General features: G+C 33.6%; 6 protein-coding genes, 1 long non-coding RNA gene and 3 other non-coding genes across 11 annotated transcripts; 3 read left to right on the top strand and 7 right to left on the bottom strand.

The window, feature by feature from the left end:
* Window positions 1-392: 392 nt before the first annotated feature.
* LOC25498002 (CASP-like protein 4A1) lies at window positions 393-3,828 on the top strand. Its single transcript, XM_013592736.3, has 3 exons — window positions 393-1,076; window positions 1,552-1,687; window positions 3,424-3,828. The coding sequence occupies exons 1-3, from the start codon at window positions 511-513 to the stop codon at window positions 3,610-3,612; spliced, it is 891 nt and encodes a 296-aa protein (XP_013448190.1). The 5' UTR covers window positions 393-510; the 3' UTR covers window positions 3,613-3,828.
* Window positions 3,829-5,236: 1,408 nt separating this feature from the next.
* LOC25498003 (2-methylene-furan-3-one reductase) lies at window positions 5,237-8,524 on the top strand. Its single transcript, XM_024771257.2, has 4 exons — window positions 5,237-5,523; window positions 6,225-6,548; window positions 7,263-7,422; window positions 8,041-8,524. Exons 1-4 carry the CDS (start codon window positions 5,320-5,322, stop codon window positions 8,304-8,306), a joined length of 954 nt encoding a protein of 317 aa, XP_024627025.1. The 5' UTR covers window positions 5,237-5,319; the 3' UTR covers window positions 8,307-8,524.
* Window positions 8,525-10,467: 1,943 nt separating this feature from the next.
* On the bottom strand, window positions 10,468-23,380 carry LOC25498004 (DNA repair protein UVH3). 2 transcript variants are annotated; one of them, XM_013592738.3, is made up of 19 exons: window positions 23,178-23,380; window positions 22,850-23,100; window positions 20,968-21,119; window positions 20,799-20,888; window positions 20,540-20,642; window positions 20,163-20,240; window positions 19,759-19,940; window positions 19,542-19,677; window positions 19,075-19,152; window positions 18,939-18,992; window positions 17,548-17,732; window positions 15,686-17,387; window positions 14,203-14,397; window positions 14,034-14,119; window positions 13,611-13,821; window positions 13,374-13,510; window positions 12,747-12,831; window positions 11,964-12,560; window positions 10,468-11,488 (listed from the first exon to the last, which is right to left on the bottom strand). In XM_013592738.3, exons 1-19 carry the CDS (start codon window positions 23,263-23,265, stop codon window positions 10,877-10,879), a joined length of 5,022 nt encoding a protein of 1,673 aa, XP_013448192.1. In that variant the 5' UTR covers window positions 23,266-23,380; the 3' UTR covers window positions 10,468-10,876. The 2 variants fall into 2 exon arrangements, with proteins under 2 accessions (XP_013448192.1, XP_024627213.1); XM_024771445.2 differs by lacking the exons at window positions 22,850-23,100; window positions 23,178-23,380 and having other exon boundaries at window positions 20,799-20,863; window positions 20,968-21,039.
* Window positions 23,381-25,008: 1,628 nt separating this feature from the next.
* Window positions 25,009-26,534, bottom strand: LOC112416252 (uncharacterized). The gene is given in 5 exon segments (XM_039827846.1): window positions 25,009-25,326; window positions 25,328-25,548; window positions 25,664-25,861; window positions 25,958-26,053; window positions 26,394-26,534. Coding segments are annotated over 5 exon segments (909 nt in total). The 3' UTR covers window positions 25,009-25,073.
* A 9,530-nt stretch (window positions 26,535-36,064) lies between these two features.
* LOC112416914 (small nucleolar RNA SNORD24) lies at window positions 36,065-36,147 on the bottom strand. Its single transcript, XR_003007425.1, has one exon. It is a non-coding gene; the product is annotated as a small nucleolar RNA SNORD24 (small nucleolar RNA).
* A 77-nt stretch (window positions 36,148-36,224) lies between these two features.
* On the bottom strand, window positions 36,225-36,304 carry LOC112416843 (small nucleolar RNA R12). The gene has a single exon (XR_003007354.1). It is a non-coding gene; the product is annotated as a small nucleolar RNA R12 (small nucleolar RNA).
* Window positions 36,305-36,660: 356 nt separating this feature from the next.
* Window positions 36,661-36,751, bottom strand: LOC112416854 (small nucleolar RNA snoR1). The gene has a single exon (XR_003007365.1). It is a non-coding gene; the product is annotated as a small nucleolar RNA snoR1 (small nucleolar RNA).
* Window positions 36,752-42,482: 5,731 nt separating this feature from the next.
* LOC112416584 (protein FAR1-RELATED SEQUENCE 5) lies at window positions 42,483-45,971 on the top strand. Its single transcript, XM_039828347.1, has 4 exons — window positions 42,483-42,866; window positions 43,303-43,379; window positions 43,490-45,824; window positions 45,929-45,971. Exons 2-3 carry the CDS (start codon window positions 43,326-43,328, stop codon window positions 45,122-45,124), a joined length of 1,689 nt encoding a protein of 562 aa, XP_039684281.1. The 5' UTR covers window positions 42,483-42,866; window positions 43,303-43,325; the 3' UTR covers window positions 45,125-45,824; window positions 45,929-45,971.
* Window positions 45,972-55,721: 9,750 nt separating this feature from the next.
* Window positions 55,722-56,453, bottom strand: LOC120577131 (uncharacterized). The gene is made up of 2 exons (XR_005643185.1): window positions 56,096-56,453; window positions 55,722-55,999 (listed from the first exon to the last, which is right to left on the bottom strand). It is a non-coding gene; the product is annotated as an uncharacterized lncRNA (long non-coding RNA).
* A 6-nt stretch (window positions 56,454-56,459) lies between these two features.
* LOC120576967 (protein FAR1-RELATED SEQUENCE 5) lies at window positions 56,460-59,449 on the bottom strand. Its single transcript, XM_039827847.1, has 3 exons — window positions 59,157-59,449; window positions 58,700-58,776; window positions 56,460-58,589 (listed from the first exon to the last, which is right to left on the bottom strand). Exons 2-3 carry the CDS (start codon window positions 58,766-58,768, stop codon window positions 56,460-56,462), a joined length of 2,199 nt encoding a protein of 732 aa, XP_039683781.1. The 5' UTR covers window positions 58,769-58,776; window positions 59,157-59,449.
* Window positions 59,450-72,089: the final 12,640 nt, after the last annotated feature.

Genomic DNA, 72,089 nt, shown 5'->3' on the forward strand with positions numbered 1-72,089 from the left:
TCAACAAATTTGTGAAAATTGGATCGATTATGTGATTATGTTGTTAAACTGATGTAATTCGGTTCAATTACGAGTGTGTAAAGATGTAATTCGGTTCAATTACGAGTGTGTAAAGATTACAGGTCATTAAAGACTTGGTTAATGACATTCAATGTTGTCTGCTGCTATATCAGTACCTAGCGTAATTAACTCACGTTGTCCTGTAATCAACGTGACTTCACTCACGCTGAGTTCGGCGTGACTTAAGCCACGTTGGATTTAACACCTGCGTGACTTAAGTCACGTGGTATTTTCGTCAATTTGTATGGGAATGAACAAATCATAATGGAAGAAGAGCAATTTTCTTATTTGAAAGAAGGTGTCAACATTGACGGGTCACTTTCTAAACCAAAAAGACTATTACTGTTTAGTCTCTTACACACAAATTGAAAGTCCTTGGTTGAAGAAAAAAAATAAATAAATCCACTAGTGTGCAAGAGTGAAAACCTTGCTGTGTTAGGGTTCTCAAATATGAAGAATCAACAATCTGAACAAAATCAAACTCAATTACACCATAACGAAGAAGATGAAGAAGAACACAACAACATAGAACAAAGTAGTAGCAAATCCCCTTCACCACCACTCCATTCACTCTCCGACTCACCAATCTCCGACGATCACCGCTCCCTCCCTCTAGTCCTCGTGCAACCGCCGTTGGTCACGGCTCACCGGTTTCAGGTTGAGCCAGCTGTAGTCACCAGGGTAGATCCCGGTGCAGAAGAGGGTTTTGTAGGTTTCAAAGATGTTGAAGGAGAACAAGAACGAGACGCCGGTGGTGGTGGTGGTGGTGGTGGTGATGGTGGTGGTGTTGAAGGAGAACGAGAACAAGACGCCACCAGTGGTGGTGGTGTTAAGAGGGGGTTAAGACCCGATGTGAAGAGTTTGTTGAGGTCTGAAAAAGTTGTGAGTTTGAATAAGGTTTTGTTGGGTCTTAGAGTTGCTGGTTTTGTTTTCTGTTTGGTTTCTTGGTCGGTTTTGGCTGCTGATAGAAAAAAGGGTTGGGCTATTGACTCTTTCTATTTGTACAAGGAATTCAGGTTAGTTACATTGATTCTAATTCGACACTTTCGTTAGTGAATAGTTATTTTCGTCCCTAAATGTGTGAGTCGTTGTTATTACAGTTTCTAAATGTATTGAAAATTCAAAATACATTCTTAAATACACATTTCGCTATTTGAGGACCAAACTAACTTGTAAAATATATGTTGGAAGATGTTTTTGTGATTATGATAGATAGACTATAGTGACTCCGTTTAATCTTTGTTTTATTTTAACTTAATTAGATGTGAAAACCCATTTGGGTTGGCCTCATGGTGTTTGGCCTGGGACCTTGGAGTGTGCTCCTGTCGGCTGTCAAGGTTTCAAGTTCGATTCTCCCCGTGCCAATTTCAATGGGTTAGTTTGGCTTCTTAAAAAAAAAAAACGTAATTAGATGTTAATTTCCGTAGGTTTTTAGAATCTTGCAATTGTATTGTTAATTTGTTATGTGATGTGTGTGATTTTGCGTTGCAGGTATAGCTTATCAGTGAATGTGATTGGGTTTGTCTATTCTGCGGTGCAGATATGTGATCTTGTGAAGTACTTGATTACCAAAAAGCATATAGTGGAGCACAAGCTAAGGGGTTACTTTACTTTTGCACTGGATCAGGTAACTAAAGCCTCTCGTTGCAAATTTGCGCTTCTGAATTTATGTTGAATTGAATAATAAAGTAGTAAAGGGACCTGTTGTGATGATTATGTTGGTAAAAAGTGAAAAATTATAGGATCTGAATTGATTGATTACAATTACAAAATGTAACTTCGAGTCATATGCATGCTTGTAAGTAAATATTTCTTCTAAAATGAAGTCATCGAATCCAGTTTTAAAAGGTCAAAATTCAGGCATCAGAGACCAACTTGTGCGGTCCATGCATAGACATTTTTGCAGTGCTTTTTAATTCCTTTTCACCTGTTTTGAGTCTGACTTCTTGCTTTCTGAAAGTTGGTTTCCAAGTTGCACACCCCTTTCCAAAACCAAAGTTTAGAATTTAGTTTGTTCAGTCGCAGAAGTTTTGTTTGTGGGTTATCATCTACTTTTTAAGGTAGCACTTAAGGTGGTCTAAGTTAATTTTGGATCCGGCTCTTCTAAAGTGAGTAACTCATTTTTTAGTGTGTAAAGTGAATATTATCAACTATTAATTAAATCAAAGGTGGGTATTGGATGTGCAACCTTACATCATAACAAATCATATTAAATTAACAAGGAATAACCTTTGATTTTCTCACTTTATACTTTACTAACATTAGAGGAGTCAAATTTGTTAATTTTTACCATCAACGCACCAAAGTATTTTTTTTCGAAAAGAGGATATACCATCCCTCTCAACATTATTCTCCACATTCTTGGACACTGCAGTAACTTCTTCCACTTCACCAACACCGTTCACCTCCACAAAACCAGTAAAACCACCCATTTTTTCCCTCTATCTGCGAATCTTCATGGTCTGTGTACACGTTTCCCTCCCCTACACCAATCCAACCACAACAATAGCCAGCATCTCAAACCGTGACAGCTCCTGTTGCAACTCAAGCTTGGTTTCACTTGGACTTTTTAAACATCTACAAATCTATATATGCTAAGATTCATAAACTTATTTAACTTTTACATAAACAAGTTTTTTTTTTAAACTTATTTAAACTTATTTGACTTTTTAACAAGTTTTTTTATCTTGTTGAAACCAAACAAAACTCATATTTCCCCGTATGTAATTTCATTCAACAAAAGATCATTTCACATGCTTTGTATTTTTGCTTTTGGAGTTGGGGTAACACTTATTATAGTAGAAAGGATGGTGAAAATTAGGCTCGGATAACTGAACTAAGGTTTCAAAGATTAATGAACACACAATTTCATAACTCTTGGCACTTTATTTCAACTGTTTCTTGTTTTGGTTAATCTTCCATCCACATGAAGGTTTGCCTTTCGACAAAGCTAATGGACTTTTGTTAATTTGCTGATTTTGAGATTACTCTAAATAGAATGTCACCTGACTGTATATTCTTTAAAGTACTAAATTAATGCGTGCTGCTCATCTACTTCATAGTCACTTTAATTAAAGTTTCAACAGATTTAATGGCAAAGTCTGTGGTCATAAAAAGGAGAGCACAGTTGTGACTGTATATATGATAGATTGACAGTTTCCTAATATTTGGACCCTGAAACTCAGTTGGCTTATACCGTTCTATGTTTGACACTTCTAATCCTTGATTATATACTATGTTGTAAATTAATTCAAAGTAGGCCTTTCGGTATTGTTGTTGTTCACTCTGTTTTTCATGATTCTCTAGTTTGATGCATGCTTACATGCACCAACGACTGCTAACCTTCTGTTGGACTGCTTGCAGATCTTGACATACCTTCTAATGTCGGCATCCTCATCGGCTGCCACTAGAGCTTATGACTGGGAGTCCAACTGGGGTAACGACAAGTTCCCGTTCATGGCAAATGCATCTGTGGTTTTGTCCTTCATTGCTTTTGCGGCATTTGCCCTGACTTCTCTAGTCTCAGGTTCTATTGTTTGTAGGTTCAGATAATTTGTATAAATACAAGTGGAGTATGCAAACTCTTATAACTCTTATATATTGGTTCTGAATTGGTAGTATCACAAGTTTTCAGAAAGAATACTTTGTACATAAATGTAAAAAGTTCACTTTCTGCTTGTGTCGATCTTATATTGTAAAGATACTGATGGGATTGTAGTATAGTATCTCTTGTGCTTTTGGTATTTAATAAGATGATATGCTTTAGCACACAGTAATTTATTTTAGCCATTGATTTGAAATCGGATGACGGTCCAGATTATACAATCAATTCCAAGCTGTTAAACGATCTCAATTTAGATCAAATGGCCAAGAGGAATCCATTTCTATAAAGTCTAAACTGGTTAGAAGTTAATTCACTTCCCAAGACTCAGACAAAAAGATAATTTAATTATTTCCTAAAGAATTAATCAAATATGCAGAATGTTTGTATATTAATTTTACAACTATTTGTTTTAAGATTATGAAAGCATTAGTTCTTTCCTAAAGAATCAATCAATATTTAAGGTTCAATGTTTTTTTTCCCTATAAATGTATCAATTTTTTGTTTTAGTCAACTTAAATATTGATTTAGTACATTGCTTCAAAAAGAAAAAAGAATACTAGTACATTCAATTGAAAAACTGACCCTCTAAATACAACCGAACATGGTTCTTGAATACTTTTTCAAGAATAATAGTATATGAGAACAGTTTTCTTGAGTTGGATCTCTAGTGAGACGTGTAATTCAACATAACTGTAAATATAAGGCAAATAACGAGCTTCACACTCTTGTCGTATAGCAACAAGATAACAATAAGTTAGGCACCATATCGTTTATAACGTTTTAAGACGCATAAGTTTCACTACAACCAACAATCGAATCCATAACGTGTGTTTACACGGACACAACCTATGCAAGGCAAAGGCATTAAACGGTTGTTCAATATGTCCTTCAGATTGTTCAACCGTCAGGTTGTAAGCAATTCCCGATCGACTTTCTTTTCTTTTCCATAAATATAGGCGATTTTGAGAGACCTGAGTTAACCATAGCTGAGTTAAGGGAATGAACATTAGACACTTAAATCAATTTGAAGAAAAGAACATGTAGTGTGAAAACTTTGTATCTTTTTATTTTTTGATAGATAGAGGAAATGACAATGATTGTTTTGGATTTGAATTTCCAAAATTTTAACATGTATTCTTTTTTAGAAAATTTCTTTTAATTTTCATGTGATAATTGAATTATGAAATCGAGAAACTAATAAAGAAATAAGCATAAAGCATGATAATGAGAACTAATAATTACGTATGTAGATGTTTTCTAGTCCAGGTTCATATTTGTCTATTGCATACTTAATTTTTTTTTATTTCTTTCCTTTTCTTTTTTAGTACAAATATTTATTTCTTTAATTTGTTTTTGTACAGATTTATTTCTTTCCTTCAAAAAAAGAAATCTTTCCTTTACTATCGTATTATTTTCGTACAAATATTTATTTCTTTCCTTTACTATCCTTTTTTATCAATTTAATTTGCATTATTATGAACAATAACAAATGTGAATGTGATCCGACAGTTAGTGTACTGGCATCTCCCAAAAGCACTTTAAATATACGTTTATCCAATCACGTTAAAAGCATGGTCTTGGTCAGTCAATAAGCTGATATTTTATTATCCTCAAATCACTTTTATCAAATAATTCATTTCTCATTTCCAACAATCATGGCCTCTGAAATAACTACCATCAAAGCTTGGACTTACTCAGAATATGGTCACTCTGTTGATGTTCTCAAGTTTGATCCAAACGTGCCTATTCCTCAAGTGAAGGATGATCAAGTTCTTATCAAAGTTGCTGCTGCTTCTCTTAATCCCATTGATTATAAGAGAATGGAAGGAGCCTTCAAAGCCTCTGACTCCCCTTTACCAGTAATCCATTTCATTTATATTATATTACTTTCATTTATATAAGTGTCCTTATAATAAAACTTATACATGCTAGATATACGAACCTTATCGAAAATTTACAATGAGATTTATCTATAACTTTTTTTTTTTATAAGGAATTTACGTATAACTTATCGACAATAAATTTCGGATTAGAACACTAGTCATAGCTAGGTCTAACTATTTGTGCTAACCGCAATTGCTAAAATTTAAGAATCCAACTAGACAATTCAATTGGTTAAATCATGAAACAGAATTGTATATAATTTTTTAAGCTGTTTGACTATGGTTTCGTCCCGGTTCGAGTGGTTTATAAAAGATTAACCATGACCTGAAGGTCTGGTTCGATTTTCGCATTTTAAAACATTGCACTATAGTATCTTACGCTGATTGGAATAATCTTTTATCATTTGATGAGTTTCAGATAATCAATATTTCTCTCAATTTATTTTTCTTTGGCTCTACCATGATTCTCGACAATATATTAGAAAACCAACCGATGTAGATATTTGTAAAGATATTTTAAAAATTAACATACAAAGTAGAAGTATGATGTGATTTGATTTGATTTGATTCGATGCATATGTAAAAAGTTTTACAGTGCCCGTGTATAGAAATTAATCTCATTATAAATTATTAATCCACAACTAATCTCTCTCTGTTGGGCTGTGGGTCTGATCTAGACTGCACCAGGATATGATGTATCTGGAGTTGTGGTTAAGGTAGGGAGTGAAGTGAAGAAGTTTAAGGTTGGGGATGAAGTTTATGGTGATATCAATGTGAAAGCTTTGGAATATCCAAAGGTCATTGGTTCACTGGCAGAGTACACTGCTGCAGAAGAGATACTGTTGGCTCACAAGCCGAAAAATCTGAGCTTTGCTGAGGCTGCTAGTCTTCCTTTGACAATTGAGACTGCTTATGAAGGCCTTGAACGAACCGGCTTCTCTGCTGGTAAATCCATACTTGTGCTTGGTGGTGCTGGTGGAGTTGGAACACATGTTATTCAGGTATCTATTAATTGCTTCTACGTAAATGTGTTTGTTTTGTTGTGATTCAAGGTGTTAGTTATCTCATCTCATCTCATTGCATCAACAAAGTTTAAATTTGATCAATTGACTCATAACGCTAGCACCTAATGACAGTTTGTTTTTAGTGATTGTGGTTATTGTTGCGTTGTAATCTTTGGTTTGGTAATGTGGAGAATGAGGAACAAGTGGGACCCATGTAGCATCTATTGTGGTCGCGTTGCGGTCATGCAGTCATGAAAATTCCTAATTTTGATGCCCCAAATCGTAGTCGCAGACCTTTATTTAATACCATGACTGTACCAGCAGTAATTCATGTTTTCTAGTGTAGATTCAATAGCAGAAATTTTGTATGAATTGCATTGCATAATGACTGCTGCTTGTGTTTCCTGATTCTGGTCGCATTGGTATCCTTGATATTGTGTGAATCGCGGCCAAATGCAACCTTAATCACGGTTCCATTATGGTCGCAAAGATATTAAAAGCCCTGATGTCACAATCTGGATCATAGTCGCAGACCTTTATTTATAACCTTGATTGTAACTGCAAGAATGGCCGTCTTCTAGTGTAGATTCCCTACTTGGAAATCTTTGTTGATTTCATTGCATTATAGAATCGTACTTCCCAACTGATCGTTCATTTTTTTCTCATAATTTATTACAATTTGTTTATAATTATGCTTTTGGATGTGCTTAGCTTGCCAAGCATGTTTATGGCGCTTCCAAGGTAGCAGCTACATCTAGCACCAAGAAACTAGAACTGTTGAGCAATCTAGGAGCTGATTTACCTATTGATTATACAAAGGAGAATTTTGAAGACCTGCCTGAGAAGTTTGATGTGGTGTTTGATACAGTAGGTAAGATTTGAAATAGCAACAACAACTTAGCTGGCTAATACAATTTAAACACGTGGCTAATTTAAATATGTGGTTAATTAAAACCATTTGGGTCGGCCTAGTGGTTTTGGCTTGGGACCTTGGAGTTTGCTCCTCTCAATGTCTCAGCCAGGTGCCAATTTCGGTGGGCTAGTTTGGCTTCTTAAAAAAAAAAGTGGTTAATTATGTTTAGTAGATCATTAGCAAATTTAATAAGGTGTCACAACTCATTAACCGTCCGCCAATGTAACTACCCATGATTTTGAATGTCATTGACAACGATTTTGAGGTTTTCAAATAAACATGGTATATGTTACAACCACGATATGTTCAACTATACACCTAAAATCGTGGTTAATGAGTTCAAAATCATGGCTATGTTCTATAGATGATTAATGAGTTGCAACACCTTGTTATATTCATTAACTATGTAGTAAACGTAATCAATGATGTAAAATTAATGCAATGCTCTCTATCTATATATATGTATCAATTCTGTTTTTATTTTTTTCCAAGTTTTAGGAGGTGAAGTAGGAAACATATTACGTTGTTATCGAATCAACTAAAACCTGTTTTGTTTTTGTTGAAATGAAAAACCAGGTGAAACTGAGAAGGCATTCAAGGCTCTGAAAGAAGGTGGCAAAGTTGTGACAATTGTACCACCAGGATTTCCACCATCAATATTTTTCATTCTTCCTTCTAATGGAGCTATCTTAGAGAAACTAAATCCATACTTGGAGAGTGGAAAGGTGAAGCCAGTGCTCGACCCCAAGAGTCCATTTCCATTTTCTCAATCTGTTGAAGCATTTTCCTATCTGGAAACTGGTAGAGCTACTGGAAAAGTTGTTATCCATCCCATTCCATGAAGTTCAACATAGTTACGCGACACAACAGACCAATAAAATCTTTGCAATTTAATGTGTTTTTGTTTTGGGTCTGAGGAGTACTTTGGTATGATCTGGATTTGTATTTGGTTTGGGGTTGAAAACCTGCCACATTTGGCTTATGTACTTTTGGTTAATGGAATAATAATAATATGGTAACTAGTTTGCTTCATATATTATATAGTTCATCTTGGTCTCTATTACTACTGTTGAGACGAATGTTAAGTGAAATGGAGATTCTGTTGAGTTTTTGTAACAGTAAAAGGTTAGTGCAACTTTTTTTTTTCTCTAAATATACCAGTAGTGTGGTTAGAAGTCAGTTAGTTGGTACATCAGACTTATGGAAGTTGCTAATCTAGGGAAGTATTTTGGTATTCCCTTGGTAGATAGGGCACTGAAAAAAAGTAGAGTGTCAGTCTCTCATAGACCAAGTTAATGCTACATTGTCCTCGTGGAAGGCTAAGCAGTTATCCTTTGCAGGTCGAGTTGCCCTTGCTCGAGCAGCTATTGATGTCGTACCTTACCTCTTCAAGGTATGATGAAGAGTATTGTTCCAAAAAAGTGTATTACGTGCAACATGCTTTTATTTGGGGTGATCACTAACTATAAAAGTCGTCGTTTTCATGTAGTTTATTGGGAATTAATTGCGAGGCCTAGAGATTTGGGGAGACCAGGCATCAGGTTGGATGAAGTTGGGATATCATTTACGAAGTGGTAGTTGTGAGCTTTGTTGTGAGGGAAGTATGAGCAAAAAAATTTGTATGTTGGTTTATTTGTGATCAGGCCAATGATTTGTGGTGTAACTTGATGAAATTATGGCCAAACATCGTATGAATTTTAAAGCATGGAAACATGGTTGGGTGGAGCATATATTTTGGAATGATGAGTGTATTTGTGGATATTTCAAGTATGTGGGAAGTTTTAGTGCTTATATGGCTGAGTTTTGGGGTGTGTTAGAAGGTCTTCAAGTGGATGGACAAAGAGACTTCATGAATGTTTTGCTCCATATTGACTCTAAAAGTGTTAAAATAACTCTTTTCGGATTAATATGACAGTAATTAAGTATTTATACGGATTGATGAGAGCAGTAGTAGTAAGTATATTGAGAGATTAATATGACAATATTAAACGGAATATTTTATCAAAACTACACTTTATTAATAAAATTCATAAATAAAAAATTACATCTTTACTTTCTTCTTCCTTAATGAAAGGATTAAAACTACACTTTATTAAAAACGTAAGGATACTTAAAGTACTCACATTCATGCCACTCAATTTGGTTGTTTAAATAGGCCTTATTTAATATTTTATATTACTTCACACTTCTCAATTATTTAAACAACACAACTATATTTTCTAAATATTCATACCATTCTTTAAAAAATTAAATGAGATCCCATTGACCCCACATTTGGGCACGGTTGCCATGGAGGGATACGCTCCAAACTTTGGCTACGCAATTTGAAAGCCAATTATCGGTGTTGCCCGACACATGTTCATTGACATTTGTGAAGATACTTCCATAAAATAAACGATAATCATGCTCTTAGTTATTTAGTTCAAACAGAACTAATTCGGCTGAAATATGAACAATCACGAAATGAAAGAAAAAAAGTAGGAACATAATCTGACATTAAAACACAAAATCAACCTGTCATTGCTAAACTAAGCGTCATGCTAACTTGTGCCCAAATGGCATAAGTTAAGGATCTAACAAAAGAATTAAAACATAAGTTTTGTATTAAAAAAATAAATTGTTAAACTTTCAAGACATTAAATGCACAATTTCCAAGATTAAATTTTCTACATTTAACTTCCAAACTTGTGTCTTAAGGGTACAAGTTAGCACTAAACTAATACTTGTTGGCAATCACGTTTGTAGGAGTTGTCAAAATGAACTTTCATAGGTGTACCACAATGTCATATAACTAACGATGTTAAACAACACATTTAAGTTAACGGTCCACATTTAAATCACAAATAGCGCAGTCTCAGGACTATCCCAATTTATTTTAGTAAAGGACTAAAAGTTGAGTTTTGTTCCTTCTAGAGACCAACTTTAGCTCAGTGTTTTGTGAGGGACTTAAAATGAATTTTTACTCTAAACATCATTTGTGTTTTGATTTTATAATTAGCTTCATAAATGAAGTACTTAACAGTTGATACACAAAATGGATATTATACATAAAAGTTGATAGTACCCTAGTCATATATATCTCATTGCCATCCCAATACGCACCCTCGAGTTTTTTTTTACTTTGGCCTCAAATCGGTGATACAATACAAGTTTGATGGAATCATCCTACGTGCAATGGGTCTAACTTGGGGGCACATCATTTTCCACTTTCAATGCATCAAATAAACAACCAAACAGAAACAAAGGGGTTTGTGTGGTAAAGTAATTATACAACCCACAAAATGATCGGAACATCCCAATTGGAAAAAACCACCATGTCAGCACAGCCCTCTCTTTCCGATCAAATGGAAGATAAAATGTAAAAACTATTTACAGTGGTAGATCAATTGAGACATTCAGAGTTGGGAATGTTTCATTTCTTTCTTTTCTTCCTCAAAAATGGCATAGCGCTAAAAGCTACATTGGAGCTCTCACTATTGTGATGAGCATTCTCTGGTATTAATACCCCTATGTCAGCATTTAGAAGATGGTCATTTGGCAGTTTGTTGGAGTTTTTACATTCCCCTCCATGTTGTGTCTCACTTGTAGCCTTTTCGGCACCCAAAAATAATATATCTGAACTACTTTTATCACGATCGGTTTCACCCAATAATTCAGAAAAGGGTGGAGAGTTTGCAGTACTCGTGTTCATATCATCAATTGCATCATGGTTGTTATCCATCTCACTATCGTCTACACAGAATCCACCTCCCATTTCAAGATAGTCATCTGAAGGGTGAGTCCTTGGTGTTGCTGCACCAGCATCTGTTTCTGGCTCCAGATAGTCTGCCGGCAAGTTATCCTTCAGAGGAATTTCTAGCATACCGCTTTCTTTCCCTATGCTGGAACCATCAATGCACATAGATTTTTCTTCTACTAGCTCTCGACGCAAGCATTTCTGATTGCTCTGATCAAATGAATCAACAGCATCTTCAACTTCAAGGTCCTCGAAAGAATAGTTGACAGGTTTCCGAGATCGCATTGACTGGAAAAGTAAACAACGGATTAGTAGGATCTATTATTTATTTATTATTTAAAGAAGCCTTTTCATTTTTATCCTTGAAAAAATAGATGACAGTTTTCGAGATCACATCTCAAGAATGTATTAAAGAAAACAACACGTAAGTAGGACATAAACAAATGTATTAAAGAAACCGGTTGATTTCTTCTCTGTTTTTCGGGATAGAAAAGATGTTGCTTGTTTTGCATACGTAATAGGAATTTATGGGTGGGTGGGTAGAAACAGATTACAACTAAAATCAATCATAAATAACAAAGTTAGATAGGGATAACAGAGACATTTCGTGAAGTTGACTGGACTGAAAAGCACCAAATTATATCTTTTTTTAAGTTAATTATAAGATTAAGAACAATGGAAGGATCTCAAGAGAGAAAAAAACCTGAAGGAGCATTGTATTTAATATTTTCAGGTCAAAAATTCTAATCAGAATGAAGCTTACCCTTCGCTTAACATCAGGAACTGATGACAAATCAACTTGTGCTCTTGGCTCGTGATTGTCAATATCAAGACTACTAGATGATGTTTCAGTTTCAGACGGTTGAAAATGACGACTTTTCTTCTCCCTGCCTCTTGTCACTCCTACACCTTTACCTCTTCCTCGCCCACGGCTACTTTTTATCTGAACTAAATCCTCACCATCATATTGCCCTTCTGTTTGCATACATGGCTGTAAATTCTCAATCTCAGATGCAGCAGGTGCAGAAGAAGAAACATCATTTATTTTCTTTTTCTTTGTATGTTGCTTAGCAACAGTATTCCCATCATTTTTCCTTTTCGTTGACTCTTTTGCTTTCGATTTCTTCCTAGCTGCAAGACTTTTATCTGTTCCCTTTGAAGTCTCCAATTTGTCATCCTCAGGGTCAACAGAACTTCCTATCCCATTTTTTGTACCATTGGACATGCTCCCTGAAGAATCAGCTATTAAATCTGAAGGTGGCTTACCAGTAATTCCTTTTACTGCTTTCTTGATTCTCTTGCTACGAATTTTTGCGAATCTTTCATTGAAACTATAAAATGCCTCCAAACGCAGTTGAGTCTACATTATAATATTCAATATCAGGATATTAATAATGAGTAGGAGTACTAATAAGACAGTAGATAACCAACAAGAATACTAGCCTTCATAGTGATCGATCAAATTAATTTTCTCTACCAATACAACCAAAAAAAATAACATAATCACTAAAAACAGGGAGCAGAACAATAAATCAAAGTCTCTAACCTCATGTTTGTTGTATTGCTTTAAAACAGGTAATAACAACTCATCTGCTTTCTGGCTAGACCACCCAAATTTCTCCCAGCACATTCTGTATGCAAGAAGCAACTCAGAGTATTGTAGAATATTGAAATACATGTACATTTTCAAAACAAGGTAATTAAAAGAACAATCCAAAGGTGCCATCGATATAGAATTTCGAAAAACTGAAATGCATCAGTTTATCATTCTGGGAAGGACTGTTGGTTTATCATTCTCTAACGCTCAATCATAGCAGAGTATTTGAGGGACAAACTCAAGGTGACTGAGCTTTTATCACCTCACCCATCTTGGGCTTGAGGGGATGTGTGAGCGAATACACTTCTCTATCAATCTACATCTGTTTCTACTCTATATTTTCTTAGGCTTAACTGTCATTTCAGTCACAGCAGTTGGGATATTCTCAATTAATTCTAAGATCAGTATTTTATTTTGTGACCTTTTAGGAATTGACAATAATTGTAATTCTCCTATTTAATGGGTGCTTTCCCTCCTGAATAACAACAATTTTTACCCATTCTTTTCTACAATAATTAGGTGGAAATAAGGGCTATGGAAACAGAAAAGAAAAAGAAAAAAGAAACACAAACTCACTTGCGAAGAACAAGCTGATCTGGCTTTCCCCATGCGAAAGGCTCAGTTGACTTATCAACTTGTGGAGATATGTAAGCAGATATAACTGTTTCACTTGGAAAAGAAGAAGGAATATGCCAATTCTTGCTAACATTTCTCTGTTTAGAAAACAAAAAACATATGAAATCCAAGCACAATAAAGTTCAAAATTACCGGTCAATATATTACTGGAAGCGGATAAAGCTTGAAATCAATTACATGCTTATCCATGAAAGTTTGCTTTGTTTCTTGGATGTAATCAGGCGACTCCTTTTCTTCAAGTTTTGACCCTTTCTTAGATACAGATTTTGCATCCAACCTTCCAAGGATGGTGGGATCTGGTGACTCAACCCACTGCCGGAATTTCAGTAATCCATCTTCCTCAGGGAACGCATTTAAAACCTCAATAGCATTAACAATGCCAATCCCACTACATTACCACACAAAATCCAGTCATGTCACAATTGTGGAGCCTATAACTGATATCCTGCTACAAATGCAGGGAAAATACATACGGAAAATATCTTATTACTAGTTGGATAATGAAAAGAAACATTAGTTTATCTCCATGTAGAAAGGCATGCCTCACTAGCCACACCTATACCTATGCACCAGAACAAGCAAGGTAAATAGTTGTCACACCTTACACCTTCAGTATAGTCACTCCCGAGAAGAAGTGCCATGCGAATTAATTTTTCTCTGTTCAATCCAAGCTCCTTTTCAACATCCTGAAACATTGATAAAATTTCAAGAACAAGAAAAAAAAATAACAGAAATTTATTCATGGGCACCAGAATTAACAGATACTGACCTCCATGAAGTATGTCTCTACGTATTTGCGATCATCAAATATGTTCTTGTAAACGCTGCGTGCCCCAAATAAAAAGACATCAGAGTCATCGGTGACAACACCATCAACCAGTTTAGAGAGTTCCAAGTACGCACATTGTGCCTCAGCTTCCATAGGAGCAATAATATATGGCAAGCCAAACATTTGCAGTAGTTCCTACAGGGTACCAGAAGCATGAGAAACATAATTGTTTAACATGCTACAAGGAGTAGAAAATCACTAATCAAGAGGTATACCTATATAGAATGAGAAAAGGAATAATTAAAAAAGCGAAGTTAATTATCACATCTGTCTGAACAAAAAATGTTTCAAAAACCTTAACAATAAAATGCAAATTATTAGGATGAAGCCTCAACTAATTAATCTTGTTCTTTAACAGCACCAAAGCTTAGATTACTCAGTCAGCTAGTGCCTAACGCATGTAAAAAGTAACCACTAGAAAAGTTTAAAATCTTATGCAATAGTTTAAGATACAGACACACATAATGATGAGTGCAGTTAGCTTTATAATGAACCTTATATTAGGCTGTTGGCTTTCTCTGATAACAGACCCAATATTACAACACTTGTTCTAAAACACTATAAACCAGACAGCTCTGAGGCTTATCTCAAATATTGATATAAACAAACACTCTAATAATGTTTACTCTGACTATTTTGGCACATCTGCCCAGAAAAAATATTTAGGCTTCGTTTGGGAGTTTGCGGTGGAGAGGAGGGCTTTTGGGGGGGGGGGGGGGGGGGAAGAAAGAGAAATGTTCCACCTTATTTGAGAGTGAATTTGCAGGGACTGATGAGAGAATAATTATGATTAATATATTTTTTATTTTGAGAGTATTATAACAATATGGAAAGGATTTGAAGTATTTTTATAAATCCTTCTCTGATAGATTTTTTGAGTTCCCCCAAATTAAGGGGATTTTGTATTATGAAGAAAACTGAACTCCCCATTCAAGTTGGGGGTCTATCTTTCCTTTTTTTTCCAAAGCCCTCCCATCCCTTCCTAACCTCCCAAACAGACCCTTAGTATCTCTGTCAGAACTAATTTTAGGTAAAACATCTAGTATTGTACAATTGTTTTGAAATTCTAGTTTAATGTGTGACAGTAACATTTCTATACATACTCTTCTCTGAAAGAGAAGAGTTCCATCCTAGTTGTCCCTTTCAATGCTGATTATTTGCTTCCCTATTCAGGAACAAAATCATGTTGTGTTAAATCAGTGCCTCAAAAATGCATATCTCCTCCATTTGCTTCCCCTTTGTTTTTAGACTGTTAATATCCACATATCTTCAATCAAAATTACTTTTGGTGCTTAACAGGTGTTTCGGTTGCTAGGGGAAAACTAAACAGGTAGGAAAAGCATGAAACACCACAGCATCGTTTTTCCTGAAAAAAGTAGTTATTCATGATTAGATGATGAATAGACCAACTTCAGTTTCTCACCTGACATTCAGTGAATAATTCACTGTCAACAGATTCTGCATTACGCTCAAGCTTCCTCTGCTCATTTTCTAGGTTCCTATATTCCCGATCAAGAATTTGCATTTCTTCATTCAATTGAACCTCATCCAATTGTACAGGAAAATCTCCTGGGACGTTCATCGAGCCTTGGGAGACGTTACTAGTCCTTTCCATAGAAAAATTTCCATCATTGTTAACTGAAGGCAATTTTAGCTCCATATCAATGTCTTTTTTAGCTCCTTTTAAAGATGAGTCCATGGAAAGAATAGCAGTATTTGTATTGTCAGTAGAATTACTCATTGGTTCAGATTCATTAATAAGCTTATTTTTGTCCTCTTCAGTCACACCAACATTGGACAAACTGTTACAACAGAGAGAAGTTTTACCATCATTATGATTATCCAATGATTCCTCTGCAACAATAGGATTAGGAACTTCATCCATCATCATGGCAGTTGTATCTGAAATTGAATTTTCGAAAATATCATGTCCATCCAGTTTGCTAGGTTCGTTAATCAATGTATCTGTGTTATTGGAATTAATTGCCACAAATGACTTTAACTGACTTCCGTTGAAATGGGAAGTTTCTCGGTTGTTTCTAGTCACATGATTTTCCCTTTTGTCTCCTACAGTTTCATGTAATTCACTTTGTTCATTATGACCTTCCCTAGGCAAATTGGAATCCACCATACTATCATTTAAATCCATTGGGTTTGAGCCAAAACCACCATTATCACCATGTTCTAAATTAGGATCTAATTTATTCTCACAGGCACTTGAATGCTCGTCTGAAGATGACACGTATTTAAGTTTCCCATCCTGAGTACTCTCAATACTTCTCCTAATCGCCTCCTGTAAATCAGACTCCTCTTCCAAGTGCCCTTTTGATGCCACCTTTCCCGACTCAGCTGGACACAAGGTACTTGTAGTACCATTACAATCCCCTTCTTCCCATTCTACTTCACTGTCATTATTATCATTATTATTATCATCATACTCACCTGAAGACTTCAATCCCACTTCATTATATCCAGGAAAAATTGTATTCTTATCCTGAACAGTTCCTTCTTCCCAATCACAATCTGAATCAGAACCAGAAGGTTGCACATTCACCACAGTATCATCAGCATGAGAGTGCTCCAAAGATATCCCTCCTACTAAACTGGCAAATATATCATCCCCACCGCTTGCAAATTCATTCTTGCAATCATATTCAAAGGATATCTCTATAGAAGTATCCTTACCAAGCATTAATTTCTCATTTTCCACATTCTCTCCAACTAATTCTAAATTCACCTCTTGTGCTTTACAACTAAGCTGATTCCCAGAACATTCTAAAGGACTATTATCTGTATTAGGCACTGTTTCAATGTTATCAACCTTGTTCACATCTGTTCTGTCATGCTCAATCTCCTTCATCAAATCCAAATTCCTTTGAATATCGCGGGTCATACGCATCCCCATAGCTCTTGACCTACTAACTCGAAACCGACCCCTCTCATCTAGATATGTCTCAATACTTTCATCAACAGGCTCACTAGAATCATTACCAACCAATCCAGCTGAAGTCTTGGAAACATTTCCTGCAGTTATGTTATTTACAAAATTATGTGAAGGATGTGTTCCCCGTTGCATTTGTTGTGTATCTTCAACATTTCTCTCTAATCTGGTGGAGGCAAGTCCTCTGAAATGTTAAGGAATGCAAAGATAAAAGTTATCAACATTGAAAATATATAAAACATCATATGCACTGGAAAAGCTCCTGAGCATGTCAAGGGCAATAGTTATTGAGAATGGCATTTTACTAACCAAAAGCCCAAATCATTGGAAATAGTGTTACTCACTGTTTGTCACCGGAAAAAGATGACGAGAATATATACTCTCGGTTGGCTTCAGATGCAATCCGTGAAGTTTGTACCCCACCTACTCCTCCTCCAACAGAAGCCTTCTGCACTTCATTTATCTCGCGACGGAAAGCAACAGTTTTAAGGTAAGCTTCTATTTGTAGCTCAGAGAACTTTGCAGGATCCTGAAAGATGCCAATTGGATGACGTGCATTATTCCTAATTTCCCATAGATGATTCCTAATTTCACATAGATGTACACTATCTAGGCACCCATTAGTATCAAGGAAATGTAATTTTCTTATAAAAAATAATTAAAAAGATATAACGGTTTTAGAAGTTTAGAAGATAGTAAATAGAGAAAGAAAACCATCAAGCACCGGCATAATGTCAAACTAAATCACTAAAAGAACATGGAGATAATCTAACTTGTTACTGTAAATGAAGTTAGTAGACAGCTTAAAATCTGTAGTAATGACTTGTAAAACTGCATGAGGAACATGGTCACCCACTTTGAGAGATATAAAACAGCTAATGGGAAACCATTACAAAGTATCAACTAAACCCTAATATAGCTAGGAATCAGAATATCCCATTTGTGTTAAAAGTTTGAGTTGAACATCCTCAATCAATGGTTCCATTATTACATTCAATAAAATGAGTAGTCTTCCAAATTTTCAGTGCAACGACCTCAACTAGCAATTGACCAATAAGATCACTCATCACTCAAGCCTGCTCTGCTACACCTCTAGAATCAACACTCCTCTTAACGCGGTAAAAGCAACTCTTCTGTATTCTCTAATTTCTCGCAAAAGCAATACCAACTAAAATATATCTTGTAAATGTATGAGCTTTATATCCAGAGTCCAACCTTCACATTTAGTTACAAGTTCAGTTTCTAAATCACCTATTGTATAGCATGGAACCCCAAAAGGTTTTACTACTTTTGGTATTTAAGACTACCAGTATGTGATGAGTTCCTTGAACATCAACATAAATACCAAAATTGAAGTCAAATTAGTACCAACACCGCTGTTATTAAATAGCAGCTATGGCAGCACCATGGCATTGAGGTTTTCCAGCAAACTGCCATTTTATGGCTGTTAAGAGTCCCTATTGTAATCAACACATAATGAATAGAGGACTAGTTCCGAATATTGGGAGTTGGGATGGATATTAGTCATAAAAATTGCTTCAGCTGAGCTGATTGATGTTTCTTACTTGTAAATGGTAGATTTTAATTTAATTATTACATAAAAAAATACATAATTACTTAATATGTACAATATTTTCCAAGTTTAATTTTTATGATATTTTCCAAGTTTAATTTTTATGATACTTTCCAATCACATGTTTCACATTTCAAATGCATGTTAATTCTTTACACCAACCTTCTTGACTTTTTGATACTTTTGTCTGTTCTCTGCCATCAACCGCTCTCTCATCTGCAGAATAACTAGTCAATAACTAATATCTGAATAAACGAAAAGGTTATTAAGCTAAAACTTACATTACCAACTCAATTACCTGAACAAGCAGGTCCAGTTGCATTGACGGAGGCAGAGAGGCAAGAACAGCTGGATCAACTTCACTGTGCATAGATGGCTGCCAAAAAAAGCAATTGAAATAAAAACACTATTCTTCTTCTTTAAGACTAAATGCTACATGACACCACAATTTTCAAGTTTGGAGTAGAGGATGGTAGATGATGGTGTACGACGGATGGCCAAAACTGCCACCTATGGTGTCGCCATGGCATGTGCCCTTCACAAATTGCCTGTAGCGGCTGGCACATCATCCGCCACGACACTCCACCACGACTACTATTTTCCAACATTGCAAGCAAGCACGGCTTAATATAAATGTGAAATTTGAAATCATTGAGATTTCCTATGTTAAGATTACCAAAATGGAAAATGACCAAGCTGTTTCCTGAAATACATTCAGAACAGACCAGAGTTAAATAACTCAAACACAGTAGAAATATAACTAACCAGTATCATCTCTTCGTCTTCATCTTCATCATAGTTACCATCCTTTTCCTTATTGGTGGAATTCCCGAGAGAACTTGAACTTGTTACATTTTTTACTAACTTCGCATTTTCCTCCATATCGATACATGCGGCTAACCTAATGGGATCATCAAAACAACATTGATCAACCAACAAAAGACACTACAATTTCAAAATTATGACTTTTTATTCGGCTTACATTTCATCAATTCTGTTTTGATTGTCACTGCTTGATGTCCCGTTCACGTCGCATTTTGAGCTACACCCAACCATGTCAGTTTCATTGAAAATAATCCCTTTACCCTTGCCACAATCACTGACCCCATGTCTTATTTGGCTGTCAACTTGCTTCATTGGTCCTTCTGCTTTCTTCCCTTTGAGCTATTATCAAACAATAAACTAAAATGTTTTAATATATAAACCAAATGAAAGACGATATATCATAATATATGTCCAACTGACAATGATGTTTTCAAGTAAATATTATCTAAACATCGAATGATTTATCTGATCCTTTTATTGCTTTTCATTTAATATGTTAGTTAAAAGGTAAGAAAATAGAAATTGATAAAGGGGAAAAGGCAAGATCATCTAATATCTCACCTGCGCAAGAATATCAAGTTGCATCGAGTGTGGCAGAGCAGCTAAAACAGCTAAATCAACTTCCTCATTGGCTGTGAGCTGAGAGGAAAAATATTACATATATTGAAACGAGAAGTGAAAAAGATTCAACAACAGATTCAGGAACATCAACAGAAAAAATTACAGCTTATTAAAAATAAACAGAGAAATTTACAATATAACAGATTAGTGACCAAATATTTACTTAATAACCGCAATAACTCAACTATTTACAATGACTCTACTATTTACGTTTACTTTCTCAAAAAGTATAAGTTACAAAAAATGGTACACAATAATAGAAAACCATATAATTGCAATTCCTACTTTGTAACCACTTCATCTTTTTGGAAACATACCAGTATAGTCTCTTCGTCTGCATCTGAAGAATTAATTACAGTAGATGTCATTCCTTCTCTGGATCGTATTTCATTTTCCTCGGCAGCTATAGATGCTGCCAACCTAAATTAAGTCATCCAAACATTATAGGAAGTCACTGACCAAGTTCAAGATTTTTTATATTTTGGAAAGAAAAAAAAAATTCATGGAACTTATATATGAGATACTCCGTTGCTTTATGTATATATAATTCATTTGGGATGAATATAGGTGGATTACATTTCATCAAGCTCCTCTTGGTTGTAACTTGACGATATTTTAGTCTGCGGTGGATTTCTGTCCTCCTTAGCAACAGAAAGAGATGCAGGCCTAAATCAATAATTAAAATATTGAATAAAATTCTGATAAAAAGAAGCCTCAAAGATTTACAACAGTATATGCAAATTACATTTCTTCTAGCTCTTTTGTGTGACTTTTCTCTAAATCACTACCGACAGAGTCCATTTGATTAGATTTTTCCTGGGACTTCTTGCCACTCTTTTGCGTCAGTCTCTGGTTCTTAATATCATCAGCCAGCTCTTTCAACCTCAATGCCTTTAACTGTCAAGAAATAAAAAAAAAATGCAAAAAATAAAAAAATAAATAAAGTTAAGATAGCAGAATACATATTCAATGCACCGTCTTCCATTAGCGAAAATAGTGATAAATTCATCTTCCAAAGATACCTGTGACCCATAAAAACACATATACTTCACAGCCATAAACTAAGGTTCAATATAAATTCCAAGATTTTCACTTTGCAACTAACATAGAACTAAGTACAAGTGTCCCTCTAAAATCACAAAATCGACACATTTCCCCAAGCAAGCGAACAAGTTACAAAGGAACAACAATAATCATCCAAGGCATGTTCGTTTGAGTTTAGGAGGTAAGAAATTAGAGGTAGCGAAATAGAGTCCCCGGAGAGGTCTTAATTTTTACTCATTGCTGTTAGTAAAGGGTAAAATCTAAAAATCACTTTTCAATCACTTTGGTCCGAAAAGTGTATGCCAAAGTGTAAACAAATTGCACTGAACTTCAAATTTTCCAAAAAAAATTATGTTGACAAGCAAATCTGAAATAACTTTTCCTTCTACTGAAACTTAAATACAAAGCAAAAGCCTGCCAAGTGCCAAGGCTTAAAAGTTAATAGACAGTCTGATTCAAGAAAACTTTTTGTAGTTTCCATTTTCTGAATTTACTTTTAATTACATAACTGCAACAGAAATAGTAAAAAATATCTCGGTTTTTCCCGATACAAAACTGAGAAACATGTCAATAAAAGTGAATATACAACATTCATCAAAAATTAATAAAAAAGAAAAGTGATTGGACATCAAGAAAAAAGAAAAAAATTCTGAAACCAATTGTATGCCCAGTGTAACTAAACGAATGTTATGTAGCACCAATACTTCGGATTGAATGAGTGTATGGTGTTCGACATGTGTTGGTAATTCATATTGAAGATATGTCTGGTATTCAACATGTGTCATAAATTGGTAACGAAGATGTGTCTGGTATTCAACATGTGTCAGTAATTCGTACTGAAGGTGTGTCTAGTATTCGTCATGTGTTCATATCCAATACAACACTGACACATGTCACATGTGGTTATGTTCGATCAGTTACGATTTCATAAAGAGGTTAATTTTCATGCATTGTCGGTGTAAAAAGTTTCAAACAGTCCCACATCACAAGCAATCATGTGTTTGACTTTAAAGTGGTTGTGAGTAAACATAACTCATATGCACTTTTACACTGTTGGTTAATCACAATCGTCACATCGATAGAAATATTTGACTATTAACTTGACCACCTCAAGTCACACGTATGCTTGGTTGTGATTGATTGACAGTATCAAACTTTGTACACGGACAATGAATAGAAATTACACACTATGATTAAGAGTCAAGAGAAATGTTATGAACACTCTCTTTCCAACACTATCTTAAGTCTCAACACTCACTCACTTATTGACACTCTCGCCTATTAAGTGAAATTCATGTAATTCCCACCACTTTAGTGTAGGACCCACAATGATTTCATTGGATAAGAGAATAAGTGTTAGAGTGTTGGACAAATAGTGTCCCTGCACTACTCGAACATAGTAAAAACTCGTTTTCAAAGTGTTTGACCCACGATGATTGATGATTATAATTGATTGACAGTGTAAAAACTTTCTTTACACTGACAGAGTTACTATTATTGTCTGCCTATCACTATTCGGTGGCAATGTCTATGCTTTGCGTGTTTCATTCATTGTTGATAGCAAAAAAAAGAGAAGGCCTTACGTGATTAAGAAGCAATTTCTCGGCCGTCTTACGAACTTTCGCCTGAGCATTCTCCCGCTGCCTCCGACGAGCAATAACAGTCCGCCGCTTCAACGCCGGCGTACCACCGTCAAAAACGAAAACCGGCTTGGTTCTAAGAAACAAAAGCTTACAAATACGACGGAAGAATCCAAGCAAATGAGCGTTACGAACCATTTCACCTTTCTCGTCACGCATCGCTTTGATAAACTGTACCATCCATATACTCGCGTCTGAAAAAAGGAAAAAAGGAACACGATTGAGAGAGGATTGAGAGGGATTAGGGAAATTAAGGTTTTGAGGGATTTACCGACGGCAAGTGTTTTTCCGGCGAGGGTTTCGACGGAGACGCGGCGACCGACGGGGGAGAGTAGTTCCCAGAGACCGTGAACTCCCATTTTCCGGTTGAAAACGATATGCTGTTGATGTCAACACAGACAAGGGAACTAAATATTTTGTAAGGAATTAAGTACACGGGTATCTTATACGTGTCGATATCTATCTGATATGCCTCTTGGAAGAGAGTCTGTCAATGAGTGAATTATCAACTTCCTCTTTGAATTTGCAGTAAACCGATCAGTTTTGTCTTTTAAGGGGTGTATTGGATTAGGATTTTAAAATACTATTTCAATAAAAAAAGGTCTTTTAAAATTTTAAAAGACTTTGTGAGATTGTATTGATTCTATGAGATTTTAAAAGACTTTAAGGGATTTATCACACTGACTTTTAAGAATTTTATGGGATTTATTAATATTTCAAAGGAGGCTAAAATATGGTTTTAGGGGGGTGTATTGGATCATGATTCTAAGGTATTTTAAAAGATTTTTTTTTCATGAAAAAGTCTTGTGGTATTCAATCAAGACTCTTTCCAATTTAAAAAAAGTCTTGTGTTATTCAATCAAGATTCTTTGTCATTTAAAAAAAGTCTTGTGGTATTTAATCAAGACTCTTAATCACTTAAAAAAAGTCTAGTGGTATTCAAAATCATTCAAATTTCGAAGGATTGTTTAATAAATCAGATTTTGATGGATTTTGTGAGATTTTCTAGTGAAATTTTAGCATGAAAAAGTCTTTCATGAAAACATGAGATTTCTTAGGATTGTTTTTTTTTCTTTTAAGATTTTATTATCTCTCCCTCTCTCTCTCTCTCTCTCTCTCTCTCTAGCTCTCCCGTAAAAAACCTCTCTCTAGCTCTCCCGTAAAAAATCTCTCTCTCTCTCTGATTCCTTCACACTCTCTCTATCTAGCCCTAGCTCTAACTCTCCCGTAAAAAATAAAATAAATAAAAGAGCATTTATTGAGATTTTGTGAAAGAGAGTGTGTTATAATATTTTTTTCAATTATTTTTTAAAATTCATAAAATCTGTTGAAATCTCTTGAAATCCATAAAATCTTTTAAAATCTTATGAATTAAATCCATTGAAATTCTTAATAGTCTTTTAAAATCATCAAAGTCATCAAAATCTTGCAAAGTCTTTTAAAATCCTCAAGACTTTTTTAAACAAAAATTGTCCTTTAAAATCCTAATCCAATACACCCCCTTAGTCCCTGCAAATATGCCTCGTTTTGGTTTTAATCCCTGTAAAAAAAAAATTGTTTTTGGTCCCTGCAAAATTTTTTGTTTTTGAAAATAGTCCCCTGAGGGACTATTTTCAAAAACAAAAAATTTTGCAGGGACCTTTTTAAAAACAAAATATTTTGCAGGGACCAAAAACTACAAAATTGGTTCAGTTATAATGTGCCACGTATGCAAATCATCACAAAAGTGGGGTCATGGACTATTTTCAAAAACAAAAAAAATTCAGGAACCAAAAACAATTTTTTTTTTTTACAGGGACTAAAACCAAAACGAGGCATATTTGCAGGGACTAAAACCATATTTTAGCCTTTCAATGAACTTTAGTGGAAAAAGAACAAACTTACAACCATGAATGATAGAAATAGTAAACAAATAATTTTTTTTTCCGAAACAAAGTGATCTCTAGATTCAAAATCGACCTTGTACCGATACATCAAAAAGAGAAAAACAAATAATTGCATAACAAAAAGATAAAACAAAATATATTCGGTAAGTAACAAACTAGGAAAAATGCAAAATATGTCTTGCTGGTAATGAAGTTTCTTAAAACAAGATTATCTTCAGATATTAGCATCTCCCAATATGAAAAGGGAAATGTGATTCACTGAATCACCGTTTAGAGTAGTATCACGGTATTCCTTGTACATCTCTCCACATATCTAAACCTATATTAGTCCTCCATATATTAGCATCTTCTTGTTCTTGCTCTTGTGTTTGAACATTGAGTTCATCATTATTGTCTTCATGAATAGGTAACATTGAAGTTGAAGATGAAGACTCGTTAGAAGGTTCAACTGGAAATTCATCGGAACGACATTCTTTGCGAAGAAAGTTATGAAGTGTTGCACATGCCAACACAAGTTCTGCTTGTGTCTTAAAAAAATGGAGGTGTTCACTTAAAAATTGTGAAACGCGATTTAAAAATACCAAATATTCTCTCAACCACATTCCTTAAAGACGCATGCCGAAGATTGAATAACTCCTTTTCATTTTCAGGGTCATTATCGTAACTTGCAAAATCTTGTAGATGATATCGCACACCTCGATGTGGAGCTAAAAATTTGCGTCGATTAGCAAATCCGCAATCCACCAGAAAATATTTACCTAATTAAATTTAAAATACATATAAAATAAGTATGAAAGTGAAAGAAAAAAAAACATCATTATAATTTAAAAATTAATTACTTACCGTGGGGCACTTTTAGTCCATTCTTCCTTTTCAAAGCATCATTTAGCAACTTGGAATCATGGGCTGAACCCTCCCACCCGCTGAGAACGTACATGAACTCCAAATCAAAATTACAAGCAGCTAATACATTTTGTGATATCCTTCCACGACGATCACGATAACTGCTTACATCTCGTCCTCTTACCAATGCAGGAATATGTGTACCATCAATAGCTCCAATGCAATCCTAAAAGTGTGTTTATATACAACCATAAAAAAAATATTATTATAATAAAGATGATTATATTTACAATTCTCTTATAATTAGATAATGATCACATACCTTGAAGTAAGGATAAAATCTTGTGCTTTCCCTTATTTTTGCAGGCACACTTGAGGTTGGTTTAGCCATCAAATCAGGTGCTATTGAGTTCAAAGCCTTCAAAATCTTGTGAAAATTTGCACTTGCAGCAAATTGTGATCGGCCAAACGTATTTTTAATTATACAATATCGAGCATTCTGACCGACAATTTGTAAGAACGACGCAAGCATTTCTTCAATACAAATAAATCTTGTATCCACCAAAGGTGTTTTTTTCTCTTATAATCATGCATAACTTTCGGAATACATCAGGATACATTCTATATACTTGTCGAAAGATTTCAGAATCTCCATTCAATGATTTATGTATATAGTCATATCCCTTACATGTAATTCATCGTCGAGTTAATGGACGTTCAACATGTTCACCACGCATCATATTCAAAAACTGATTTACCACGTGCATTAAAGCATGAATTGCCATCATATACATGTATATGGCTTCATACAATTCTTCATATGTTTCTTCATCATTTGTATCATCATCATCATCATCATCATCATCATCTATAGCTTCAGTATCTATATCTTCACTCATTCCTTCATAATCAATTTCTTCGTCCTCTATGTCGTTGCCATGATTATAAGAAAATATTTAAGGTAGTATAAGAGTCAATGCAAAGTCATATTTAAAATACTATAATGAAAATATAATTAAATTTTAACCACATTAGTCTCACAAAACATATAGAACTAAATTCTTTAATCCAAATACAATCATTATAGTTCAACAAAAAAAAAAAGCAAACCAAATACTTTAACAAAAGTACAACCAAAATAGAAACCATAAACTATAGTTCAACAAAATCAAGATGTTCAAATAACACACAGATGATCAAATATTATTCGTCCCCTAACTTGAATTTTATCCAAGACAAGCGGTCTTCCGGTGACATCTTCAAGAAGAGGTCCTTATTTGCTTAAGACTTCATTAATTCAGCAATCTTGAAACGAGTTTTGTCATCTAAATTTGGAATATCTTTTATAATATCCCAAATATTATTCTTCAGCTCTCTATCCTTTTCTCTTTTCTCCATCATGTTAGACATCTTTTCAAAGTGCACAACAATAGTCCCAATGCTAGAAGAAAGGTTGTCCAAATATCAAATTAATCCTTGAATTTAATTCCTCCGTACAATCTTTCTGGAGACACCGATGTATCAATCTGCATGTTGTGTTGTAATGTCCACATCAAGTCTTCCACGTGTACAACGACTATTTTGATAGAAATGTTACAAATTTCACTTTTCACTTTCAATTTTTTCTATTTTTCCTCTTTTGCACATCCTTCCATCCTTACATTTCATTCAAAAACATCAAACTAGTCCCTGACTCTTCTCCTTTCCACTAAAACCTTCACTATCTTCATCTTCATCTCTCAAAAATCATCATCGTCTTCATCTATCAATTTTGAAAAAGATACCATTTTGAAGGAAGATTTCGTCGTCAGTAAAGGTAAAGTCGTTTGTTTTCCATTCACTCGTGTTTGTTTTCTCCTATTTTTGTGATTGTTTTTTATTTTCGTTTTCATTTTTATCCATTCGTTTTCATGTTTAACCTACGTTTGATGTTTACTGTAACGCTCCTATTTCTATTAAAGCAATTAAACATGCGAATAATACATTTATTCAAGAAATAGAGATTACGTCTTATTCAAAATTCAAAAACCGATAGACATGTATGTAAACCTCAACAGTTACAGCGGAATATAAATCAGAGTGATCAAATATATACATGCCATGAGCAAATAAATCATATCCAAAAGATAAATCTCAAAACCCAAACATCGGGTAGTCATCAACAAAATAATAATCCCAACGAAAATATAAACAACCTAATCTAGACCGACACGACAAGCCTAGATCAGAGCCGACACGACACCGATATCGGAGGAAGCTCCCGATATCCCAAGCAAAGACTCACCGAGACTACTCCTGCACAACGTCTACTCACCCATACAGGCAAGTAGGCGGTTAAAACCACTGGGGGTAAGCATTACATTATCATAATCCAGATAATAATCAAATCAAATAAATATCATGTACTTGAATAATAATAGTCATGCATAAATACTTATATCACAACTTGATAGCTCATATCCACATATATCAATCACATGAATAATTATCCAATCATAAATATTCATTGTCAACTTTCATTCTTCTCAATTCATCACCAATCACATATTTCACATAGGACTCATGCTATGATATGCACTTATTGACACATAAATGCATGTGGTACCAAATCTCAACAAGGTCGTCACCTCCGATGGACAAGTCAACATCGCATGTAAGGCTCACCTCTGCCTTACAATAATCTCGAAGTAAAAGATTCATCCCTTTTACAGCAACAACGACTATGATGCATGGACATGTGTAAGGACTCGATAATGCGACAACAAATCACAATCTCAACTCAATATATAGGACAACACCCAATTATATTGATTATCTCCACAACATTGCATTATCAAGAAAACATGCCCACACAAATAAATCATAGTATTCATCATCACACATCAACATATTATCAATAATCAACAATGTCACTCAACATCAACTATATCATATAGTTTCACCAATTCAAGCATTCTCATATTCCAAGTAAGATAGCAAAATATATCTCATGATCATTATCACATCCCAATTACATATTTACATACTCAATTATTCCCTCTAAATACTTCATTAAGCCAAATATCAAGTTTGGAAAAGTTTCACGACTCATAGAAAAAGTTATGCTAAGTTTTCACAAAAATTCACATGACCCATGTGTAGTAATTTGATCATAACTCGAGTTCTAAAAATCATTTGGACCTGAAACCAACGCCATTAGAAAGCTAACAAAATTATCTAAAACTTTCATGTTTACACCAAAGGCCAATTCGAAACAGAAATAGGTGAAAAAGACGCAAGAACGCGAAACAGGAGATGCTGGAACTGGCGCTTCTTGAGAAGCTTCTGGCCTACTTCTGAAGAGTGCTCCTGAAGTACGCTTCTGAAGAGTGCTTCTGAAGTACGCTTCTGAAGTGTGCTTCTGAAGTGTGCTTCTGAAGTATGCTTCTGGCCTGTTCGCTTACAGCTTTTCCAAAAGTGCGTTTTTCACCATTTCGCGCGTAAAATGCAAACCGTTAATCGGATTTTGATGCCGTTTTCACCTACATGATCCTGACACTTGACTCTAACATAATCTATAAAAATTTCATGTTTCAACCATCCCAAAAGTCATTTTCCAAAACCTCACATAATCACTTATTGGCGAAAACGCTTAAACATCGACATTTCACACGAAAAATCCGTTTTCTCCCAAACGACTCAACTAACATAACCACAACGTGAAAACAGAAATTCTCATAGGTTCAATTCATCCAACAATAACAAAATTTCAGTCAACAACCATATATATATCAAAAAGTTCATTTTGGTCCTTCACATGAACACTTAACTCAACTTCACTAATTTCACAAAACCATCAACAACAATTTATTTCTCATCATCAATCCACAATTAAGTATACCCAAATCATAATTCACTTACAATAGCATCAGTTAACAATAACCACATTAATGGAATATGAATCACATCTCTTTTCAATCAAAGCATATCAAATTTCATCAATTAAGCATAATTTCATAACTTAACATTTATACATACTTTGAAACATGTAATTTCACCCATAAACATACCATAATCATCAATTCAAGCACAAGAAAATAGCATCACAGCAAGAGCACGAATTTAACAACAATTGTTCACCAACCCATTTTCATACAACATGAGAAAATGCAAAGATTGTACATGATTATGATAATAACTAACCCCCTTACCTTTGAAGTTGATTATCTCTAACCCTTGCTTCAATTCAGCTCCTAGGTCACCCAAATTGATTCCTCAAGCTTTCCCTTCAACACTCTTGTTCTTCTCTTCACCTCTTTCTCTCTCTAGGAAAATGTTTTGTGAAGTGAATGATATTTTCTATGACAACCCTAATGTTATCTCCCTTAATGGGCTTAACTCAAAATGCTAATGGGCCTAACCCATTCTAACACAATTCAAAAGTTTCTATACACTCAACGGTAATTACTAACAACGGTAAAATATAACCAACGGTCACTAACGGTAAAAACTAATCACTACACTAGTAACTTAGTAAAATAAGGGTCCTCACCAATTAATAAAATAATTCTCACCAAAATTACCATTTTACCCTTACCCGTCAAATGACCAAAATACCCTTCTAATACGGTAATCCATTTAAATGCACCCAATGACAATTAAATACACACAAGCACATTTAATCACACACAAACACAATTAAAAGTAATTAAAATAAATCTAGCTAAAAATTGGGCTGTTACATTTACTCTGTTGTTTTTTGGTTACTGTTGTGTTTTTGTGACCGTTTTTTTATTATTCATTGTAGGGTTTTCAGTTTAAGACTTAAAATTTTGATGTTTTTCTGGTTGGTTACTAAAATTGATTAACATGAGATAAGTAATGAAGGGAATTATTGGTTGATTAACACAATTTCTAAAATGGGTATCTTTCATATGCTAGTGAATTTTGATTTGCATTTTGTTGTTGTTTTGTTTGTAATTATGACTAATGTTGCCAAAATACGCAGTATGGAAAAAATATCACGCTAATTGTAACACCCCGTTTTCCCAACATAAAAATTTCATAACATTTATCAGAGAATTCAACACATAAACGGAATGCTACACTTCTTAAAATCATAAATGAGATAAATAACAATTTATCCTTCAACATAATTATCCAAAACTTCGCATCGGATTTAATTTAACATCATAAATAGTCTTGGCACGAAGGCCTCATCGAAACATATCATAAATATTCAACTAACAACTTAATCATTTAAATTCATAAATCAAACACGTAAGGAATAGAAAATAGCCACAAAAGTTCCCATCTCGTTACGTATCAGAGCACCTAAAGACTCAGTGAGGGATAGTCACTCACGACAGCAAACCAACAGCTACCTACTCTCGATCACCTGCAAGTTACTCATACGAAGAGCAACATTTCCAAGCAGAAGGAGTGAGATTTCACAAAACAATAATATTAAACATATAATTCAACAATTATATTTAACAACATGAAAACGTCATAATATCATCATAGATAATAATATATCATATATCACTTCATTTACAACTCATATAAAGAATCACAACTTAACATCTTGACAACTTAACAACTTTGACTCGACAATGCGACCTCAACTTGACTATTGCAACTTAATCCTCTTATATGCATGTGGTACCAATCCAGGGCATCGAGCCCTCAACGTATTAAGTATTAATATACTTCCAAGGCATCAAGCCCTCAACTTAGTTGAGCTAAAGCTCCAGGGCATCAAGCCCCCAACGTGGTGAGCGAAGGCTCTAGAGCATCAAGCCCCCAACAATGAATGAGTATGCATGGACTCAACAACTTAACATCTTAGCAACAACGACCTCTTATATAAATCCTATAATTTGGAACATCGGCCTCTTTCAACTTAAACCGACTCATGCAGCTTAGTTAATAAACAAACAACAACATAGGCAGTATACAAAATAATTCATGATATAACAATATCAAATGCAAAACAGCAACATCACAACATCATACATAATTCATGTAATGTATATACAACTATATAACATTAACAACAACATTAAATCATATAATTCAAGCTTACTGAAACAACAACAACAAGATAAACAACTTAGTTTCCTACGTACCTCCAAGATCAACTCACATCAACTCGTACGACAAATGTCACATTTAACCTAACAAGGTGTTTTGTAAATGGACAACTCGTGAGGCGAGAGCCTCTACTCGCTATGGCGAGTTCATGAAAAAGGCATTCGCCTTTGGCGAGTAAGGAACTCGCCTTGGCGAACCAGAAACTTGGTGCTCTCGGGAATTTGACATTTTTCACCCAAAAATCCATTTTTAAACTTTCCCAGGTTCAATCTCAATCTAAAAACTTGCCTAATCATTATTATACATGTTCAGGCACTCAGGATCTTCTAAGGTTTGACTTAACTAATGAAATCACAAATCAGGTTCCTCACTGGTCATGCTCGCTATGGCGAGTGAACTGCTCGCTGTGGCGAGCTGCAAGGTGCAACTCGCGAGGCGGGTAAACTTGCTCGTGAGGCGAGCGATGAAGTTCATCACTCGCTATGGCGAGGATCATCCCTCGGGAGGCGAGCAATGAATGTTGGCTCGAGCAGAAGTGCAGTTTTCACGAAAATTCACCTAAACACATGGTTTTAAGCTTAATATTGATTCCTGTAATCATCCTATGGATTATCTAAGGTCTGTAAACAGTTTCTACATCAATCTAACAATTCTACATCAATTAATCCTCAACTTCTCACCTTAACCCTAATTCTCCAATTCTCTAAAATCAATCCTACACTTGTCAAATACAACCATCCGAATTATATAGCTTAATAGAATTGAATGCTAGTCTCACCCTTACCTTATAAATCAAAATCGCAGCCTTCCTCTAGGTCATCTTCTCTTCTCTTGGCTTTTTCTCCCTTTTCTCCAAAAACTGATTGTACGTACTAATTTTTCTAAACTAGGTCTCTCCTATTTATATCTCCTCTATCTATTTTATCTTATTCCTCTTTCTCCCCCAAAACTCTCTAAAATCTCAAAACAACCCCTCAACTCAATATTTATTTTATTTTCAAATTCTTATTTTATTAAACAATAAAATAAGTCGCAACTCCTCATTAAATAACATAAATCACACCAATCATATAAATCATCAAAATCACACAAATCATATAAATATATTTTAAACTCATCTTAATAATTAAATAAATCAAAACGGGCGTTACACTAATCATGCATCACGATGGGAGTTTAGAGCGAGATGAGTATCTGAGGCTTCAATATATTGATGGTGAATTATGTGTTTGAGAAAAAGTGGATGTAGATTAGTTATGTTTGTGGGACATTGAAAAGATGGTGAAACGATGCAGTGGTTACTTCAAGGTATCTAAATTGTGGTAGGAAGGGTTGCAGGAAGACCAAAGAAGAACATGAGAAAGGATGGCATTGAGGAACCTGTTTGTGGGAGTAACATGAAGAAGACTTACATATTTGTGGATCATTTGGTCATAACTCAAGAGGTTGTGTGAAGCACGGTGTTTCTAGGAGACCAGAAGATTGGATTGATACTAAGCTTGAACAACCCGCAGAAGAAAATGCTGAAAATGTTGTTGTTAATGATGTGTGAGAAAATGATGATCGGGTTCAAACTAATGTCAATCTTATTGTTAATGAGGCAGTTCTTGTCATCAATGTTGTTGCAAATGAGGCAGTTCCTAGACAGGTATGACTCATAAAATATAAGAATCGATTTTCTAGTAAGTGTACTAATGTAGGATTGATTTGATTGAAAGTTTTATTACATGCAGTAAGTACAAGGAAGTATGGCGTTAGAGGACCAAATATTTTAACTGTGAGGTCTAAGCAAACATCAGTGAGGGGTCATACTCCAACACATGCAACTGCTCGTGGAGTTATTAGAGTACCATTATCATGGTTATGGGTCATCCAATTTTACTGAACCCCGATTCATGAAGGTTATCCCAATTCCAGGATTTTCAAAGAAGTGATGTTTGGTACATGTTTAAATTATGATTTTGGAAATGTAATATTGAGACCTGTTTAAACTATGCCCCCTAGTTGAGTTTTTTTTTTTTTTTTTACTATGTAATATTTAAGAAGTGCAATGACTTAATTATGACTTATTAATGCCCAAAATTGTGTCTATACTTTTAACTTTGTTCTGAACATGTATGCATCAAGGATCAAACTGACGTCTATTTATATAATTCATGGACTTATTTGATTGTATTTTCATATAATGTAAGGATCGATTTGATATTTAGTCAAATAATTCATGGACTAATTTGATGGTAATATTATGACAGAAGGTTACATTTTCATTAAGGGTATTGCACACTCCTAGTAGAATGTTAAAAAACTCAAACAAGCAAATTATGACTGTCAAATATTTAATCAACACAAGCTCTCAACTTTGTCCATCAACCTTGCCCTCCAAAACCTCTTCATGATTCAATCTAAACAATTTTGCTTGAAGAAATTTTGGAGACTTTGGATTTCGGGTTCAATAAAAACAAATTAGGGTTTGACGTTTTTAGAATTGGGGAAAATTTTGGATTTTAAACTCTAGATTACAGATTGTAAAATTAGGGTTCAAATTTTATAGATTTGGAGAAGAAAGAGTCGTTGTATAACGGCCATGAACATGCCAAGGATTTTCTACAATTTAATCAGTCTTTGTTTGTGTGTAATCTGACATGGCAAGCATGTGAGTGGTTAAGTGTGGCATCTGACATGGCAAGCCATTTGAGTGGTTAACAGCCCACGTCAGCACCGTTAATACTTAATTTGAGGGACTAAATTGATTGACATTTCATAAATTGAGGAACTAATTGAATATTTTGAAAAATTGGACAATTAAAACCGGCTCGAACCGGCCGATTGAACTAGTCGTTCATGAAGCGATAGGGTGTCTAGTTCGATCTATTTATTGGATCGGCCATGCAATCAAACCGGTGTAAACCGACGTGGCTCAGCCGGTTTACAAAACTGGGCCAGTTCAACACTCAGATTAAAAAAAAAAGAAAAAACAAAAAACAAGAAATAGAAGAGAAGAAAGGAATATGGTTCGATTATAAACTGTAAATGGAATGGGAATATGATTTGATTAAGCTGCAAAGAAGAAGCAGAGAACAAAGAAAAAAATTAACAACACTATTGTTATGTGAGGCGGCTGGTGTGTTTGGGAAGAAGCATACTTTCTAATGCCGATGTTGAATCTATTAGTGAATATTTAGGGTTTGGGTTTGTGATCTGATGGGCTTATCAAACATAGACCCATTTTTAATGTTATAACTGCTCAATATACTCCCGTATCAACAAAAAATAACAAAGCAATGTTTTTTTTTTCTTTTACAACTATTAACAATTATGTTTTTTTTTTTTTTACAAATGCCAACAAAACTGTTTTATTAAAAATACCATTAATTGTATGGATTGTAAAATAAAACCGTGGTGGAAAACCAATACACACGATTTACTTTTTTTGTTTTTTCTTAAAAGGAAAAAGTGGAAAGAAATGAATATTAGTGTGAACTCAAATAATATTTAACTCGTATGTATTGAATATTATGGAATATGTATTGAATATTATGGAATGATATCTTTGTAAGGATATATTACAACATTAATATAATTCTCTTTCTTCAAATCAATTTTACATGTTAGGCAAATCAGTATTTCATCTTATTTATTTGTAATCCTTTATCTTATTTATTGGTCCACGTGGTTGTTATTCACAATTTCGTAACAGGCAACGGGCTTTAGTGTTTTAGATTTTTTTTTTTTTGAAATAGATTAAAATAATATTTTAAAATTAAGCCTCTTAAAATCGCTGCACTTTGTTTTTCTTTTTTTTGGGCAAAATGTTGCTTTCTTTTATATGCAAAAAACAATATGCTTTGCTGGATGAAATTCTGTATGTTAAAGAACCTGTTTAAGGGAAAAATTCAACGAACCCATTTTCTGCTTAGAATATGCAAAAATCAATTTTAATACTCCAATCCTTTTTGCTTGAAGAAGCCACATACACAAAGATCTGTGTATAAAGGCTTATTAATTGGTACTTCTTCGTCCGAAAGCGGTGATGCGTTTCTCAAAACAAGCAGAACCAGAAGAAAATACGTTAAAAAAACTGAAGCAAAAGAACAATTTGTAGTCAACATTGATCGGATTAATAGCAGTCTTCGCCCCAAACTTTAACTAACATAAGACTTTTGCCCCTAAAAAAACGTACAAAATTGACCTTCGGCAAAAACTAGAGTTCTTGGTGGCAAAGGAGGAAATTTTGTAGTTATTTTTCTCTTTAAAAGACCAAAATCGCAACTTTGAAAAAGTTAGGGGCCAAAACTACTATTAAGCCACATTGATCTAGTGCCACAGAACAATTTGAACAAATCATGAACGATGAAGCCTCAGAGATCTTGGTGGATAAATAATCATCACATGGGTGATCCCATCAAGAGTAGCAAATATTTTATAACATCACAGGCTCCAAACTCATAACAAAATTAACAATCATAAAATATTTGAAAAAGAATAAAAAAAAACACTCAAATATTTTTGATTGATGTAGTCAGAAGTAGCTGATTAAGATTATCATATATGAATAATATCAGTAATAATCCGTCAATTTTTTCATCATTCAACAACATCATCACAAGTTAAAATAAAACATTTAATTCAAAAAAGAAAAAATTGTATCTATCTCGTCACCGGAAAATCCCGTAGAAAAGGATATCAGGAGCTAAAGATAGAGTGCACGCATAATTTACACGTGCACGTGTAAAACAAACATTACTATTGCCTAATGATAGATTCCTTGACATACATATCGATGACCAAAGAATTGCAATATTAGGCTTAGAAAAATTGTTTCAATAAGAACAGAAAAAATAAATTAAACAAAAACTATAGACCTCAGATACCGACACAACACGGACACAAGACAAACCTAATTTGAAGAGTGTCCGTGCTTCAGAGAAAAAAGTACAATTTGATAAACAAGACTCAGAGAGTTGCATAATGTGCTCAAGGATGGATCATAAGATCCATCTCATACAAGAGGTGTCAGAATAAAGCAATATTCATCCTCGTCTTTGTTTAAACAAATAATTAACAAAAACTGAAAAGAAAAATAGGATCGAAGAACAAAAAAGAGAAGGAAAAAAAAATGTCGATCGAGCAACAAAGTGGGAGCGGCTACATCTGCGAAACAGAGAAGAGAACAGAATGTAAATTAGGGTTTGATGAAGTTTCTGAGAGGCTTGTGGTTTTTATAGGCTTTTTGTTAGGGTTCTACTTGAAAAACATGCTAAACGTTTGGGCTTTTATGGGTCGGAGTTTTGTTTTAGGTGTTTGTTAATCGCACATTGCCTTTTTTATTCACACCCCTATACCTCTGTTTTTAGATTTAAATACGCCTTGTGTTCCACAATCCATTGAGGCTTTGTTTGCTTAAAAGTACTTATACTAAGGTACCGTTTGGCCCGGCTTTTTTTCAGCTTTTCTAAGTTTTTAAGGAGAAGCTAGGCCAAACACAATATCAATAAAGTACCTTCGAAAAAAAGTACTTTTTTTAGAATGCATAAAATTGAATGGAATGAGCTTTAACCAAAAGTTGTTGAATGCTACTTCAAAAAACTATTTCTCCCCAATTTATTTCACAAGCACCTCTCTTCAACTCCCGCCGGCAACCTTTTGTTTTATTTTTTCAATATGCTTTTTTCTTCCATTTTATTTTTTTTTATTTTTTTTAACCGGTCCATTTAATTTTTTAATGAGGTTCCATTTAAGTTTATTATCTATTTTTTTAAGGAATTTTATTATCTTTTTATCACTTATATATTAATTTCAATATCTTTTGATCATCACAACCTCGCAAATATTTGTATTCACGCTGTCAATGAATGACACCGAATATTTTTATTCCCTTTCTTCAACCACGGAAATACACACACACGTTAGCGTTTAGAGTAATACTTTATGTTCTTCTTTCTGTTTTTTTTTGTTATGCTAATGCGTATAATTTTTGTTAGTGTTGTGTAATGCGTATAATTATTTTTATAAAATTTTGATTTTAATTAAAAGTACAAGTATAGTTGCCTAAAAAAATTATACTTATATATAATTTACACATTTGTATTGTAAGAAACTATGCATATCTTTTTCTTATTAAAAAAACTAAACATATCTTTTTCAATGACACCAACAATGTAACAAATATAATATTATATAATATAAATTTTATCTTTTTGACCAACACTAAAAATATGGTCTTCTTATAACAAAATTTGTTATAGAGTATAATTGGAAAAGATACTGTACAAATTTGTATTCATGTTACACAAAATAAACGTCATTGAGTAAATATAGTATTGGTAAAAATATATCTTTTATATTTTAAACATTTTTTCCCTCCAAAAAATATTTTAGACATTTTTTTATTTATTATGTTAATTCATAATGAATTCAAAGTTTTTTTTATTTATAGACAATGCATAAATATATGCAAGGTCCTGGGTTCGAACCCCAGACACCACCAAAAAATAATAAATTCAAAGTTTTGTACAATATTTTGCCAAACAGCTTTTAACTCAAAAATAACTTTAGAACTAAAAAAAAATAAAGAAACCAAACAGCTTTGGCCTTTTTCTTAAAGAGCTTTATTTTAACTTTGTTTTAAAGTAGCTTTTAGACCGAAAAAAAAAGCCTGGCCAAACGGTACCTAAGGCTTTTTTTGAAATTTTTTTTGTCAATAATTGATAGGTTAGCTTATAATATATGAGCTGATAGTGAATAACTGATAAACTAGTTAGCGTATAAGCTAGCTTATAGAATTTGGAGTGTTCCGTAAAATTTACAGTTGCATTGAGATTGGTTTGGTTCTTTGAAGTGTGCTCGTCCATAAAGTTACTAGTTCGATTTTACCATGTGGGGATTTCGGTGGATTAGTTTAACTTCTTAAAAAACAGTTGAATTAGCTTATAAGTTGAAATGACATAAATAATAGGGTTATGCATGTTTTTAGTCCCTACATTTTACGCTCATTTGATAAATAATCCCTACATTTAACTAAATGTTTTTAAAATCCTCACATTTTATCTCCGTTTCCAAATTTAGTCCCTGCCGTCAATTTCCCGTCCAGTCACCAAACAGACAGCTGATCTGGCAATTTTTTTTATTTTTTTTTACCTTTAAATATGTTTTTGGTCCCTATAAAATTGAGACCTTCTAAGTTTAGTCCTTACTTAATTTTAATAGTTTTTTTAGTCCCTATAAACAATTTATGCACTCAATATTAGTCCTTACTCAATCCAATTTGCTTAATTTATGCTTAAAATTATCGCGAAAAATTAATTTATACAATTTATAATATCATTGTGATCACACACAATTGTTGATTTATCTATCGATAGCTATGAACAAAATCTATAACGAATTGAACATACATATACACAAGCATGGAATTGAAGCATGGAATTATAACTTATATTAGTAGTACTTTTTTGATGCTCGATGCCTATTTATGTTGAACTAAATGTGTGTAATCAAGCATTTGACATGTAATGCTTCATCTTTTTTTGTTAAATATGCGATGAAGATTAACTTAGGTCCAACTACTCCAACTTCTGACCTTCTTTTATATTGTTTTTTGGTTGGTTAAACATTTCCAACATAGACAATTGGAGTACCAATTGCAGGTTCACTGTGATGTATACTCGGAATGCCAATTGCATTTTATGCAATACTGATGGATGTGTTTATTTTGCTAATGATTATGAGTCTGTTTGGTTCAGCTTTTCACCACCAAGAAGTGATTCTACAACCCTCAAAAGTGAAAAGCTGAATTTTCAATGGTGTTTGGTTTGGCTTTTAAGAATTGATTCTATCCTCCAAAAGCAATTATCCATGAAGCTACAAATCCTAGCTTTTGGCTTTTGTAGAATCAATTCTACATTAAACTATTATCAATTCCATAACTACCCTCTTAATTATCATCAATTTTTATCACCCTTTCTCCAACCATATTTGCTTTTTTCTACTTGGAACCTTAAATTCATTCATTCCACTGTCCACTTTTCTCTAGCTAGAACTCAACCACCCTTCACAAATTTAATCTAAAAATTTATTGCTATTAGGTTATATAACAACACCACCTCCGCTAGCAAATATTGTGCTCAAGAGAACAACAAAAAGGAAAAATTCTGCTCAAAAGATAACAACAACAACAAGGTAATTTGGCATTTTTGAGTGATTTTTACTTTGATTTGCTTACTTGTTTGTATTAAATTTAACCTTTTTTCTTTGCTGCAATGCTTATAAAATTTGTTTGGTTGCATAATATAACATCTCTTATGAATTTCTACAAACAAAAAATATTGCATTATATGTGTTTGATAAAATGTCTCTTAGAGCTTAAAGTGATTTTTTATGAAAATTATGCAGTTAGTAACTTAAATATTTATGCTAAAGTGTTTGAATGTAATTTTAAACACTAGTTTAAAATGAACACTTGTTATGTAAAATTTATATATTCATGCCATGATGTAAAATTTATACAATCAAAAGAAAGAATACTTGTTATGCATCTATAGAGGTAGTGTTGGCTCATTTTATCTTTTATTTTTCCTATCATATTTTGTGTACATAGCATTATGGCTAAATAAAAGAAAGTTTATGCGGATTGGTCGGATCTTAAAGTGAATGAAATATTCATCCAAACATGTTTGGATCAAGTTGTCAAGAATGAACGCGTTGGCACTAGCTTTACTAAGAAAGGGTGGAAAAACATTGTTTGCCTATTTCATGAATCAACCGGGAGAGATTATGACAAGATTCAATTGAAGAATATGTATGATGCCTTGAAAAAGGAATGGAGTATGGTTTAACCTATTTGGTACTATAATACACTTTAAATCAGTTTTGTAATAATATTAGTACTATAATACACTTTAAATTAGTTTTGTAATAATATTAGTACTTTGTTGCAATTTAAATTCTATTATCTATTTGTAATTTTTATTTTCATGCTATTAGTATTGTAATAACTTATATTTTAACTATATTGCACTTAATTATCCTAATTTAGTAATTTCTATTTAGCTATGTCCATTTTAGTAATTATACATTCAAAAGCAATTTTGATAAAACTATCCAAACAACATTCAGTTTGTTTAATCAATTCTGCATTATTATATCCAAACATAAATCAATTCTCTCAGAATCAATTCTGTCAGAATCAATTATATCAGAATCAATTCTATCTAAAGTTAAACCAAACACACACTATGAAGGTTTTGCAGTCTTACTCGTTCATTCAGTTATGAAGAGGAAGAGAATTAAATGGAAAATAATCAACCATATGGCTTCCCTTGCTAGCTTAACTTGTGTATATGTAAGTTCAATTCGTTTTAGATTTTGTTCAGTGGCTATCGATAGATAAATCAACAATTGTGTGTGATCACAATGATATTATCAAGGCTAAAATATGGTTTTTGTAACGCCCCGGATTTTAGTCCAAGACATTACGCCTAATTCATTTTCTTTTTTCGAAAATCACTACTATTTTTTTTTTAATCATCAATAATAAATTCTTAGCAAAATCTATACAAAATTCTTAACATAATTTAATAAAAATTCCTAAAATAAATATCCTTTAAAATTTACAATTCGATCAAAAACCCAATTTGTCCCCCGTACGCACTTCAAGCAAAAACTTCAAAGCATAGACCATATCTGCTTTGGTACCTAAAATATTAGTGTAAGGGTCAATTTTCTTATCCAAATTGGTTCATACTCAAAGCACAAGAAACAATGTCATAAAATAGATAGTATCAAAACTTCTCAATCAAAAAGGTTTAAGAAAATACATTCAAGTCATATCCTTTAAGTAAGGTTCGCACATATTTCATTTGCATTATAATAGTTTAATCAATTATAAAATCACAAATATACAACCGACTCAATGGAATTATGCGTAAGATGCATGCTCTTATAAACTATATGATCCATATATAATTCCCGCTACTAAGACATCCACACAGAATATAATTGCAATTCCTACCACTAAGGCACCACACAGATGCATATGCCATACATGATTATGAAAATGCAGACTAAAACCCGCCACTAAGGTACCACACAGAATATAATTATAACCCGCCACTTAGGCACCACTAAGAAATATGATATTAACCTGTCACTAAGGCAATTACAGTCAAATATTAATGCATCATCAAGTACACAAACCAAAAGTCAATCATTTCACAAACTCACATTTTCATAGTTCTTTTTTCTTTAATTCATCAAAAATGTAACATTTCTTTTCCAACATAAAAAAAATAAATAAAGCATATTAATATAAAAAATGTCAATTCGCATCACATTATCATACACAACTTTCATATAAAACATAATTAAGAATAATCACTCATAATTAATAATAATCGCTTTTAAAAAGGATTAATTTTACCATGAAAATACATTTTAATTATTTTTCTTTTTAAAAGACAAAAATTGCTACCTTTACTTAATAACACAACCTAGCACTTAGTATGGACGTATGGGAAAAAACCCTTACCTCAAGAGCTTTTCTTCCTAATAGCACACTCTAATCCCATGAAACCGCCTATGTTTGCTCAAAGCTTCAAGAATCAAATTCTAAAATTAGAACTAGGGCGCGTAAACAAAAGGAAAAATATATAGTATGTATCTTGACATACCTAACGTGCTCTAAAAGAAGGTTAAGTTTAGCCTGGGAATGGAATTTTCTTTCCCACCATGGGAAAGGGCCACATCCCAGGACAGGTGGCAGTTAACCCACTGGTTTATAATTAAAAAAAGAAAAATTAAAATAGTTTTATAATCTTTATTGAAATTTCCACTACACCTCCCTCTTTTACTACTGATCCAAGACCTCACTTCTTTCCTTCCTTCATTATTTTCTTCGTTATTTTCTCCAAGACCTCACTTCATTCATTCATTCCTGTTATTTTCTCCAAGACCTCACTTCATTCATTCATTCCAAGAGCCTCAGACGACCACCGCACATCATCTTCTTCGGCGTTTTTTTTAACCGGGCCACCTCACTTCATCTTCTCCAGCGACAAGGTTCCGAGTTTCAACAACCACTCCGGCAATCTAAATTTTGTTGGTGAATCAAGCAAAACCCTATAGATCTGTCACCAATCTTCTATCTTACACCAAACAAGGTATGATTTTACACTTATCTGTTGTTGAATTTGAATTTGAAACTGAAATGGTGATGATTGGTATATGTCGAATTAATTTTGTTAAAATCAGACTTCTTTACACAAGCTCCATTGATTTTTGAATTAACTTTGTTAAAATTCAGATTTTGAAATTAATTCAGATATTTATTTGGATTTAACCTTGGCGTGTCTTCGCATTTTGCTGGATTTGATGACCCTTTGTGCGCATAACCCACACAACTGATCATATATATATATATATATATATATATATATATATATATATATATATATATATATATATATATATTTCAACCTAAAGTTAAAAACACGACAACTTCAAGTTGTGTAGATGAATCTGGCTTCTTGCAGTTTCTGAATCATTTAACTAAAATTAAGCATAACTTGATGATTAATTTTTTTATGTATATTACAGTCTGCAGAATGGATATATAAAATATGGAGAATTTTCAAGCAGAGCCAAGTAATGAATTAGTGTCGGACGCTCCGGAGGTAACCCTTATTTTTGTTTTGTTTCTGGGAAAGCTAAAATTGTACTGTATTATTAGCAGTTGGGTTTATATAGGTTACCTAATTTGATGATGTAAACACTTTCTTTTTAGGGGTTTGACAACGGTAGTGGCTCTGGCTCGGACATAGGAAACATTTCAAGTGGCGACGAAGATGTAGGGGAATCCAACAACGAAGGATTTCCGTGCAACCATGATGTTGCAACAGCTGTTGACTGTATGGTTGACGTACGCAAGATTAACTTGAAGGAAATGAGTTGCGAAGAAATAATGAGGTACCATTTTCTGGACCGGGAAGTAGCATTTATGTTTTATAATTGGTATGCCTGTTTACATGGTTTTGCTGGTAGAAGAAGTCGAAATGTTAGGAATGTCAATGGCCAAATAGTTCAACAAACCTTTCTTTGCCATAGAGAAGGAATTAGGGATGATAGGTATAACAAAACTGTTATTAGAAAAGGAGAGCATAAACCTACTAGTAGGTGTGGGTGTCAGGCCAAATTCCAAGTCCATATTGACTTTAAAAGTGATCGTTGGTACATTAAATACTTTGATGATGTTCATAATCATTCCTTCTTGGATAGTAAGTATGAAGGAATGTTACCAGTCCATAGAACGATGACCAATCATGACAAGTTCCAAATGAAAACCATGAGAAAATCTGGCATTCCCACGTCACGCATCTATGGTTATTTTGCCACACAGGCTGGTGGGTATGAAAAATTAGACTTTACAAAAAGAGACATGTACAATGAACAACTTAAAGAGAGGGGTAGTAAGAGTTCCGATGCAGACGCTGCACTTGAATTCCTTAAAGGAATGTGTACCCGGGATGATATGATGTTTTGGAAGCATACTTTGAATGTGGATGGGTCGCTTAAGCATCTATTTTGGTGTGATGGAGAAAGCCGGATGGATTATTCATTATTTGGTGACGTGTTGGCATTTGATGCTACATATCGGAAAATAAAATACAATACACCCCTTGTTATATTTTCTGGTGTAAATCATCACAACAAGAGCGTCATATTTGGTAGTGCAATTGTTGGGGAGGAGACGGAAGATAGCTATGTTTGGCTCTTGGAAAACTTTCTTGAGGCAATGGATGGTAAATGTCTTGTGTCCGTGATAACTGATGGTGATTTATCTATGAGAAACGCAATTGGGAGGGTGTTTCCTGATGCTCATCATCGGTTGTGTGCGTGGCATCTTATTCGGAACGCAACCAGCAACGTTAAAAATCTGCAGTTTGTGGTGAAGTTTAAGCGTTGTATGTTGGATGATATTGATGTTGATGAGTTTGATCGTAGATGGGAGGAGCTTCTGCATGAGTTTGGTTTGTATGGAAATAGGTGGATGTTGGAAATGTATGAAAAGCGAGATAAGTGGGCTACTGCACATATTCGGGGAAAGTTTTATGCCGGTTTTTGGACGACTTCAAGATGTGAAGGATTGCACTCGGAATTTGGGAAATATGTGAATGTACTATCAAATTTTGTTGATTTTTTGAACCAATTTTTTCGTTGGCTTAATCACTTGAGGTACAAAGAAATGCAGATGGATTACGTAACTTCGTTTGGTGACACCGTTCTTCAAACCCCACACAAATGTCTAGAGAGGTCAGTTGCCAATTTGTACACTAGGTCAGTTTTTCATATGTTTAGGCCGATGTTGGAAAGGGCTGTCGTTGCAAGGTTGAGCCAGGGGGTAATAGTGGTTCAATCTTAACCTATATGGTATCTAAATATCCTAGACAAGATGTTCACTGGACTGTTACTTTTTGTCAAGAAAGCTTAAGATTTGGTTGCTCTTGTATGAGGCTTGAGTCATTGGGTATTCCTTGTGAGCATATTGTATCTGTTTTAATTCATCTTAACATCATTGTCATGCCCAGTTCTATTATTCTGCCGAGATGGACGAAAGGTGTGAAAGATGCTGTTAACGCTGCAAATGCAAATAGTTCCAGCCAACATGATCCCGCCTTTGTTACTTCGTACGCAACCTTGGTGGAACGATGTAAAAGGTTGTTGAATGCTGCATTTCAATGTGGTAATAATCCAGAAGAGATTCGCAATACTATTATTTGGTAGAGAATCAAACTGAAAGACTGGAATTGGTTGGTAGTACCAATGGTGATGAACCTTCCTTCATGGATACACAAACTGGAGGTAGCATTGGGAACCCCCCCCCCCCCCCCCTCCGGGTTAGGAGAAAAGGTGGAGTACCTACATCTTCATCCCAGACTGCCACTTTTAAGCCTAAGAGAAAGACACATAAGTGTGGTGTATGCGGAGCTGAGGGACATAACAAAAAATCATGTCAATTTCGTGAAGAAGCATGCTTGAATTCCCAGCTTGAAGAGATGGAAATGATAGACCATGTTGATGAAGACTATGCCAATGACATTGAAGACTGTAACATTGATGTGGTAAGTAAGTTTTTTGTTTAGTTATCATAAACCGTTTGTGAACATATTAATTGATTAAATTAAAATGTAGAATAATTACAGAATCTATTATTTTATGGCATCAGGATGTTTTTTAGAATGCAGCAGTGACTATATTGGATGCATGTATTTGATTTTGTTATTCCCATTAGAATGCAGCAGTGACTATATTGTTAGCGATTACTGCATTGGTGTAACTTAAGAGCAGCTGTATTAATTGCTATTACCAATTTTTCAATTTTTTGCTTTCTAAATTCTCCAACAATGATGGGGCAATTGGAGTCAAGATGGTAGATGGTCTTTTCTTCTATATTAATGATCATTAGGTACCAATGTCCCATACTTGTTCTGATTGGAACATATATCTATATGCACAACAACAATCCATTATTGAAGCCAACATATTTGTTATATCACTTTCAACATCTCAGAAAACATATTTCATCTCAAACGCAAGAGGCATTATGAAGGAAATACTTACAAACCTCAAATGAGGATAAGGAGGCATCCACCTTGCAAAATACTTTTGTGATATCATAACTTGAGGCATATTTTTTTGATAGTCCACCTAATCCATTAAAATTGATCTTTAGTTTAAGCACATGTACATATTTTTAAACCCAACAAAAGGTTAATGGACTAAGAAGTTATTTATTTAAATGATTACCTCAAAGGAAGGTGGTAAGCACCAAACAGCTTGTGAAGTCTTATGGTGTTGCGCCTCTCGAATATTCTCTGCCATAAGCGTGATCACCTATAACCAAATACAGAAGTTACGTTTTAATAAATGATTTATACAATCATGGTAATGTTATGCAAAGACAAACTAATGTATTTTAACACATTACCAACTCAGAAACAACTTTAGTTGGGAGTAAAGACATCAATTCATCTCTATTGGCAGATAGTTCACCGGCCTTCACCAACCTCTCCTCAATAAGTTTGGGTTCCTTTGTTTTCTGAAATAGATAAGCACAAACTTAAACTTCCAAATCTGTCAAGTCCATGTCACCGGTGGGACGAAAATGGAGGGGTTTTCCCTTAGGTATATGCAACCCAATGTTCCTTTCTTTCTTTGAACTGCCCTCGCCACTTTTCTTCTTCTCTTTCTTGTTAGAACTATTTCCTTTACCACTAGCAGGGGGTGATTGAGAATGGAAAAGCCTCTTAGGCTTAGTGGGAGTCTTTGCAACAGGTGAGAGCTGTATAGAGCACACAAATATATTAAGTTTAGCCATATCATATTTGTTAATTATTTGCTTATGGTCTGCACCTGCAACAATCCTAGGGATGGCAATTAGACCCAGATCCAATGGATACCCGCAAAAAATACCCACAATGGGTAGGGTAAAACCCCGCTTTTATGGATCTGGGCACGGGTACGGGTAATACCCACAAAATTAAATGAGTATGGGCACGGGTAAGGGTATTATACTGCCCAGACCCGCAACCCCGCATATACATATTTATATAGTATCATAAATTATTTATTTATTTTTTATGTATAATTAATTAATTAATTTAGCTATTTAAGCCTAAATCTAAACTTAAACCAAACAACTGCTTAATACAATAACAACTCCATCATGCCGGTGTATAATTTTTTAGGGATATTTTGGATGTTTTTTATTTGACTAAATACCACGATTCATATTATTTTATGAGTTAATTTTAAAAACTTGGGATCGTAGTTTTATTTGATTTGTGATGTTTTTTTTGTTTTTTCATAGTTAAAGTGCGGGTAATGGGTGCGGGTATGTGCACTTAGGTATCCATAGGGTATGGGGAAGGGGACTAAAGTTGTTACCCACGAGGGTACGGGCACAGGTACGGGTATTTTTTATAAATGAGGGTATGGGGACGGGCAGTGTAGTACCCTACCCATTGGGTACCCATTGCCATCCCTAAACAATCCTAATTTCATGGTTATGTGATATTGTTCTGTTTTGATTTTCTAAGACTTTTTAGTGTAAAGCTGCAGTCAAGAAAATAATTGAATTTCCCTATTCCATCTCACTAAACTTACGATTAAGTTTTGATTGTTCTGCCATAAACCTACAATATTAAAACAAAAATGAATAAATAATCAATGTTTTAAGAGCCATTACGTACCATTCCAGCTTTGCCTCTCCTAAAGTCGCTTATGGGAATGGTAATTCCTTCAGTTGGTACTGAAGGGGAGACACCTTCATGAAGCCAAACGCCGGGTATGAACGAACGTATAGCTTCACATGCTATCGCCGTTGTTTGTGACCAACTCCCTTCATTATTTGAGACATCAACATCCATAACAACATCAACTGAAGGTAGTCCTGTAGTGTGGGTTTCAACTTCATCTTCATAGTTCACAATATTTTTACCTTTCAAATTATGTGGAGTTGACCTAAACTTCTCAGTGGGGTTGGGATCACTCTGCATGGGCTGCGTAGAAACACCACTCCCATGTTCTCTGTCCTCCAGAATTTTCACAGAGGTTACAAGTCCATTGCATGTTACTTTCAGATCATTCAGCTCATTATAGTTCACCTACAATAAGAAAATAATAGATTCATTACAAATAAACATACAAATTTTGATGTAGCATTTTTCAATGGTTTTACCAAGAGGCATTATTAACACTTATGTTCTGTTTATAAATAATGACATATAACTTTGTATATAAACATAAACAAAACAAAAAAGCTTTTTCCAAAATAAACATTCAAAGATTATTTTATAATGTATCAATGGTTTTTTGATAGTAGTATGATAACTTGAATGGAAATAATAAATCAAAAACCCTAAAACAAACCTCCTCGTTATCAATGATTTTGTGGAGTAGCAATTTCATGGTGTGTAGCTCCTTGTACACCATCTCCCTGCTGACTTCACTTGGTAGAGAACCAGTTGCACCATGTTCTTCATTTTGCTTTTGTGCCATCAAATTCAAGTTCCTGAACAGGAATAAATGTTACAGTGTTGCAAAGTTAAAAAAAAAACGGGTTAAATAGTCATAGAAAGATTATAAAGAACAAAAAAAAACTAACATGTTCATCTCTTCTTGATTGCCTTCACTCAAGAAAAACTCCATGGTTTGGTGTGAGAGTGGTGTGTTGCTTATGTCCACTTTGTGTTCTTATAAGCGTGCCCTTTCAACAAATTGTATTAAAAAATTAAAATTTCTTCTCATAATATACAGCTTTCTCTCTAAATTATTATTAAAACACCATAAAAGTACGATAGAGACATGTTGTCTCAAAAAGTGGTATTGTGACTGCTTATGACAATAAAATGAAATGAGTGCATATAAAAAGCCTATTTGTCACAACGCAATGCAACTAAGAGAGTATGCTTTTGGAAACAAGTACATAGCATGACACATTTGATTAGACTAGCCACTGTTGAACACTAAGTATTTGTTGGCAATCGTACATATGCTTATCTACAAACTAAATTGGCTGAACCGAATGTTACATTGAAACTTCTTGCTTCTACAAGTTGGTTGAACTGAATTTATAGGGTTAATTAAGTTTTTGGTCCCTATAAATATCTGCAGTTTTGTTTTTAGTCCCTATAAAAATAAATCACACTTTTTAGTCCCTACAAAATTTTTCGTTAGTGTTTTTAGTCCCTGTTAAATTAAAATTTGTTTAATTATGCTTAAAATTTTAATTTTTTTAATGATTTCTTACATACTTGTTTAAAACATTATAAAAGGTTCCGCCACAATAAATTAGCTCAAAATTTTATTTTTAGGTCCAAATTTTCGTTAGTTTTATCTTGAATTTTTGGTGTTTTAAAAAAATTATATTTAATTCATTACATGTTGAAAAATTCTAATTTTTTATAAAAGAGATTATTATAATGTTCTTAACATGTCTGTTAAAAATCATTTAAAAATATAAAATTTTAAGTATAATTAAACAAATTTCAATTTAATAGGGACGAGCACATACTTTTAGTCCTTGTAAAATTAAAATTTGCTTAATTGTGCTTAAACTTTTAAATTTGTAACATATTTTTCACATACTTTTTTTTTTTTTGGTACATATTTTTCACATACTTACTTAGAATATTATACAAAGTTCATCCGCAAAAAAGTAACTTAAAATTTTATTATTAGGTCCAAATTTTCATTAATATAATCTTGAAATTTTGGCTTTTAAAAAAATTCATATTTAATTCATTACATGTTAAAAAATTAATTTTTTTTTTATAAAAGAGTGTCTTACGATGTTATGAACATGTATGTAAAAAATCTTTCCAAAATTTAGAAGTTTAAGCATAATTAAACAAATTTTAATTTAACAGGGACTAAAAACACTAACAGAAAATTTTTTAGGGACTAAAAAGTGTGATTCATTTTTATAGGGATTAAAAATAAAACTACAAATATTTATAGGGACCAAAAACTTAATTAACCCTTTATATATTAATTTTTTTGGCTTAATACATGCTTTGGTCCAATTAAAATAAATTATCAAATGTTGCGACAAGTGTTAATATTAAAAAAATAAATTAAATTTGTTCAAAAAAAGAAAAATCTAACCCTAACCCTAACCCTAAATGAGTATACTAAAATAGTTAAGCTAGTAAAATTTCAGTTAACGGAAAGAATCTTAGACCTAAACCAAAGGTAACAATGATCACTGATTAATCAAACTGTAAATTCTCACTAAAAAGAAAGAATCTTAGACCTAAACCAAAGATAACAACGATCACTGATTAATCAAACTGTAAACTCTATAGTAAAATGGTAGAATCTTAAACCTAAACCAAATGTAACAATGATCAATGACTAATAAAAATCTAAACTCTCTACTAAAAAGAAAGAATCTTAGACCTAAACCAAAGGTGACAATGATCACTGATTAATCAAACTGTAAACTCTATAGTAAAAGGGTAGAGTCTTAAACCTAAACCAAATGTAACAATGATCAATGGCTAATAAAAATCTAAACTCTCTACTAAAAAGAAAGAATCTTAGACCTAAACCAAAGGTAACAATGATCACTGATTAATCAAACTGTAAACTCTATAGTAAAAGGATAGAATCTTAAACCTAAACCAAATGTAACAATGATCAATGACTAATCAAAATCTAAACTCTCTACTAAAAAGAAAGAATCTTAGACCTAAACCAAAGGTAACATGATCACTGATTAATCAAACTGTAAACTCTATAGTAAAAGGATAAAATCTTAAACCTAAACCAAATGTAACAATGATCAATGACTAATCAAAATCTAAACTCTCTACTAAAAAGAAAGAATCTTAGACCTAAACCAAATGTAACAATGATCACTGATTAATCAAACTGTAAACTCTATAGTAAAATGGTAGAATCTTAAACCTAAACCAAATGTAACAATGATCAATGACTAATAAAAATATAAACTCTCTACTAAAAAGAAAGAATCTTAGACCTAAATCAAAGGTAAAAATGATAACTGATTAATCAAACTGTAAACTCTATATTAAAAGGATATAATCTTAAACCTAAACCAAATGTAACAATGATCAATGACTAATCAAAATCTAAACTCTCTTGAATATTAAACATAAACCAATTGCAACACTATTTAAAACATGTTATTATGATTTTTTTTATAATATATTGGATACTATATTGCTCGAATTATCCAACAGCACAACAAATAATAATTATTATGATCATTTGTTTAAAAAAATTTACTAAGTTTCAAATTTACTATATAAATATATTTACTTACGTACATAATTTCAGAAAAATACTAATTGCTTTAATATTGTGTATATAATTTAATATAAACAATCTAATTTAGGCCACCCATAATTAATTTCAATTTTTTTTTAAAGAAAAAAAATTATTTTATGTCACATACAATAGTACACATAATTTAATTAATTTACTGCCACACATTATTGATATTTTTAATCAAATTTTGAAAATTTATTACGTCCTTCTCTAATTCAATTTAATATGACAGCATTTTATGGGGTCAATTTAGTCTGAATTTTTTTAATGAAATCAATAAGCCCAAACCAAACTGATAAGGCCCATGAATTCATACAAAAAATAAATTAAAACAAACAAATGCTAAATTATTATTTAATTAATTGGTGGGAACGAAATTTTTGTAACATAATGTCCAACAATAAGTTGCAACAATTACCACTTCTTCAATCTCAGCCATCCATTTAAAATACTATTAAATCTATGGTTGTAAAAGACACTTTCCCATCATGGGAAAAATAATACTTTCCCATACTAAACTTAACCTACTTAGTGTTCAACAGTGGCTAGTCTAATCAAATGTGCCATGCTATGTACTTGTTTCCAAAAGCATACTCTGTTAGTTGCATTGCGTTGTGACAAATAGGCTTTTTATATGCACTCATTTCATTTTATTGTCATAAGCAGTCACAATACCACTTTTTGAGACAACATGTCTCTATCGTACTTTTATGGTGTTTTAATAATAATTTAGAGAGAAAGCTGTATATTATGAGAAGAAATTTTAATTTTTTAATACAATTTGTTGAAAGGGCACGCTTATAAGAACACAAAGTGGACATAAGCAACACACCACTCTCACACCAAACCATGGAGTTTTTCTTGAGTGAAGGCAATCAAGAAGAGATGAACATGTTAGTTTTTTTTTGTTCTTTATAATCTTTCTATGACTATTTAACCCGTTTTTTTTTTTTAACTTTGCAACACTGTAACATTTATTCCTGTTCAGGAACTTGAATTTGATGGCACAAAAGCAAAATGAAGAACATGGTGCAACTGGTTCTCTACCAAGTGAAGTCAGCAGGGAGATGGTGTACAAGGAGCTACACACCATGAAATTGCTACTCCACAAAATCATTGATAACGAGGAGGTTTGTTTTAGGGTTTTTGATTTATTATTTTCATTCAAGTTATCATACTACTATCAAAAAACCATTGATACATTATAAAATAATCTTTGAATGTTTATTTTGGAAAAAGCTTTTTTGTTTTGTTTATGTTCATATACAAAGTTATATGTCATTATTTATAAACAGAACATAAGTGTTAATAATGCCTCTTGGTAAAACCATTGAAAAATGCTACATCAAAATTTGTATGTTTATTTGTAATGAATCTATTATTTTCTTATTGTAGGTGAACTATAATGAGCTGAATGATCTGAAAGTAACATGCAATGGACTTGTAACCTCTGTGAAAATTCTGGAGGACAGAGAACATGAGAGTGGTGTTTCTACGCAGCCCATGCAGAGTGATCCCAACTCCACTGAGAAGTTTAGGTCAACTCCACATAATTTGAAAGGTAAAAATGTTGTGAACTATGAAGATGAAGTTGAAACCCACACTACAGGACTACCTTCAGTTGATGTTGTTATGGATGTTGATGTCTCAAATAATGAAGGGAGTTGGTCACAAACAACGGCGATAGCATGTGAAGCTATACGTCCGTTCATACCCGGCGTTTGGCTTCATGAAGGTGTCTCCCCTTCAGTACCAACTGAAGGAATTACCATTCCCATAAGCGACTTTAGGAGAGGCAAAGCTGGAATGGTACGTAATGGCTCTTAAAACATTGATTATTTATTCATTTTTGTTTTAATATTGTAGATTTATGGCAGAACAATCAAAACTTAATCATAAGTTTAGTGAGATGGAATAGGGAAATTCAGTTATTTTCTTGACTGCAGCTTTACACTAAAAAGTCTTAGAAAATCAAAACAGAACAATATCACATAACCATGAAATTAGGATTGTTGTACGTGCAGACCATAAGCAAATAATTAACAAATATGATATGGCTAAACTTAATATATTTGTGTGCTCTATACAGCTCTCACCTGTTGCAAAGACTCCCACTAAGCCTAAGAGGCTTTTCCATTCTCAATCACCCCCTGCTAATGGTAAAGGAAAGAGTTCTAACAAGAAAGAGAAGAAGAAAAGTGGCGAGGGCAGTTCAAAGAAAGCAAGGAACATTGGGTTGCTTATACCTAAGGGAAAACCCCTCCATTTTCGTCCCACCGGTGACATGGACTTGGACAGATTTGGAAGTTTAAGTTTGTGCTTATCTATTTCAGAAAACAAAGGAACCCAAACTTATTGAGGAGAGGTTGGTGAAGGCCGGTGAACTATCTGCCAATAGAGATGAATTGATGTGTTTACTCCCAACTAAAGTTGTTTCTGAGTTGGTAATGTGTTGAAATACATTAGTTTGTCTTTGCATAACATTACCATGATTGTATAAATCATTTATTAAAACGTAACTTCTGTATTTGGTTATAGGTGATCACGCTTATGGCAGAGAATATTCGAGAGGCGCAACACCATAAGACTTCGCAAGCTGTTTGGTGCTTACCACCTTCCTTTGAGGTAATCATTTAAATAAATAACTTCTTAGTTCATTAACCTTTTGTTGGGTTTAAAAATATGTACCTGTGCTTAAACTAAAGATCAATTTTAATGGATTAGGTGGACTATCAAAAAAATATGCCTCAAGTTATGATATCACAAAAGTATTGTGCAAGGTGGATGCCTCCTTATCCTCATTTGAAGTTTGTAAGTATTTCCTTCATAATGCCTCTTGCGTTTGAGATGAAATATGTTTTCTGAGATGTTGAAAGTGATATAACAAATATGTTGGCTTCAATAATGGATTGTTGTTGTGCATATAGATATATGTTCCAATCAGAACAAGTATGGGACATTGGTATCTAATGATCATTCATATAGAAGAAAAGACCATCTACCATCTTGACTCAAATTGCCCCATCATTGTTGGAGAATTTAGGAAGCAAAAAATTGAAAAATTGGTAATAGCAATTAATACAGTTGCTCTTAAGTTACACCAATGCAGTAATCGATAACAATGCTAAGCCATGTGAACTAACTTTTTTTTGCAGGCAACTTTGCTCTCCCAATTTGTACTTAATGAAAACTACAGCTCTGCCTTTCGCAACAAAGAAATGGAGTTCCAGAATTTCAGTATTATGGAAGGGTATGGAATACCTTGCACTTTTGACAGGTTCGTCACACATCAAAATTTGAATTTTCATAGTTTTTAATGAAATAATAGTCAAATAATAGTCAATGAAAACCATTTGTAGTGTCAACTCCGGTGTACGGCTCATGGATTGGATGTGCATGGAGCACTTTTGCAGACCAGATGTCCTAATTGGCATAGTAAGATTGAATTACTTACCAATTGTTGGTTTTATTAAATTACGTTTCTAAAAAATATAACTATTGAATTTTATATTTGCAGCTAAAAGAAAACGAAGTCAGGATGAAAAGTGCAGCGACTTTGTTGTTGGGTCCACACAATGAGTTAAGGAGCCTTGTCGAAGAAAACACTGCTGAATGGATCGACGGACCACCTGCTGCTCCTGTTGATCATCCCATTAACCTTAGTGACTGAGAAAGCATTGTGGTGGTCAAATGCTCATATTTTTTGGTGTCTCTATTACCTATGAGCATGTTACCACCATCTTTTGATTTCTTGGTTATCACTGAAGAATTCAATCAGTTGATCTTCATGTGAAATCAAAGAGTGTATGCTATGCTATATTAATATCGTTTGTTTAAAACTTTGTTCCTCGAATTGCTCTTTCACTCTTATGGTTTGGCAATCTTGGTTGTAATATTTAAAACACCTTATGATATCCCTATGTATGTTTTTCAGTACATGCCTATTTATCCAGTAATTTAGGGCCTTTAATATGTTTATGCGCAGCTGTTGTGCGGCAGGGCCTGTAACCTTTTTTCTGTTTCAGCAAAAATCAACATTTGGTTTCACACATAGTATGTTGAGAATTAAAAGCACAAAATTAGAAGGGGGGAAATAATACCATATTTAGGCACAACAGGTTTCTCATTTAACAATCATCAAAAACTAGATCACTCATTTAGAATTACTGCCACCAATCATCCAAAAGAAGGTTACTCATTTAACTTGTCTTACACATAAATTTATGCCAGCAACACAAACTAAAACTAACGAACATTCATAATCCACAATCCTACTAACAATTCATAGGGAAATTAATAACTAAGCTTCAAAATCCATCTGAGCCCAAAATAGACACATTGCCAGCATGAGACTAAACCAACAAATACAACTACTAGATCACCATCACATAGTATCCAAATACACTCCTTTTCACCATCTGCTTCCTATTTTAGTTGTTACCTGCATTTAATTGTAACTACATTAAATTAGAAATTTATGTATCAACAATTCCTACTGAATCAAAATGAAAGATCAAAGAATAACAAAATCAAATACCTGCATCCAATATAGTCACTGCTGCATTCTAAAAAACATCCCGATGCCATAAAATAACAGATTCAGTAATTATTCTACATTTTAATTTAATCAATTAATATGTTCACAAACGGTTTATGATAACTAAATAAAAAACTTACTTACCACATCAATGTTACAGTCTTCAATGTCATTGGCATAGTCTTCATCAACATGGTCTATCATTTCCATCTCTTCAAGCTGGGAATTCAAGCATGCTTCTTCACGAAATTGACATGATTTTTTGTTATGTCCCTCAGCTCCGCATACACCACACTTATATGTCTTTCTCTTAGGCTTAAAAGTGGCAGTCTGGGATGAAGATGTAGGTACTCTACCTTTTCGCCTAACCTGGAGGGGGGCGGGGGGGGGGGGGGGGGGGGGGGTTCCCAATGCTACCTCCAGTTTGTGTATCCATGAAGGAAGGTTCATCACGATTGGTACTACCAACCAATTCCAGTCTTTCAGTTTGATTCTCTACCAAATCATTAGTATTGCGAATCTCTTCTGGATTATTACCACATTGAAATGCAGCATTCAACAACCTTTTACATCGTTCCACCAAGGTTGCGTACGAAGTAACAAAGGCGGGATCACGTTGGCTGGAACTATTTGCATTTGCAGCGTTAACAGCATCTTTCACACCTTTCGTCCATCTCGGCAGAATAATAGAATTGGGCATGACAATGATGTTAAGATGAATTAAAACAGATACAATATGCTCACAAGGAATGCCCAATGACTCAAGCCTCATACAAGAGCAACCAAATCTTAAGCTTTCTTGACAAAAAGTAACAGTCCAGTGAACATCTTGTCGAGGATATTTAGATAACATATAGGTAAAGATTGAACCACTATTACCCCCTGGCTCAACCTTGCAACGACAATCCCTTTCCAACATCGGCCTAAACATATGAAAAACTGACCTAGTGTACAAATTGGCAGCTGACCTCTCTAGACATTTGTGTGGGGTTTGAAGAACGGTGTCACCAAACGAAGTTACGTAATCCATCTGCATTTCTTTGTACGTCAAGTGATTAAGCCAACGAAAAAATTGGTTCAAAAAATCAACAAGATTTGATAGTACATTCACATATTTCCCAAATTCCGAGTGCAATCCTTCACATCTTGAAGTCGTCCGAAAACCGGCATAAAACTTTCCCCGAATATGTGTAGTAGCACACTTATCTCGCTTTTCATACATTTCCAACATCCAACTATTTCCATGCAAACCAAACTCATGCAGAAGCTCCTCCCATCTACGATCAAACTCATCAACATCAATATCACCCAACATACAATGCTTAAACTTCACCACAAACTGCAGATTTTTAACGTTGCTGGTTGCGTTCTGAATAAGATGGCACGCACACAACCGATGATGAGCATCAGAAAACACCCTCCCAATTGCGTTTCTCATAGATAAATCACCATCAGTTATCACGGACATAGGACATTTACCATCCATTGCCTCAAAAATGTTTTCCAAGAGCCAAACATAGCTATCTTCCGTCTCATCCCCAACAATTGCACTACCAAATATGACGCTCTTGTTGTGATGATTTACACCAGAAAATATAACAAGGGGTGTATTGTATTTTATTTTCCAATATGTAGCATCAAATGCCAACACGTCACCAAATAATGAATAATCCATCCGGCTTACTCCATCACACCAAAATAGATGCTTAAGCGACCCATCCACATTCAAAGTATGCTTCCAAAACATCATATCATCCCGGGTACACATTCCTTTAAGGAATTCAAGTGCAGCGTCTGCATCAGAACTCTTATTACCCCTCTCTTTAAGTTGTTCATTGTACATGTCTCTTTTAGTAAAGTCTAATTTTTCATACCCACCAGCCTGTGTGGCAAAATAACCATAGATGCGTGACGTGGGAATGCCAGATTTTCTCATGGTTTTCATTTGGAACTTGTCATGATTGGTCATCGTTCTATGGGCTGGTAACATTCCTTCATACTTACTATTCAAGAAGGAATGATTATGATCATCATCAAAGTATTTAATGTACCAACGATCACTTTTAAAGTCAATATGGACTTGGAATTTGGCCTGACACCCACACCTACTAGTAGGTTTATGCTCTCTTTTTCTAATAACAGTTTTGCTATACCTATCATCCCTAATTCCTTCTCTATGGCAAAGAAAGGTTTGTTGAACTATTTGGCCATTGACATTCCTAACATTTCGACTTCTTCTACCAGCAAAACCATGTAAACAGGCATACCAATTATAAAACATAAATGCTACTTCCCGGTTCAGAAAATGGTACCTCATTATTTCTTCGCAACTCATTTCCTTCAAGTTAATCTTGCGTACGTCAACCATACAGTCAACAGCTGTTGCAACATCATGGTTGCACGGAAATCCTTCGTTGTTGGATTCCCCTACATCTTCGTCGCCACTTGAAATGGTTCCTATGTCCGAGCCAGAGCCACTACCGTTGTCAAACCCCTAAAAAGAAAGTGTTTACATCATCAAATTAGGTAACCTATATAAACCCAACTGCTAATAATACAGTACAATTTTAGCTTTCCCAAAAACAAAACAAAAATAAGGGTTACCTCCGGAGCGTCCGACACTAATTCATTACTTGGCTCTGCTTGAAAATTCTCCATATTTTCTATATCCATTCTGCAGACTGTAATATACATAACAAAATTAATCATCAAGTTATGCTTAATTTTAGTTAAATGATTCAGAAACTGCAAGAAGCCAGATTCATCTACACAACTTGAAGTTGTCGTGTTTTTAACTTTAGGTTGAAATATATATATATGATCAGTTGTGTGGGTTATGCGCACAAAGGGTCAAATCCAGCAAAATACGAAGACACACCAAGGTTAAATCCAAATAAATATCTGAATTAATTTCAAAATCTGAATTTTAACAAAGTTAATTCAAAAATCAATGGAGCTTGTGTAAAGAAGTCTGATTTTAACAAATTAATTCGACATATACCAATCATCACCATTTCAGTTTCAAATTCAAATTCAACAACAGATAAGTGTAAAATCATACCTTGTTTTGTGTAAGATAGAAGATTGGTGACAGATCTATAGGGTTTTGCTTGATTCACCAACAAAATTTAGATTGCCGGAGTGGTTGTTGAAACTCGGAACCTTGTCGCTGGAGAAGATGAAGTGAGGTGGCCCGGTTAAAAAAAACGCCGGAGAAGATGATGTGCGGTGGTCGTCTGAGGCTCTTGGAATGAATGAATGAAGTGAGGTCTTGGAGAAAATAACACGAATGAATGAATGAAGTGAGGTCTTGGAGAAAATAACGAAGAAATTAATGAAGGAAGGAAAGAAGTGAGGTCTTGGATCAGTAGTAAAAGAGGGAGGTGTAGTGGAAATTTCAATAAAGATTATAAAATTATTTTAATTTTTCTTTTTTTAATTATCAACCAGTGGGTTAACTGCCACCTGTCCTGGGATATGGCCCTTTCCCATGGTGGGAAAGAAAATTCCATTCCCAGGCTAAACTTAACCAATAACAATGGTGGAGTTTAACATGGGAAAGGGCAATCCTTTCCCACCATGGGTCAATTGGGTTTTTACCATTTGATCAATAGAAGACCATAATATTATTGTGTTCTCTGAGCATTATATTTTTTCACATCATCTTTCCCAACCATTCTCTCTCCTCTCTCTTACCCACCATTACCATTGCAGCAACTCATCCACCACTACCAACCTCTCTATCATAAAATTATAAAGCGTGGGCAGACCATCATAAAATCTATACTCCTCTTTAATTTAATGGTAAAAAAAAACTTTCCCATGTGAACACACACCAATAACAATCACTACAAGAAACTTTGAAGTTAGCTAGGAATTATACCGAGGAATTCAGTTTCCTCGCTAGCGACATTGCATACCGAGGAAAATTTTTTAGGTGAGGTTATTTGACCGTTTGACCACTGTAAAGCTGCCAGCATGTGTGTTAGCGAGGAAATAGAGGTGGTTACCGAGGAAATATTTCCTAGGTAAACACATGGTACATAATGCAACAACTTTTTGCAGGTAAAGGTAACATGGCAGCTGTATTTTCATGTTGGAGTGTGAAAAAAGTCTGATAGATGCAATTGATATTATTAGCATGTGAACGTTGAAATGCACTCTTGGGTTATTTAATTGGCTTCATGTGTGTGTGTATATATATATATATATATATATATATATATATATATATATATATATATATATATATATATATCTTTGAACACTTCTTTATTACATTTTTCATTCCATATTTTTGACATTTCTCACTACAATTTTATTTTCCATCTCTACTATTCAACAATTGCTCTTGCATGTTTTTTTTTCTTCATATAAGGTAACTATTTTTTTAACTAGTTTCAACTTTTATATTTATAAATAAAATGTTAATGTAATATATGTTATATTATTTTTTGCAGTTAATATTTGGTTCAATTTCCTATTACAAGTTGTTGTTGCTGCTGGCTACTACTTTTTCGATCTGCATTGTCATCAAATTATATTATTTGAGGTTAGTATTTCTTATTTATTTAAAATTATAAGTAAAAAAATGTTGTGATTAGCATTTAAACTGTTTGTTAATATCTATTAAAAGATGTTAGTAAAATTGTTGTTTTTTTTTAAGGAAGTTAAATTGTTGTCTTAGTTATTAATAAAAATATTAGTTCTTTTTTAGCAAAGATAAAAATATTAGTTAGTAAAAATAATGTTAGGTTAGTAATTATTTTAGTTAGTTTTGCTGGTGTTTTTTTTCTTCTATTATTTTTTATTTAATGTTAGAACAGTTAGTCCCTATAAAAATAATTAATATTTTAAGTTTAGTTCCTATAAAATTTTAATGATAATTTTAGTTCTCCAAAAAATTATAATTTTTAATAATAATCCTTATTTTTAAAACTTTTTACAAAAAATAGATATTTTTAGTCCTCCAAAATAATCCTTATAAAAAGCAAACAGTGGTCATATTTGGTGAGTCATCAAAGCTAGAACAGTATAGAAATGTTGGTTAGTAAAAAAGCTAATTTCTAAGAAATTGGGTTGTTAATTAAAAAGAAATATATTCTTATAGAAAATATAAGTTAATTTGAATTAATGTCAATGATGCAGAAGATTCTTATAAAAAACAAATAGTGGTCATATTAGGTGAGTCATCGAAGCTAGAACAATATAGAAATGTTGGTTAGTAAAAAAGCTAATTTCTAAGGAATTAGGTTGTTAATTAAAAATAAATATATTCTTTTAGAAAATATAAATTAATTTGAATTAATGTCAATGATGCAGAAGATGGATCAGTATATTCTTCATCGAAGTTGGATGTACGATAGAAAAAGATCGGGGAAAAGGACACTTAAAGCTCAATTTAAGGAAGGAATTCGTGAATTTGTTGCTTTCGCCATGTCACAAGATATTTTTAGAAGTGAGGGAGGAATTATATGTCTGTGTCTTAAATGTACGTGTAGGTTGATTCAGAGCCCAAAAGATGTCATAAAATATTTAGATGATGTTGGTTTTATGGAGGATTATTATGTGTGGAGACATCATGGTGAACAAGAGCCAGATGATTTTGATGTTAATGTGCAGGCTTCAAACAGTGGAGCGCATACACGGTGTGAAAACTTTGGCCTTATGGAAGATATGGTCGGTGACGCTCTCGGGGTGAACTTGTCTTACAATGAGGGCATTGAAGAGGATTGACGTGATTAATTTAAGATAACTAAATACTCTCGTCGGATTCATATTGTTGTGATTAACTTGAGATGAATGAATACTTTTGATTGCCCTTATCGATTACCCTTAAACCATGAGTTAGTGTTAATTTTGATTTGTGTTTGCTCTTAAGGTGTTTGCTCTTAAGGTGTATCCTAGAACAACGGGGGGAGAGATTAGATGTAGGATGTAAGGAGTATGAGAGCGTTTGATTCATGAATATAATTTATTAATAATGAGGATTAACAATTCAAGGGGTGAAGGATCAATAGTTGCAGCTTACTGTGCTCGCGAAGCCCTGAATTTTTGTTCTCATTACTTCAATCACTAGATGTTGACACCAATAAGTGTTAGAAATGACGTTATTGCCGAAAGTGAATGGAGTCCGTCAACCTTATTAGTCTTTCGTCTTCTCGGTAGTCCTTCTGGGTCAGGGAAAGAGTACTGGATGAACGATGCAGAGTTGCGGTCGACCGAAGTTCATGTGTTGATTAATTGTCATGAAGTTGGACCATACCTTCATTATTTTTCAAGTATTAAATGTTGGGGAGATATACACTAGTTTTCCAAGATGGTTTAAAGATCAAGTGTTAAATACTGAGCCCAATATGCATATATTACATTTGAGAGGATTAGCGGATGGTCCGTATAGACGTGTAAAAAAATGGCACACTTACTTTGTCAATGGATTTAAATTTCATATCGAATCATGGACGGTAGGCAAAAAAGCAATTAACAGTGGTGTTTACGTTAAAGGAGTTAGTGAGGGAGGTGAAGATGACTTCTATGGTGTGATTAAACACATTTTTGAATTGACTTACGCATATGTTGAACATGACAACAAAGTTGTGTTATTTTATTGTGAGTGGTTTGACCCGAGGAATGGGACAAAAATTGATCCAAAGTACAAAACCGTTGACAAAAGAATGGACAGAAGATATAATGCATTTGACCCGTTCATCTTGGCAAGCAAAGTTACTCAAAGTGTATTATGTCCCATATCCTTCTAATCACCGACGTAAACATGGATGGTGTGCTGCTATCAAGACAAAACCAAGGGGTCAAATTGAAACAGAAGACATAATTCCAAATATCGAAGTAGCTTACCAAGACAATGAAATGTCACATGTTTCAGAGGTGATTGAAGTCGACCCGATTACAAATTTTGTCGACAGAGAAGTTAATGGTCAGGAAATTGACGCTCACTTGTTGTTTAATGACACTGAAGAGTCAAGCAGCTCTGAAGACAATTTGGAAGAAGCAAATAACCCCGAAGACTATTTAATGTAATATAACTATTTTATCATTTTAAGTGTTTAATGTTTAATGAAACTATTTTATCATATTAAGTGTTTTAATGATACATATTATAACTATTTATCATTTAATGAAACTATTTATAATTAGTAATAAAAAACGAAAAAGAAAATAAGAAAATTATTTATAATTTTTTATTGGGGAATAGTCACTTTGGTCCCTGAATGAGTGACGAGTAGTCACAATAGTCCTTGATTGTGCACTTTGTTAGTCAAAATAGTCCTTCATATTAAAATATTTTGTTAATATTGTCATGTTAGTTCTTCAATAGACTTAGTTATTGTCATATTTGTCCTTATACGTACTTACTTACTGTCATTTTAGTCCCTATATCAAAATAGTTATTGTGAGTATTAAGGGATTATTTAAGCTTTAGGGACTATTTTGGAATTTTGATACATCGAAGGACTATTGTGACTACTTGCTACACATTCAAGGACTAAAGTGAATGTTACCCATTTTTATTAATAATAAAAAAAGAAAAATGAAAATTAGAAAACAAAGAATAATTTTAGCCGGGAACTCTCCCGCTCAAATGGAAAAACCAATTATTTTAATTAGTTTATAATAAATAAAAGGCTTAAATATGTCTTTCGTCGCTGCAAATATAGGCCACTTGAATTTTCGTCCCTAAAGTTACTAATCCTTCCAATCTGCCATGCATATATTAATCATTTGACATTTGGTCCTAATTAGGTTTTTTTTTATGCTGAGTTGGCTGTCATTAGCGACGTGGTACCCAAGTGGCAAGTGATGATTGGGCGAGGTGGTTTTCTTAAATAGGTCTTTCACCCCTGCAAATATAAGTCATTTGAATTTTCGTCCCTGAAGTCACTAATCACATGTAATTAGAACCAAAAGTCAAATGATTGATATTTGCAGCGGCAGATTAAAAGGATTAGTAACTTCAAGGACGAAAATTCAAATGGTCTATATTTGCAGGGACAAAAGACCTATTTAAGCTTAAATAAAAAAACAAAAATAAAATAAGAAAAGTTAAAAGAAGAGGAAACTAGAAAACACAACACTCATTTGGGGTTGTCATACACACACACTCAAGAAGAAAAACACAAACGAAAAGGAAAACTAGAAAGACATGCATATGGGTTTCTCAAGCCTTTGCTATTCAAAGGATCGGAAGGGTTAATCGTTCATCTCATTTTGGTAATCTCGTTCAGAAGCCTTTGCTCGTTATCTCGTTCTCGTTCTCGTTTTCGTTCTGAAGCAAAGCCTTTGCTGAGTCAATCAGTGAGTTCAATCTTGTTCAATCCTTTGGTCTACTGATACATATTATGTACTAATTATTTAGGGTTAAAGTCTTTTTTGGTAATGGATTAATTTTTCACTTATTAATATTTAGGGATTTTATTTTTATTTTATTTTATTGTAATGAATCTGGTTATACATACCATAAATGAATCTCAAGCAAAGCCTTTATCTCAATCCTTTGTTTTATTGTAATGAATCTCAAGCAAAGCCTTTGTTTTATTTTGTTTTATTTGGGGATTTGCTAAATGAGTTTTATTCTATATCGACTGTTTGTTTGAGATTAATGGGACTAATATGCTTCTAGATGTGTAGAACTTGACAACCCATATGTTTATGAAAATAATTATTATTCTTTACCCAAAAAAAACTTGGTAAGTTCATTGCTAAATTAGATTAATAGTTGATTTGCTAAATGAGTTTTATGCTATGTTCACTTTTTTTTTTTTTTGAGATTAATAGTCCATTGTTGACATCCTACTATGTTTGTAAACTTATTTTGGTCCAACGATGTATGCAACCTCTCATAGATATCAATGACATAAATTGCTATAAAATTTAGGCTTAAATATGCATTTCATCCCTGCAAATATAGGCTATTTGATTTTTCATCCCTGAACTTACTAATCCTCCCATTTTGCCCCTGCAAATATTAATCATTTGACTTTTGGTCCTAATTAGGTTTTTTTTTCTGACGTGGGCTGTCATTAGCGACGTGGTTTTCTTAAATAGGTCTTTCATCCCTGCAAATATAGGTCATTTGAATTTTCGTCCATGAAGTTACTAATCAGATGTAATTAGGACCAAAAGTCAAATGATTAATATTTGCACGGGCAGATTGGAAGGATTAGTCACTTCAGGGACGGAAATTCAAATGACCAATATTTGCAGGGACGAAAGACATATTTAAGCCTAAATAAAATAAGAAAAGTTAAAAGAAGAGGAAACTAGAAAACACAACACGCATTTGGGGTTATCATACACACACACTCAAAAAGAAAAACAGAAAAGAAGTGGAAAACTAGAAAGACATGCATATGGGTTTCTCAGGCCTTTGTTGTTCAAAGGATCGGAAGGGTTGATCGTTCATCTCATTTTGGTAATCTCGTTCAGAAGTCTTTGCTCGTTATCTCGTTCTCGTTCTCGTTCTGAAGCAAAGCCTTTGCTGAGTCAATCAGTGAGTTCAATCTTGCTCAATCCTTTGGTTTATTGATACATATTATGTACTAATTATTTAGGGTTAAAGTCTTTTTTGGTAATGGGTTAATTTTTCACTTATTAATATTTGGGGATTTTATTTTTATTTTGTTTTATTAATGAATCTCGTTATACGTACCATAAATGAATCTCAAGCAAAGCCTTTATCTCAATCCTTTGTTTTATTGTAATGAATCTCAAGCAAAGCCTTTGTTTTATTTTGTTTTATTTGGGGATTTGCTAAATGAGTTTTATGCTATGTCCACTGTTTGTTTGAGATTATGGGACTAATATGCTTCTAGATGTGTAGAACTTGACAACTCATATGTTTATGAAAATAATTATTATTCTTTACCCAAAAAAACTTGGTAAAGTTCATTGCTAAATTAGATTAATACTACCTCCGTCCCTAATTATAAGACTCTTTTGAGAAAAAAAAATTGTCCCTTTTTTATAAGACCCCTTTGCTATTTCCAACTACATTAATTATTTCTTTACATACATGCCCCTATTTATTATACATCTTTTTCTTCAATCAACAATAAATAACATGTTGAAAACATAAACCAACTCTCTCTTAAAGGATAAAATTGTAAAAACAATAGTAATTACAAACATATTTAATACAAATATCCACTATCTTAATTCCCGTTATTTTTTCAAAAGGATCCTATAATTAGGGACGGAGGTAGTAGTTGATTTGCTAAATGAGTTTTATGCTATGTCCATTGTTTTTTTTGAGATTAATAGTCCATTGTTGACATCCTACTATGTTGGTAAACTTATTCTGGTCCAACGATGTATGCAACCTCTCATAGATATCAATGACATAAATTGCTATAAAATTTAGGCTTAAATATGCATTTCATCCCTGCAATTATAGGTCATTTGATTTTTCATCCCTGAACTTACTAATCCTTCCATTTTGCCCCTGCAAATATTAATCATTTGACTTTTGGTCCTAATTAGGTTTTTTTGTTGAGGTGGGCTGTCATTAGCGACGTGGTTTTCTTAAATAGGTGTTTCATCCCTGCAAATATAGGTCATTTGAATTTTCGTCCATGAAGTTTCTAATCAGATGTAATTAGGACCAAAAGTCAAATGATTAATATTTGCATGGGCAGATTGGAAGGATTAGTAACTTCAGGGACGAAAATTCAAATGACCAATATTTGCAGGGACGAAAGACATATAGAGCATTTCAAGAAAGCGTTGATCGACTGTTTGAGGAATTGATCGCAAGCAAATCAAGGCGATCGGGTGTTGAAGAAAATGGTTCAGATGAGTCAGACAATCCCAACATTGAGGAGGATGAAAGTGATGACACCAATTAAATCTGATGCTTCAGATGAGAAGAATATTTTGACTACTTTATTTAAATATGATGCTTTAGATAGTTTTAGGCTAGTTTTGTGGACTATGTGAATGCTGCAGTTTGATATTGCAGCAGTTATGTCCTTCTGTTTTGGCTGTTGTTGATGCTGCAGTGGCAGTTATTAGGTTCTGTTTTGGCTGGTGGCCCTTTGCGTTCGATTTTGATGCAGGGATATGCTATTGTCGACATCATTTTTGCTGGTTGTGGCATGTTGTATATTCCTCACATCATTATTGGGTCTTGTTTTTGGGGTTTAGGTGTACCGCTTATATACGGTCCCTTTTGTACTTTCTTCCGCGAGTTGCGGGTGTGTCTTACACCCTCTCGTCGATGAATATATTTTCCGTTTGTTTGGGTATTTGAAATGTAAAATAATATTTAAAATTATTATTTAATTAACATAATTTTAGGGGAAAATTTGTATTTTTTCGGCTTTTTTTTTTATTTTTTAGTAGTTTTCCGAGGAATATTTCCTAGGAAACAAATAATTAAATATCGTGAATTTTTCAAAAATTTTTGGTTCAAATAAAAAAAAATTGGCTAAATTTTTAATATTTTTAATTTTTGGCGCAATCTTTTGAATTTCAAAATATTTTAAATTGAATTTCGAATTTTATTTTTAATTGTTTCAAAATATTTTAAATTTTGTTTTTTATTCTTAATTGTCACATCGACTGAACTGTGACAGGGGTGGCAGGTTTTGGCAGTTTTTTGCAAGAACGTTTCCTAGGAAATTTTCCTAGGTGTTTCTTAGCTAACAACTTCCTCGGAAATTTCCTAGGCACAACTATAAATATACCTAGGAAGTGTTTCCTCGGAAACTTTTTAGGAAAGCCTGCATACCTAGGAATTTGGCTTCTATTCTTAAGAAATGTTTCTTAGCTAACTTCAATGTTTTTTTGTAGTGAATAATATATGTGAGCATTTTATGACCACTAAATGTTAACAAAATTGAAATTTAAATGGGGAATCAATAGAGTAATGAGGGATTCAACATTCTTTATTTTTGGGTCAAGGTAATAAAGTGGAATTATTGTTGATAATTCCTTGAAGACCAAAGATGTATGGTAATTGAAAAACATTCAAGAGCTTTCCTTTGATAATATTAGAAAGGAAAAACCGTGAAGGAAGAGAGAAGAGAGTAATTCATATTCTTGAAGAGAGAAGAGAGTATAAAATATTGGGGTGTTACAATTTTCGTCTCTACAAATATGTTTCGTTTTGATTTTGATCCTTGGCTCTATTTTTGTGATGATTTAAACACGTGACACATGATGACTGAACTCATACACTAGAAAAATAGTCCTTGCAAAATCTTTTGATTTTTGAAAAGGTCCATGCAAAATATTTTACTTTTGAAAATAGCCCTTGGAAGGACTATTTTCAAAAACCAAATATTTTGCAGGGACCAAAAACAACAAATTTTTTTACAGGGACTAAAATCAAAACGAGGCATATTTGCAGGGACCAAAAACATATTTTAGCCTATTATCAATTGTTGAAATCATTTTTTTTTTGCGATAATTTTAAGTATAAATTAAATAAATTGGATTGAGTAAGGACTAATATTGAATGTAGGATTTTTTATAGGGATTAAAAAGAACTATTAAAATTAAGTAAGGACTAAACTTAGAAGGTCTTAATTTTATAGGGACCAAAAACATATTTAAAGGTAAAAAAAAATAAAAATAATTGCCAGATTAGCAATCCGTTTGGTGACTGGACATGAAATTGACGGCAGGGACTAAATTTGGTAACAGATATAAAATGTGAGGATTTTAGAAACATTTACTTAAATATAGGGACTATTTATCAAAGGAACACAAAATGTAGGGACTAAAAACATATTTAACCCTAAATAATATATATTTAATTATTCAAAAACAATCAATTAAGGCTATAAGACTAAAATTGAGGTAAAAATTGATAAGCTTATAAGACAAATAAGCTCGTGAGAAAGTGAGAGTTATCAAACATATATTTTTAATAAACTCAAATATATCAATTGTCAAATAGACCCTAAATAACTAAAGGTTAGTTGATAGATAACAAATGATTTTATATAAAATAATTGATAAATTAGTTGATAGATGATAACTTAAGTAAACGGAATTTAGAATAGGCTAAAATATGCTTTTGGTCCCTGCAAATATAGTGAGTTTGAATTTTGGTCCCTGGTAAAAAAAAAAAAATTGAAATCCATCCCTGCAAAAATTTTTGTTTTTTAAAAAAGTCCTTGGCCTCACTTTCTTGCTTATTTGGCACATTTTGATCTAGGTGGCAGTTGATGACTATGCAAAGGTGGCCACATGTCATTCAAGTGGCAATTATGTAATTTAACATATTTAAAAACATTTTAAATAAAATTAAATAACATATTTTTGAAATTTAAAATAAAAAACAAACTCGTTATATTTGCAGGACCAAAATCATATTTTAACCTTTAGAATATTTGATGAGTAGAGATTGAAATTGGACCCAAGTCCAATGATTATCTGCAAAAAATATCGACGATGGACGAATAAATACTCATATTGTTGAGTTTGTATTAGGGTAATTACTTGCAAATTTAAATAGGTATGGGTGCGGGTACGGGCCCTCTTGTACCCAGACCACCCTACAACCCGCACATTATATACTATAACTATAATTTTATATAATACTAAATTAGCTAATTAATTCAAAGTCTTTGATATTTCTTGTAATATGCATTTTTTTATATATAATTTAGATGTTTTTTATTTGGTTAAATATTGAGGTGTGTAATATTTTATAAGTTTATTTGAAAGAATTTAGATCATATTTCAATTACATTGTGAAGATCTTTCAAAAAAAAGAAAATTACATTGTGAAGTTTTTTTTTGTTATTTATTGGCATTTTGTTGTCAAAGTGTGAATAATAGATGCAGGTACATATGCTTAGGTGCCCATAAGAGGGGTGCACGTTGTCAAATGACCAGTGTTTATAAGCTAAAACACAACTCGAATTAGCTTATGAAAAATGCCACTACAAGTCAACGAAAATTATTATTATAAGACAATAAAGAAATGTTGTTTTTGGATTTAAAATTACGACAGAGCTTTGAAACTATTACCGGGTGAGTCACGACCAGGTCGCTTTCTTTAAGACATTTCGCGGCACTACCTGAGTTGTGCAAGGTAGACTAGCAACCGCGCTGTCTCCAGGATAAAACAGCCCAGATTCTAACTGTAAGATTAAAGGTTGCACTGCCAGAAATCTCTCGAGAATAACACCTCAATATGGTTTCGAAAAACCACTCAAATATGGTTCGTAGACCACTCGAGAAAACAAAGAAGGAGGAAGAAAAGAACGGTTCATCAACACAAACCGAGGGAGATGAGAAGGGGAGAAAACCAGAGAAGAGGATTCGATTCTCGGTTTTGGAGTGAAGAATCCCATTCCCGAGCTCTCTATTTATAGAGATGTTTCGACCTCGTTTTCTCCGCCGACCCGGTTCGCGACCCGGCAAACTCAGCCCACGACCCACGTAACGGTAACCACGGCGCGGAAACGTGGAGCGGAAGCTTGCGCGTGTGAAAAACGTGTGAGACTTGGTCCTCCGCGTGCGGGAATATCGGAGAGCAAATAAAAAATTATTTTTTATTTTCTGAGCACCAAAAAATATATTTCTATAAGGCCCAGCCCAGCCCGGTCAAACGGCGTTGCGCGCGGCTTATATAATTTTTGGCTAGCGCTCACTCCGTTCACAAAAGTGGGTACCCCAAGGGCACACCATTGGAAGTGATTTCCCACATATATAAACACTACTAAAGTGTGTGATCTACCCAATGTGGGACATAAAATTTTCAATTCACACTTTACACTAGTTTCTACATCCTTGTGTTTACATTTCAAAGTCTCCACATAACAACTAGTATACTCCAAGTTTTTGCCAATATACACTAGTGTTCCAACAAGGAATGATCATTAGCAAAAATCTCTTAAGTGGAATTTCATATATTTAATTTTATATTTTTTACAAGCTTGTATGCCTTAGTTATACAAGCAAGCTTATGTGTTATAAGCAATGTTTTAAAAGTTGATTAGATATTAAATCATTGAGATACATGAATCGTCGTTAGAGGATTTTGAAAAGAAAACAACAATTCAATCGTAAAACTTTTTCTAAGGGTAAGAAGCTAACTCAATATATTTACTCAAAAGCTTCCCTAATTTCTTTGTTATAACATTTCACGAAAAGAAAATATTTGGTGAGACCAGCGGTTACTCGATTTGCAACATCATATTTAACTTTAGGGTGTTTAATGGAAACCAAATGTGCGTTGATTAGGATGTTCACATATAATGAGTGGACATCAAGGAAATTTGCAAAAACAATTATGGATAAAGAGTTTTGGAATGATATTGTTGTTTGTTGTAGATGTGTTTATCGACTAGTTAAAGTACTCTGCTCAATATTCCCGTGAACTTATCTCAGTTGGCAGGGACATTGCATAATTTATGTAGGGGATGGGGTTCGAACCCCAGACGCCCCACTTCTCCACATTTAATTGTGTGAGCTCTAGCCACTAGGCTACTAGACAAAAAAAAAAGTACTCTGCTCAATGGATTCAGATGAACAACTAACAATGGCATCTATTACTTATATAAAAGTTAATATCCTATGAATTACCATTTTTGCCCTCAAGAGGGGCAATTTGGTAATTCAATTATTCATTAACCTCACCACATCAACTTAACTATATAGGACAATCTTTGTCCCTTTTTTTGACCATTTTGCCCTTATGGAAGGGCATTTTCGTAAATTAGAAATTCCTCCTTTTCACCTATATATATGTTTAGTCGTGGGATTTCAATTTCAGCTCTTTCCCACTACTTCATAACTTTCCACTACTTCATAACTTCATTCTCTTCTTCAAGTCCCGTTTTCTCTTCTTCAGTGGGTTTGGCATATTTCCTTGCTATCGCCGTTGTACATCAAAGGTTGGTGTTTCAATCTTTTATGTGCATGCATGTCTCTTTTTTTTTGTTTTTGTGGTTTCTTTTGTTTAATTATTTGTTTTTCTATGAGTGTTCACCATTGAGCCTAATTGATTCTGAAATTTAAT

The sequence above is a fragment of the Medicago truncatula genome, chromosome 7, assembly GCF_003473485.1.
Source record: "Medicago truncatula cultivar Jemalong A17 chromosome 7, MtrunA17r5.0-ANR, whole genome shotgun sequence".
Taxonomy (NCBI): domain Eukaryota; kingdom Viridiplantae; phylum Streptophyta; class Magnoliopsida; order Fabales; family Fabaceae; genus Medicago; species Medicago truncatula.

Bases quoted from the DNA above. Each gene is read 5' to 3' on its own strand.
- LOC112416584 (XM_039828347.1), top strand. From the start codon at position 43,326: ATGGAGAATTTTCAAGCAGAGCCAAGTAATGAATTAGTGTCGGACGCT. The intron at 43,380-43,489 runs GTAACCCTTATT...CTTTCTTTTTAG, and splicing joins TAGTGTCGGACGCTCCGGAG to GGGTTTGACAACGGTAGTGG.
- LOC25498003 (XM_024771257.2), top strand. From the start codon at position 5,320: ATGGCCTCTGAAATAACTACCATCAAAGCTTGGACTTACTCAGAATAT. The intron at 5,524-6,224 runs GTAATCCATTTC...GGTCTGATCTAG, and splicing joins CCTCTGACTCCCCTTTACCA to ACTGCACCAGGATATGATGT. The intron at 7,423-8,040 runs GTAAGATTTGAA...ATGAAAAACCAG, and splicing joins TGTGGTGTTTGATACAGTAG to GTGAAACTGAGAAGGCATTC.
- LOC25498002 (XM_013592736.3), top strand. From the start codon at position 511: ATGAAGAATCAACAATCTGAACAAAATCAAACTCAATTACACCATAAC. The intron at 1,077-1,551 runs GTTAGTTACATT...TTTGCGTTGCAG, and splicing joins TATTTGTACAAGGAATTCAG to GTATAGCTTATCAGTGAATG. The intron at 1,688-3,423 runs GTAACTAAAGCC...GACTGCTTGCAG, and splicing joins TTACTTTTGCACTGGATCAG to ATCTTGACATACCTTCTAAT.
- LOC25498004 (XM_013592738.3), bottom strand. From the start codon at position 23,265: ATGGGAGTTCACGGTCTCTGGGAACTACTCTCCCCCGTCGGTCGCCGC. The intron at 23,101-23,177 runs GTAAATCCCTCA...TCCTTTTTTCAG, and splicing joins CGGAAAAACACTTGCCGTCG to ACGCGAGTATATGGATGGTA. The intron at 18,993-19,074 runs GTAATTGAGTTG...GTTATTCTGCAG, and splicing joins AACTGGACCTGCTTGTTCAG to ATGAGAGAGCGGTTGATGGC.
- LOC120576967 (XM_039827847.1), bottom strand. From the start codon at position 58,768: ATGGATATAGAAAATATGGAGAATTTTCAAGCAGAGCCAAGTAATGAA. The intron at 58,590-58,699 runs GTAACCCTTATT...CTTTCTTTTTAG, and splicing joins TAGTGTCGGACGCTCCGGAG to GGGTTTGACAACGGTAGTGG.